The sequence below is a fragment of the Gobio gobio genome, assembly GCF_949357685.1.
Source record: "Gobio gobio genome assembly, chromosome: 2".
In the NCBI taxonomy this organism is placed as follows: domain Eukaryota; kingdom Metazoa; phylum Chordata; class Actinopteri; order Cypriniformes; family Gobionidae; genus Gobio; species Gobio gobio.
The window spans coordinates 1-54,186 of NC_137098.1; the positions used below are offsets into that span (position 1 = coordinate 1).

Sequence of the window (54,186 nt, forward strand, 5' to 3'; positions counted from 1 at the left end):
CTCTGGGGGAGTTGCGATGCTGGATCAGGATTATCAGGCTTCGGCTTGGTTCGCTGGTCCAGAGCAAGTTCAGACCGGAAACTTCGCAATTCCTAAAAACCAAAAAAAAGAAATAAGAACAATCATTTTCAACAGTAAAGGTTAGCCACGACCCCACTACCACACTTAAACTTACCCATCAGAATAATCCAACCTGACATTATAATAAATAAAAGGCAAAACAACAGAAGTTTCATAAACTAACGAAAAAAATAACAAGCTACCCACCTGGCCCATAAGCCAAAAAAGGCATTGCTCCTAGACGGGAGCTAATCACAGGCGACATAGTATAGTCTGACATGCGTCGGCCCGTGCCCCTCCTCATTCTCCCTACTACAAACCTTTCCAGACGAGTGCTGGCTTGGGGGGAGATGTTGTAATTTCCCCTAACCTAACCCACAAGTCCCACCCACTTAAGTCCCACCCAAGTCAAACACAAGTCCCACCCAACTAAGTCCCACCCAAGTCAAACACAAGTCCCACCCACCTAAGTCCCACCCAAGTCAAACACAAGTCCCACCCACCTAAGTCCCACCCAAGTCAAACACAAGTCCCACCCAACTAAGTCCCACCAAAATCAAACACAAGTCCCACCCAACTAAGTCCCACCCAAGTCAAACACAAGTCCCACCCACCTAAGTCCCACCCAAGTCAAACACAAGTCCCACCCACCTAAGTCCCACCCAAGTCAAACACAAGTCCCACCCAAGTCAAACACAAGTCCCACCCACTTAAGTCCCACCCAAGTCAAACACAAGTCCCACCCACCTAAGGTCCAACCACGTCCTATATATATATATGTGGGGCTCAAGATAGAGGGATGGGACCACGCCCAATCGACTGGGCGTGGCCAAATTAGTATATATACCAAATATCCTCCCTCTAGGACCAAGGGAAGCAAAGTGCACCAGGGGGTGCAATAGCATATCTCGGCACCTGGTGGCGCTAGAGCCACGGAACCAAGTGCAATCGACTGGGCATACTCTAATTAGTATACTCACAAAATTTCAGATCTGTAGCTGCAAAAAAAATGGGGGTGCAATACCATATCTCGGCCCCTGGTGGCGCTAGAGCTTCCAAACTCTAAATAGTATATATACCAAATTTCAGCCTCCTAGGACCTATAGAAACGAAGTGCACCCCACCCTATAGGGGGGTGCACTTTCGCATTTTACCCTATTACCCTAAACCTAACCCTAACCCTAACCCTCCCTTAACCTACCCCCACAACCTCAAATAACCTTAACCTACCCCTGACAGCCATAACCCTCCTAAACCTACCCCCATCACCCTCAGATCTACCCCTGACAGCCATAACCCTCCTAAACCTACCCCCATCACCCTCAGATCTACCCCTGACAGCCATAACCCTCCTAAACCTACCCCCATCACCCTCAGATCTACCCCTGACAGCCATAACCCTCCTAAACCTACCCCCATCACCCTCAGATAGCCTAAACCTACCGATTGTTCCACCCCTTCGAAACCCAACCCGGAAGTTGCAATGGGCTGCCATGGTCCCTCTGCTCTGCCCTCTTTCGGGGTTGGGGTCCTATTTGGAGCGGCCAGTTTGGGGGAAGGACCGTGCAAAACCGGGCCTGGATCCTTCTGGACCCAGGCTCTGGAATTCTTTTTTCCCCTAACCCACACGCCCACCAACCCTACCCGTGACAGCCCTCCCAAATCCAACACATCTCTTTTTACACCCCAGAAACACCCTAATATGCATGCATATATGTATAGATGTCAAATCAACCACTGGGTCCACGTGTGGTTCCCTCACCCCCTGTATTGTGCCGGGACTCAAATGGCACTCCATGCCAAACGGAACCAGATAGAGGCACGGGACCGCCACCACCGTGATCAGCGCCCCCTAGGCCACAAACGGGCCGACTTTCAGCTCTCTGGGACGGGTAGAAATGGAAGTGCAGTACCGTAACTCGACGCACGGTGGTGCTAGAGACTCGTCGCCCAATTAGTACATGTACCAAGCCCCAACCACCTAGCAACAAAGGGTGCAAAGATATAACAGAAATAAAACACCAGGTGGCTCAACTCTGGGGGCTCAAATTCGTATCAAACCCCTGTACATATGTGAGCCCTGCCTATAATGTAATATAATATAATATAATACTGGCTGTTTCAAATGCTCGTATCACGCCCAAAATAGACCCGATTTGCACGGGGTAAAGTGCTACGTTCATATCTCGAGCCGGGCTATCTGATACACCTCTTTGAAAACACCCTCATTTAAATACACGTTTCTTAAAGTGCCACTAACTCCATTACACACACACACGGGACCACGTGTGGTTCCCTCACCCCCTGTATTGTGCCGGAACTCAAATGGCACTCCATGCCAAACCAAACCAGATAGAGGCACGGGACAACATTAAATGTTTTTTTTTTTTAAATATTACTAAAACACTTGGCCAATATTATTTATAAAAAAAATCACACACTTTTAATCCAAAGAAAAGCACAGATACGTTAGCAGATATTTACACAAATAGAAATATCGCCACCTGCTGGTTAAATAATAGCACATTTCACTGTTTATTTATGTAAAAGTCACATTGTCACTTTCTATATCAAAGTGTAAAACTAATTAAAAATGAAAAGGGTCAATTTCATAAGCTTTATCTAAATTATGATAACCTAGAAGGCCTATAGTGTTCTTGTTTAAAGACATATAACTTTATATAATGTGCACGACATATAATAATAAAACACTTTTATATTCAAATGTATTTTATTAATTGAGTACATTGAGGGTTCAGCTGGGTGGTTGTGGTTGGACAAAATATTATAATAATATATAGTTTTTCTTCATTCGTTGCAGAATCCTAACCAAAGGTTAATGAGGTGGTGTTTATTTTTACAGGGATACCTGTAAGATATTCGCCACATTAAAGGCTTGGAGAATTTAACTTCCGGTGCCTTATCTCGTATCCTTATAGCCTAAGTATTTTAGGATTAGTCCCATGTTTTTTTCCCTCTTTGCCTCTGTTCTTTTCTTAATTTGCTTCCTAGGTGTCAAGGTTGCTGGAAGGAGTTGGAGGTTGAGACTGGTGGAGATTTGCGAGCTGGACTAAATCCTGTTACTTGGACTATCAGGTTTTTGTGGAGTTTTTCTAATTCATTCTTAAAGACTCTGGTCTCTTTTTTTAGGGGGGTGTGTGTGACGAGTCTTCTGTTCTTCCTGCTACAGCCGGCCAGTGGGTGTTGCTAGGAGACTCATCAAGTGAACTATGTGCACCTGTTCTTCCCTCTATAAAGCTTGAGTTCAATGAGTTCACTGGACTAAAATGGCCCCCACAGTCGCCAGATCTCAGCCCAATAGAGCAACTTTGGGATGTGGTGGAACGGGAGCTTCGTGCCCTGGATGTGCATCCCACAAATCTCCATCCACTGCAAGATGCTCTCCTATCAATATGGGCCAACATTTCTAAAGAATGCTTTCAGCACCTTGTTGAATCAATGCCACGTAGAATTAAGGCAGCTCTGAAGGCCAAAGGGGGTCAAACACAGTATTAGTGTTCCTAATAATCCTTTAGGTGAGTGTATATATATTGCCTTTTTTATTGTATTCTTCCAGTGTTGTTTACAAGTTTTGGTTTTACTACTGTTGTTGTTATTGTTGTATTCTCTTATTTCTTTTCTCTAGTTTTAGGCCTAATAACATCTGGCAAAGGGACTACCAATGAAAACTAGCCTTGGGTACATTTACATTCATGAATGTTTATTAATGTACACTGTCCCTTTAAATAAGTAAGTAAATAAATAAATAAATAAATAAATAAAAGATTGATGATAATATTGGGGGAAAAAATTATAACCATGCAGCCGTCTACTACAGTATCACATCAGACAGAGCATTGTAGTGTCACTGAGGAAAAATTACACTCATTCACTGCTATAGGAGAAGACACACACACACACACACACACACACTCATTCACTGCTATAGGAGAAGACACACACACACACACACACACACACACACACACACACACACACACACTCATTCACTGCTATAGGAGAAGACACACACACACACACACTCATTCACTGCTATAGGAGAAGACACACACACACACACACACTCATTCACTGCTATAGGAGAAGACACACACACACACACACACACACACACACACACACACACACACACACACACACACACTCATTCACTGCTATAGGAGAAGACACACACACACTCATTCACTGCTATAGGAGAAGACACACACACACACACACACACACACACACTCATTCACTGCTATAGGAGAAGACACACACACACACACACACACACACTCATTCACTGCTATAGGAGAAGACACACACACACACACACACACACACACACACTCATTCACAGCTATAGGAGAAGAAGAATTGGCTAAACTCGTTAAATCATCAAAATCAACTGATAATGGTCAGATAGGTATGATTTAAACCATGCCAATGCAATTCCACTAATGCCAGTATAATTTTCGAGTCTATTCAGAAGAATGTTGTGGTCGATAGTATCAAATGCAGCGCTAAGATCCAGTAACACTAATAGAGAGATTTAATTTCATTTGTTATACAGGAAAGGTTAAAAAGTAACATTAAGGTACAATTTAAACGGGCCTGACTCAGTTTAAAAACTGGTTTCCAGCAGGTTCCTGTTCTGTAGAACATAAAACATAAAACAATTTACAACACAAGGTAAAAAAACACCTATACAAAACATTAGCACAGGCTAAACAAATTCAAACGACTAAAATTGATAATACAAATGGTGCAAACAGAATTAGGACAATAAATAAACAATCAGTGAGTACAAGTGTAACTGTTTAGAAGAAACAGTTTGTATGCCTTTTTAAAACTTGTGATGGATGGTATTTTTCTTATGTGATGTGGAATATCATTCCAAATTTTGGTGTATGTATAAAAAAGATTTCTGACCATAGTTGTTTTTGTATGAAGGGACTGGTCTAAGGGCCTGTGAAACTGACCTAGTGAGGCGTACTGGTTTCATATTGGATGATGGATGAAGTGTAGCAAGTGTAGGTGAAGTGCCATTTTGAATTTGAAAATAAAATGTAATAGCATGACTATTTATATAGTGCTGGAAAGTCAAAGTGTTTGAGTGTGTAAGTGCAATGCAATGATGGGACCATTTTGGAAGATTACTGTGGATCTTGAGAGCTCGATTGTATAATTGTGCTATTGGTTCAGTAATTTCCTTAGTGGTAAGAGACCAGATTGGAAGACAATAAAGACATTGTTGAAAACACAATTGCATGTAAATAAGTTTCCGAAACAGAAAAAGAAAGATATGATCTAATCTTATTGTACACATAAAGTTTCTGATTCAGTTTTTTTGTTAAATTAGAAATGTGATCCCGCTATGTAAGGTGTGTATCAAGTAATACACCAAGATATTTATAAGTCTTTGTAGTGGCAAGATCTTGATTTGCAAAAGTGATAGAATCTACATAAGAGACTTTTTCTAGGTGAATGAAAGTACATACATTCAATTTTTTTTACATTGATGGTCAGGTGGATCTTTTTCAACCAGTCATGTAAGCACTGAAGATCAAATGTTAATTTAGAATTTATGACGTCAGGATTTGAGTCAGAGGAAAAAATCACAGTATCATCAGCATACAGTAATCATTCTGAATATGTACACACTTGAGGGAGATAATTAATGTATAAAAGAAAAAGTAAAGGTCCAAGAATACTGCCTTGAGGAACGCACATATCACAGACTAAAGATTGAGATGTTACATGGTTAATTTTAACAGCTTGTGACCTGTTTGTCAGAAAATAAGAAAGCATTTCTATCACAGATGAAGACAAATTAAATCTGATGGTTCACCGTGTCAAAGGCTTACGAAAATCATATATTTCGGGAGGACCGACGATCGCAAACAGGAGCAGGGATTTAGACAGCATGCAGGCCCATCATGAAAGCAAGAAACGCACAGAAGAAACCAACCGAGACGTAGGCGATGATCCAGACTTTGGTAGAGTTTGGTAGTTGCATTTGCGTTGATGTGCGTGAAGATAATGAGGATCTTGGATTAGTCCTTTGTTTATTTGTTGTCCATATAAAACAGCTATGGCGGACAGCCACAAGACATAACTGGAGCCAGTAAGATATTCATATTGCAGCATTCCTGACAAATTTCAGACCTGCAAATGTCTGAGTTGTTGCGTATTTAATGTTTGTTTGCTGTAGCAGGTCACAGCCCTCTGCGACTGCTGCCGCCATCTTGGACTTTATCTAATGAACGCCAGATACAACCACGATCGGATGATAAGAGTAAATCATTTGTAGTAATTATAATAATTTGAGTAAAAATGTGTTAAAGAGAGAGCGAGAGAGTGTGAGTGAGTGGAGAAATAACAAACCGACAGAATAACACATTTTCACCACTTTTGATGCTTGTGCAAAGTTTTCGTGTTTAGGCCCTCAAAAATGCAATTCATTTCAGAGAAGAATAATAATAGTCAGAGCAATTCCAATAGGACCATCGGTGATTGGGCCCTAAAAACAAAATCGTTGAGGAGTTTATGCAGATTCACCATAGACTGACATGTAAAATGAATATCGACACTATGGAGGACTAAAAGGTACTTGGAGTGCGGCTGGGGTGCAAGCGAGAAATAGAAACCTCGAAGTGGATCATGAGTCATTGCAGAATGTCTCAATGCCCATGAGGGCAAAGGGGCATTTATATAAAGTCAAATTCTGAGGCATCGTGAGTGTTTTTTTAAATTTTGCACACTCCACTCTGAGCAAAGCAGATACTTCAGAAACCTTCCATGTAATCAATCAGTAGCAGGGCCCGTTTGACGGTGCTTGACACCCAAGATAAGATTATGGTTGGGGATGGGCATGTTGATCCCTGTGAGTTAGAAAAACATTTAAAGGGATCATGAACTAGCTTTTTATACTGTTGTCTGAGGTCAACTTATGATGTTTGCGTGGTTTTTACATTCAAAAACATCATAATGAATAAGTAATAGGCTATTTTCTAGCCTGATTTTGAGCCTAGCTCTTGAAGCGCTCAGTTTTTATGGCTGTGTCGCATTGAAGACTTGGAAGTTAAGGCCCACTGCTATGATTGAATAACAGTTTTTGCATATTATAATGAGCTTCGGCTCCCTTACACATGAGGAATTGTTTTGAAAACTTCCAATGTGGAGAAACGGCAACCGGAATGATTCGCCCACAGGGATTGCAAAATGTCTTTATCAAACAAATACAATTATTTATCGCTCATCCACCCGCAATTAATCGGAATGTTATTTTTTATTACCTGGCTGGCCCAATCAGTGGATATAACCACAAACCGTGCATAACACGCACACACACACGCACACACACGCGCACACACGCGCACACACACACACACACACACACACACACACGTACACACACGCACACACACGCACATATGAACTGCGAATGATTTTTACATCAAAAATGGTCATAATTTATAAATAAAAGGCATTTTTCCTGCCCTGATTTCAGCCCTCTGCTCTGAACGCTCTGTTTTAAGGGGCGTGTCTGCTGGGATACTTCTGTGTAAACACCCACTGCTGTGATTGGCTAACGTCTTTCCATTTGAAATAGTATTACTCTCTCTTTTAGTGCGTTTTTACTTTTTACAGCTCTCATGGTTAACTAATCGTGAAAAGTGTTGCTTTACATATTGCCTCACATTCACCCATTCATATACCGACGGCGGTGTCAGCCATGAAAGGCGCCATCTAGCTTGTCGGGAGCAGCTGGGGTTAGGTGTCTTGCTCATGGACACCTCGACACTTGGTCAGGTGGAACCGGGGATTGAACCACCAACCTTCCGGTTTGAAGACAACCTACATGAACCACTTCATTGCAACTCAGTTTCTGTACACTAAGGAATGCTTTCATCTTCACAAGATGAATTAAATCTCATGTTTAACCACTACAGAGACATCAGAGCCAGTGACAGACACCAGAAGGACTCACCAGAAGGTCTAGCTGTCAATAAAAGCTTTTCTTTGACTAACAAGGACGTTTTCAGCTCTGAAACTGACAGGATGTTCTTACATATTTTAATCATACACTAGATTTAATTCGATCACATGGAATCAATCCTACTGATATAGACATCATACCGCAAAGTGATGATGTCACTGATCACTACCTTGTAACATGCACACTGCGTACTGCTGATATTTTACATACTGCTCCGCGTTATAGACCAGGTAGAACAATTCTCCTAAACACTATAGATAAATTCACAAATAACCTCCCAGATTTATCTCAGCTGCTCAGTGTACCCAAACACACACATGAACTAGTGGAAATGACTAGCAGTATGAGCACCATTCTCTCTAGTACATTAGAAACGGTTGCACCGATCAGATTAAAAAAGGAGAGAGAAAAAAGTACTACACCGTGGTAAAACAATATTACTCACGCTATCAAGAGGAAACAAACACACTGCAGGACTTCAGATGACCATCACCTGTAAAGAGACGACTCAACTCCTACGAGGACTGCAGATGACCATCACCTGTGAAGAGACGACTCAACTCCTGCAGGACTTCAGATGACCATCACCTGTGAAGAGACGACTCAACTCCTGCAGGACTGCAGATGACCATCACCTGTGAAGAGACCACTCAACTCCTGCGAGGACTTCAGATGACCATCACCTGTGAAGAGACGACTCAACTCCTGTGAGGACTTCAGATGACCATCACCTGTGAAGAGACCACTCAACTCCTGCGAGGACTTCAGATGACCATCACCTGTGAAGAGACCACTCAACTCCTGCGAGGACTTCAGATGACCATCACCTGTGAAGAGACCACTCAACTCCTGTGAGGAATTCAGATGACCATCACCTGTGAAGAGACGACTCAACTCCTGAGGGACTTCAGATGACCATCACCTGTGAAGAGACCACTCAACTCCTGCGAGGACTTCAGATGACCATCACCTGTGAAGAGACGACTCAACTCCTGCGAGGACTTCAGATGACCATCACCTGTGAAGAGACAACTCAACTCCTGGAGGACTTCAGATGACCATCAGCTGTGAAGAGACCACTCAACTCCTGAGAGGACTTTGGATGACCATAACCTGTGAAGAGATGACTCCACTCCTGCGAGGACTTCAGATGACCATCACCTGTGAAGAGACGACTCAACTCCTGCGAGGACTTCAGATGACCATCACCTGTGAAGAGACGACTCAACTCCTGGAGGACTTCAGATGACCATCAGCTGTGAAGAGACGACTCTACTCCTGGAGGACTTCAGATGACCAACATCTGTAAAGAGACGACTCAACTCCTGGAGGACTTCAGATGACCATCACCTGTAAAGAGACGACTCAACTCCTGTGAGGACTTCAGATGACCATCACCTGTGAAGAGACGACTCAACTCCTGCAGGACTTCAGATGACCATCACCTGTGAAGAGACGACTCAACTCCTGCAGGTCTTCAGATGACCATCACCTGTGAAGAGACGACTCAACTCCTGTGAGGACTTCAGATGACCATCACCTGTGAAGAGACGATTCAACTCCTGCAGGACTTCAGATGACCATCACCTGTGAAGAGACCACTCAACTCCTGCGAGGACTTCAGATGACCATCACCTGTGAAGAGACGACTCAACTCCTGGAGGACTTCAGATGACCATCACCTGTGAAGAGACGACTCAACTCCTGCGAGGACTTCAGATGACCATCACCTGTGAAGAGACGACTCAACTCCTGTGAGAACTTCAGATGACCATCACCTGTGAAGAGATGACTCAACTCCTGCAGGACTTCAGATGACCAACACCTGTGAAGAGACCACTCAACTCCTGCCGGACTTCAGATGACCATCACCTGTAAAGAGACGACTCAACTCCTGCGAGGACTTCAGATGACCATCATCTGTGAAGAGACGACTCAACTCCTGCAAGGACTTCAGATGACCATCACCTGTGAAGAGACCACTCAACTCCTGCGAGGACTTCAGATGACCATCACCTGTGAAGAGACGACTCAACTCCTGCGAGGACTTCAGATGACCATCACCTGTGAAGAGACGACTCAACTCCTGCGAGGACTTCAGATGACCAACACCTGTGAAGAGATGACTCAACTCCTGCCGGACTTCAGATGACCATCACCTGTGAAGAGACGACTCAACTCCTGCAAGGACTTCAGATGACCATCACCTGTGAAGAGACGACTCAACTCCTGCGAGGACTTCAGATGACCATCACCTGTGAAGAGACGACTCAACTCCTGCCGGACTTCAGATGACCATCACCTGTGAAGAGATGACTCAACTCCTGGAGGACTTCAGATGACCATCACCTGTAAAGAGACGACTCAACTCCTGGAGGACTTCAGATGATCATCACCTGTGAAGAGACGACTCAACTCCTGGAGGACTTCAGATGACCATCACCTGAGAAGAGATGACTCAACTCCTGGAGGACTTCAGATGACCATCACCTGTAAAGAGACGACTCAACTCCTGTAGGACTTCAGATGACCATCACCTGTGAAGAGACGACTCAAATCCTGGAGGACTTCAGATGACCATCACCTGTAAAGAGACGACTCAACTCCTGGAGGACTTCAGATGATCATCACCTGTGAAGAGACGACTCAACTCCTGGAGGACTTCAGATGACCATCACCTGTGAAGAGATGACTCAACTCCTGGAGGACTTCAGATGACCATCACCTGTAAAGAGACGACTCAACTCCTGGAGGACTTCAGATGACCATCACCTGTGAAGAGACGACTCAACTCCTGGAGGACTTCAGATGATCATCACCTGTGAAGAGACGACTCAACTCCTGGAGGACTTCAGATGACCATCACCTGTGAAGAGATGACTCAACTCCTGGAGGACTTCAGATGACCATCACCTGTAAAGAGACGACTCAACTCCTGGAGGACTTCAGATGACCATCACCTGTGAAGAGACGACTCAACTCCTGGAGGACTTCAGATGACCATCACCTGTAAAGAGACGACTCAACTCCTGCAAGGACTTCAGATGACCATCAGCTGTGAAGAGACGACTCAACTCCTGCAAGGACTTCAGATGTCACAGCTCTGTATCAACATGCACCCATGCTCATCTCTATATACCCTTTTCATGAACAACATGTATTCGTATTTCACTTATTTCTGTGCCTTAATTATTATATTGATAAATAATAGATTATTAGCTAATCTGTGTGCTTTGTATATGTGCATTTCTGAAATGCATAACATGGACAAATCACTTTAAATTGTAATGTAGACGCATGCATTTTCTGTGAAGCTGTTTTGAAACAATATGTATTGTGAAAAGCACTATACAAATAATGTGAATTGAATTGAATTGAATATTACCATGACCTTATATTATTTATTTTGATACATATATACCAAAAGCCCGCTGGCAGTATAGAGTGTATAGAATTGGCTTCTTCAAAAATCTCTCAAAAAATCTCACAAAAGTTTTCAAACTTACAGGAATCGGAGGAGAACAACTCTTGGTGTAAGAATATATTTTCTCAGAGAGAGCACACACACCTTCAGTGCTTCAGATCGTATCAATGAGAGAAAGTGATATAATTTCCTGCATCTTATATAGTTGTGGGAGATAATTCAACCAATTTTAAAGGTAAATTGTACGGTAACAGAACTGACGCAAGATTTATGGACACATTTTTATAAGTTATTTTAAAAAAAATTCATGCTGTAGAATTAGGAAAATTACTATTTTTGGGCTTTTATAAATAAAATAAATGAAATATTACAAAAAGAAACATAAAATAAAATATTTTGATGGTAACACTTTATTTTGATGGTCCCTTTTGAACATTATGTTGACTATAAGTAAATTTGCAACTACATGTCAACTAACTCTTATTAGATTATCAGTAGACTGTCTGCTTAAAGGGTAACTAAACCCTAAACCAACTTTTTTTAGTTAATGATCTGTAATACTGGGGCTTTATTAATGCTGTTAATTGATTCGAGTAAATATTTTGACATTTGAGTATAAAGTGTTTTAATTCTATAAAATATGGTGTAAAACCGCCAAAGTGCTGCCCTCTTAAGGTTGAACGGTGGCTACTGCAGTTGAATTTTCCTATTGGACGTTGTGGTACATCGTGACGTAGGATGGTACCTCCAACGGCTCACTATCCGCGCCCCTGGCACGAGCTCACCACGCCCTCAGAAATGTTTCCCCCAATCACATGATGAGAACAGCTTCACTCCAGTATGAACTGTCATGTTACATGAAGTAGAAACATTATGAATGAAACTCACTTGACACATGCATTAACATTGTATTGAAGAAAATACGGTTAAATAATGCAGTTGTCAGTACACGTCAGGCTTTTCTTGCGATTTTATTGCCGCCCGTCATGTGTACAGATAATTTTCATACATGAGACGCGCTTTCAAACCCTGACACGCAAGTGGTTGCCGCGGACGCAGATAGTTAACGCAGTTTGAGCAGCGGCTCGCATTGATATGGCTCCGGGTTTATGTCTACAGACAATCCACCCTCCTCCACTTCAGGTGAAGGTGGGAGAATGACCGCTCTGTTGCAAAGCTGGCGTCACTCCAGTCATTCTCCATCTTTGCGACTCGCGAGTCTGACAGCTGTCAATCAACCCGTCCCTGCGGGTCTCAGGTGCACGCCCTCCGCTCAGCCCCGCCCTCGGTTCATCCCCTCTGTGTCCGCCGGGCTCGGCCCACTTTTCCAGCATTTTTTGAAAATTGCCAGTGGGTGGAGTTAAGCTCTGAGCAGGGGTTTAGTTACCCTTTAATGTCTGCTAACTCTTTATTGTGATGGTCCTCCAACAGACATTCTACTGACTATAAGTAACTTTGCAAGTACATGTCAACTTATTCTAACCCTAACCCTACCAGTCTACTAATACTCTACTAACACTGTAATGAGAATTGGTAGACATGTAGGTGCAATGTTATAGTCAACAGAATATGTTAAAGGGACCATCAAAATAAAGTGAAACCATTTTGATTACATAATACATGATGGGAAAAATACACTGATAATTCGGACAACAAGAAATCATAATTTTCAGCTGAATAAAACACTTTTTATAGAAAATATTGTATTGCTATGACCTGTAACATCTTGTGATCCATGACAATGAGTAACAAATTATTAAAATAATACAAAATATAACCTTTTAAAAAAAGCAGAAAAAAGATGACTTTGTACCTGCAATTATAGAATCACCCATATGCAAGCCTGTTCTAGATTTAGCTATATCAGAGGTAAAGTGAGGTGAAGTAAATGGCCAACACAATTCTGATATCTTGACTTCGAAGGAATTTAGCCCCACTAATCTTGTGTGTGTTTTTACACATTTATGCCAATCTTCTCCACCCTTAATGATGTAACCTAGTTTCAGAGCCCTATAAAAGGGCAGCTTCTGCCTTGTCAAAGAGAAAACGACTGTTGTGTTGCTGGTGAAGTCTCTTGGGATTTACAAGACTATACAAGAATAGTGAGTATATCATTTAAAACTTGTTGTAGCTAATGTTTTGTCAGCATTGGGGCAATTAACAGGCTTAATGTCATTATGATTGATGTGTGGCAGCAGTAGCTTGAATTAATCCATGCAGCCTTTCGTTAGTAATTCGATCTAATACCAATTACATATATAACAATGATCTGTACACGCACAAATGTGTCTAAATACACAATCAGTGTGAGAATTAAAAATATTGTGGGGGATATTATTTTCAGGACAACCCATTTCCATACATCAATATCTGTACAATACCAGCGCTCTCAAGTGTCACGCATTGAGCGTGACAGTCACTAATTTCGGTCTTTTGTCATGCACTCCCGCCACACATTGTATTTCTCGCACAGAAAAACTATTCATCATATGTTTAATATGCCTCAGCGCCCAAAATGTATCTGGCCGCGCCGCTCACTCTATGGAACCGGGCAGGAATCAAGCACGTCCAGGGTTGCCAGATGCCAGCAGGGTTCTCCAGCCCAAAACTTTGCCAACAACCGCCCAATTTTTTTTGGCTTGTTTCTCGTTTAAATAGATTGAAATCATTAACAAGCTTTAAAATGACCCATTTATCGACTAGCCTATCCGATTTCAGAAACAACATTCAATGAAATGAACGCAACGGTCCTTGTATTTTTGCTTCCATTTTTCGTTTTTAACCATGGAAACAAAAACAAAAATGGAATGGTTGTTGTATTTTTAAATACTATGTTGAATAACAAAATTTAAATCAAAACGTAGGCTATACACAAATTCCATGCACACAAAATTAAATAACTTATTTTTGGATTTTTTTAAATTACGTTTTGCATTTGGAAAACAAAATACAGCCATTTCTGCTTTTTTTCTTTTAAACAAAAAAACAAGCTGCACCCTTTTTTAAATTTCATCTCTCATTCCGAAATAGAGTAATGAATGAACAAAAAAGTACACGGACCTTCTATGCTGTCCATAGTCATTCTATTGATTCCAGAAGAAAAGGCATGGGCACTTTTAGAATCTGTGTAGGCCTATTGACGCAAAAACACTAGAAAATAAATTGAGCATATTTACAAGTCAAGTCAAGTCAACTTTATTTATATAGCGCTTTTAACAATGTAGATTGTTTCAAAGCAGCTTTACAGTGTTAAACAGGAAAATAATGCAGCATCATTTTATTCAGCTGTATAGCCATTCTGGAAAAAACGCTGATGTCATCAGTTCATTTCAATTGTCATACAGTGACAGTGTGGGCTTTAGATCAATAATTAGATCAGTAATTTAGTTTAAATGGTTAATTTAGTTTATTAATTAGATTTATTTCGATGTTTAGTTGAAAAATGTAGTGTCCCCAACTGAGCACGCCAAGCCAGAGGCAATTATATTTATATTTATTTTTATATTTAATTATATTTATATTTATTTTACACATATAACATTTTAAAATAAAAAGTTATAAATCACTTATATTATTTTTAATAAAATAATAATAAGGTATTAGGAAAATTACCTTGTATCTGCTAATTCTTTTAATCAGTGTAAAAAAAAAAAAAAAGAAACAGCGTTTCCATATTTTATTTCTGGTTTAAAAAAGGAAAACAGAATGGACGCAAAAGCGTCCTCAGTCTGACCATTATACTATTAAACTATAAGCTTATGTTACGGAAAATAATGTGATCAACTTAGGCGATCAATGAGTCTGTTTATGGTCAATAAAAGTCGCTTGGAACAAAAGCAGCCTATCATGAAAACATTGAAATAATTGAAATGTTAAAGTGGGTTATTTTGTATGTCCATATATCCACTCAAATAGCCACATGAAACATGCATATGCATGAATAACATTACATGAAACTCGCATTGAACATATTATTTATAGAACGTGTCAGTGCGCTCTTTGCAGAAGCAGAACGTTGGCGCATGGCGGGCCATCTCTACACAAAAAAATATTTTCATACGCTAAATATAATAGCAAACTTGAGTTTAACACCTGTGATTTTGAACAATTAGGCCTAATATCATAAAGCTATAGCCTTTATACCACGAACCGATATGAGCTGAAGGTAGTGGGAGGGAGCGTCTGTTGTGAGTTTACGCCAGGGCACGTCAGCCAGCCCAGAGCTGTAGAGTGTGTGTGTGTATGTGTGTGTGTGTGTGTGTGTGTGTGTGTGTGTGTGTGTGTGTGTGTGTGTGTGAGAGTGAGTGAGTGAGTGAGACTGCTGCCTGCTGAACAGAGGGTCGCAGGAAGAAGGATCTGAAGTGCCGGTACCTCGGTTACAAAAAACCCGCCGAACTGATCCAAAACCAGCCCAATTTTTATCCACCCGCCCAAACCCATTTTTGCCCGCAAAATAGATTGCGAAACCGCCCAATATGGCAACCCTGAGCGCGTCTCCCCTGGAGTTCTTAGTCGAGCCTGCCACTTATCAGCCAATCAAAAAAAAAGAAAGAGGCTGCACAATAGCCAATCAGAAAACAGCATTATTGTATCTGGGTAAGATTTAACGCAACAACCAATGAAAAAAAAGCATATCCTCGTTCACCCACAGAGAAACCACTGGAGCTCCGAGCATCACTTTGAGCACAGAGTCATGATAAGGGTTAGGGTTAGATAAGTCATGATCTCCTGTTTTAATGTTACAACGAATTCACAACTTGTTTGACACAAACAATGACAACTTGACTGCTGTTAGAGAATGTTTCCCAGATAATCAGCGTCAGTTTTTCATGAGTGTCTGAAACTTAGCCAACAGTTTTACAGCCTGTTCACTGACAACACCTGCTCAGAACAAAAGTAGTCTAGGCCTAGTTATTTTTTCGTTATCACACGATGACTGACATTTTGTCATATTAAACATCTCTCTCTCCAAATAGGCTTAATAATTTTATTAGCACTAAATAAATAAAAGTGTATTGCATTGTCGATGTTATACGATGCTCTCACTCACTCACTCACACACACACAAATGAATAAAGGGAAATTTAAGTCTGGTCTTGTTTTAAAGAAGACACTAAGCAGATTATTGCTGAAGTGAAAGCAATTCAAAATATGAAAGTATGAAAAAGTTATGGAAGTTTAAATTGACTGTAAATGAAAAATACTGTACTAAATATTTTTTATTTTATATAAAATATATATTTTACAAAAATGTTTTACTCTAAAATTACTATAAAATCAAAGTCATACGTCTAACTAAGTTGTGTTCCAAATTTGAAGTTCCCATGAGATTTTGTTTAGGCGCTGTACCAAAAATAGCCACCGGGTGTCATTCAAATTCCATTGGTAGTTTTTTTTATGCATTTTCCTGTAAATTTCTGTCCAAATATCACCATAACAAAACAGTCACCAAATACCAGTCACCAGACCTTTCCGATGAGATGTGTTTTGTCAAGATTATAAAATACTTTTTTGATTATAAAGTAGTTAAAATACATTTTGTAATATGAAATGACACCGCCCACTAGGGGAGGAGCCCGCTAGAAGAATTTAGAGTACCGTTTCCATGGTTACGCAATGTCCGATTTCAAAATGGTTTTCACGGGATGAATTTTGAGTTCGTAAGCTTTCGAATGATACCTCATTTATGATTATTACTCAAATATATGATACCAAAAAAATGCGATCAATAAAAGAGCGCCAGGCGTCCCGCCAATTGTGTTCAGTGATCCTTACCAAACACAACAACACCCCCATTGTTGTGTTTGGGTGGGGGTTGAGATGTCACTCTTGCCTGTCTTCAAAACTTGAGAGCCCTGCAATACTTAAAGGGGTCCTATTATGCTTTTTCAACTTTAGTTAGTGTGTGATGTTGCTGTTTGAGGATAAAAAAATATCTGCAAGGTTACAAAGTTAAAAGTCCACTTTAAAGGGAGATATTTTATTTAACAGAATCCATTTTAAATATGAATATAGACCCCGGGCAAAACGTTCCTACTTCTGCTGAGGTGTGTGATGCAGACGGCCCAAATTCATGGGTTCAGGATCAGCTGACGTAGGCAAGGTCTAACCCAGAGTGGTGTTACTAGTAAGCTCTCCCACCCTCCAGGGGGAGCGGCCAGCCAGAAAAAAATCCAAAAAGGCAACAAAAAATAAGTCAGAGATAGGGCTTTCTGACAATGACCACAATGACTGACGAGCCCAAACCAGGCAGAGTAGGACAGCAGGAGACAGAATTGAGTCGGTAGAGAAACAGGGTAGCGCAGGAGATCCGTGATCAGCGATAGAGGGCGAGACCAGGGCTGAATGCAGTGGGAAAACAAAAACTAAAAGATGAAAACAAATTGGCAAATAGTCCAAGATGACACGGCCAGCCTTAAGACAGAATCCAACACGACAGGACACAACACGGCAAGGCTAGAGCGATTGCTTGCACAGAGAACACACAATGAACTGGCCCAGGACAGCACACAAGAGAGGATTAAATAGGAGGGTGATGATCTAAATTGATACAGAACAGGTGGAAAGATTGAAACACTAATGAGGTAATGAATGGGATAACAAGTGGGCGGGACAAGACACTACAATGACAGCAAGCACATATTGAACTGTCAAAAGAACCCATGTGCTCCCAAAACACAAAACAAAGACAGGAAAAGAACAGACAGGTCAGCCCAGGGAGGTGACAGCGCTGGCCAGTAGAAAAGCGGCTAAAGAAGGCTTAAAGGCTCTGGTTTCAAAGAATAGCACAACGGCAAACGTGTCAAATATAAACACCTCTGCAAACGGACGAGGAGCGCACGCAGTCAGCAGAGGCTCGCGCTGCGGAGACAAACGAAAGTATAAACAAGGCTTAATGGATGGAGATGGCAGAAAAAGATTGTACATTCGCGAGATGGACATATGCGCATTCCGTTAGTTTGTCAGATATAAGGACAAGAAGAACGTAATAGTCAAATGCAAATGCAGTCAAATGCAACCGAAAGAACTATCAACGTCGCAAAATAGCAGTAGCTATTACATTTAAAAAAATATGTTTAACGGACTTGGATCGTTTGAGATTCATCCTTTCTTGCATTGTCTTGAGCCTTCACTTTGCCAATTATATGCTATATTGTTAGTAGCCTGGAAAGCCCACAGTCATTATGCCTCGTCATATCTCCTTCTACTGGATGTAAACGGCTCTGTAGTAACCTACATTTTGTCATTTAAAGGGTTAGTTAACCCAAAAATGAAAATTCTGTCATTAATTACTCACCCTCATGTCGTTGGACACCCGTAAGACCTCCGTTCATATTCGGAACACAAATGAAGATATTTTAGTTGAAAGCTGATGGCTGAGAAAGGCTTCAGACAGGCCTCCATTGGCATTCAGTACATTGACACTTCCAAGATCCATGAAAGGCACTTAAAACGTCGTTACAAATCTCACCACAGTGGCTCTACAATAACTTTACGATGCGACGACAATAGTTTTTGTGCGCAAAAAAAAATCAAAATAACACCTTTAACCAACTTGTTCTCGACTTCCGTGTGTGCCTCCACGATGCATGCGCGAGAATATGACGTAGCGCCGGCGTTCGTGAATCCATGAAATACACACTTTAACCCCATTTTGAGAACTACGCCGAGACCTAAAGCACGATCAATGTAGAATCCAACAGCTTAGACACGCGCGTCTTCCTCTGCTCGTAAACAAATCGCTTCTGGGTCATATGTCCGAACGCCGGATCTGCGTCATATTCTCGCGCATGCGTCGTGGAGGCACATACGGAAGTCGAGAACAAGTTGGTTAAAGGTGTTATTTTGATTTTTTTTTGCGCACAAAAACTATTGTCGTCACATCGTAAAGTTATTGTAGAGCCACTGTGGTGAGATAGACTTTGTAACGACGTTTTAAGTGCCTTTCATGGATCTTGGAAGTGTCAATGTACTGAATGCCAATGGAGGCCTGTCTGAAGCCTTTCTCAGCCATCAGCTTTCAACTAAAATATCTTCATTTGTGTTCCGAATATGAACGGAGGACTTACGGGTGTCCAACGACATGAGGGTGAGTAATTAATGACAGAATTTTCATTTTTGGGTGAACTAACCCTTTAAGAATGTTAAGTTCTACTTCTGTAGTTATGTTGGTGAAAGTAACTCAAAAGTAATACAGGAGTAATGTAACGCATTACAATTCTGAGACAGTAATATTGTAATATTAAATAACAGTAACAAGTAATCTATAATGAATTATAGTTTTGAAGTAACTTGCACAACACTGGTAAAGTCCAATGTTTTTGTGAACAAAGAAAACATCATGATCATACCTAATAAACCATAATTCATGATAAAGTACTCATCTTAATGTTTTAATAAAGGTGTTGTTCATGCATGAAGTCATGAATGAAAAACTTTTAACTCCTGTTAGATCCTGATAATTCATGAGATATTAATGAATGTAGTAATACATGAGCCACGGATGAATTAATGCATGAATTCATGACAATTCATGTACACGTACCATAAAGTGTTACCAATGTTTCTTTATTTGGAAGAAGGAGGTGTTGATTTTTAGATCGGATGTCATGACAGTGTCGAAAATGAATACATTACAAGAAAGTTATAAAATGCTTGGAGTCTTCTGTTCTTGGCTCTTCTTCAGGTCATTCTGAAAGGAACAAGGTCCTTGTTTTGGCAAAAAACCTGGTAATAAAACTTTGCTACGCAGTGTTCAAGTCAAATGTAGTTCATTTTTGTGGTATTTCCATTTGTCTTTACAATCAATCTAGTAATAATAGATGTTACACTTCTTACAGCAGTAACATTGTGACTTCTCTTACAGTTAGAGGTGAGAATCGCTCTCTCTTCCACTAATTCACTCACTCTCTCTCTCTCTCTCTCTGTCTCTCTCTCTCTCTCTCTCTCTCTCTGGACTTTGTGTGATATTCTTTGGTGGTCTCAGCATGTTTATATTTTCTCTTAAAAATCATTGTCTAATTTTTTGCAGAACAGCCATGGTGATCTACACAGTAACAGTGAACACTGGAAAAAGGCTTTCGGCGGGCACCACAAGCAGTATCTCCATCCAACTGCGTGGAACTGAGGCTGAGAGTGAAGAACAGATTCTAAATAACCTTAATCAAGGATCGGTAAGTGCACCCAATTAAACCAACAGTAAGGATTTTTGTCCAAAAAACATCAGTCAGAATACTTGAATGAAAAATATCTGGGGAGAAATGTAGTAATGATAAAAATGTGCAGTTCCCATTCATCTTAAAATTCCCATATGTCTGTGCAGGAAAGTACATTTGAGATAGAAACGAGAAAGTCCCTGGGAGAGCTCATAGCTGTCAAGCTGAACTTCAAGCAGTTAGGTCATCTTTGCAACGAGTGGTTCTGCAAGAAGATCTCTGTCAACACGCCTGAAGGTGACAATATTTTGTTTCCATGCTACCGCTGGCTTGACTGTGGCGAGATTCTTGTTTTAAGAACTGCTCAAGGTAGGCACTTCTGTTTCAGGTCATGGCCAACATTCAGATTTACTGGTGTACTTGAAAGTTCAGTAGTAATGTCTAGCTATGTAAGCTGTGCACGCGCACACACAAACATACACACTTTTGTTTATTGCATTTGTGTCTTCACATGATCGAGAGATAATGTCTGAAGTGTCAGGTGCTCAGATAAAGTATAACTCCTGCACGGTCAGGACTAAAGATGACATCTATCAAACTGCTAGCCTAGATTTGTTGTGATGTTCATTGAGTGATGGCTTGCAGACATACTGTGTATATATAGTCGTCATTCAATTGTTTTCTTCATTTATTTTTTGCATCTAAGAAGACTGTGACTTGTCTATAGGCTAATGCACCCATTAACCATTTTAGATAAAGCACATTTGTAATAAAATTAAAGGGGTAATGAACTGGCTTTTTAAAAAAATGTATACTGTTGTCTGAGGTCAACTTATGATTTTTACATTCAAAAACATTGTAATGAATAAATGAGACTATTTTCTACCCTGGTTTTGAGGCTCTCTCATGACACACTCGGTTTTGATGGGCGTGCCGCACTGAAGACTTGGAAGTAAACGCCCACAGCTAGGATTGGATAAGATTTGCATATTTAATGAGCTTCATCTCCCCTCAGTACGTGTGGGAATTGTTTTGAAAGTGTCTAGAGAAACGCTCACAGGGCTTGAAAAACCCTTATCAAACAAACACAATGATACATCTCTCATCCACCCGCAATTGATTGGAATGTTATTTTTGTATTACTTGGCCCGGCCCGATCAGTGAATATAACCGCGAAACGTACACACACACCTGCGCGCGAGTGAATAGTAAATAGTAAAATGCGTTATTTTACTATTTAAGACATTTTCATAGCCCGTATGAAAAACACAGCCCCGGGACGTTGGGCTTTGCAAGCCCTGGCCCATAACGTTACAAGTCCAAGTCTGATCACGAATGAAACAATAACACCTCAAATAAAGGATTCTCCAGCCTTTGACAGCGTGCTAAGGTATGTTCAGTTTGACACGTACACATAATCAATACGATCTGTAACAAGCAATACTATCACATATAAATAACATGTTTACTCACAGTGTTTTCACTCAGTGTGGTCCTGTCGGATCCAGAAGGCCCTGCATTTTGTTTTAATCTCAATATGTCTGCAAATCCAGTCTCGACCTGTATCTTGTTTACAAACGATTCTGGGGTGAAATGAAGCGAACACACGCGCAATGTCTTACACACGTTAGCTGGAACCGGCACGTTTGCTCGGTAGCTCGATCATTTAACTCCACGAGTCGGTGGGCGGAGCTACAGAAGCAGGCGTACATATGTATCTGTTGAGGTGGCGTTTCTGCGTTCTATGACGTCAATGGTCGACAGATCTTTCGTTTTCTGGGCCTGGTGTCAATAAAAGCTTTTCTTTGACTAACAAGGAAGTTTTCAGCTCCGAAACTTAAGGATATTCTTATATCATGATGAACTTTTATATATCAAAGGCTCAAGGGAAAGTTAATCTCAATTCATCACCCCTTTAAAGTGTCTATAATAACAATTTTAAAAATCACATGGATGACAAGTCATCATCCTAAGATCAAGTAATAATATATACAGCACAATGTCCTTTTATAAATGTTTTAGTTTTCAAACATAAACAAAGCATTTAGATTGTGAATTAATGTTTCCATTTCAGCTTTACTTGTGTTCCAGGACAGAACAGAAGGCCAAAGACACAGGACGAAGCAGCTAGAAAAGCGACAAGAGTTATTTGGGTTTGTGGGCAGCAGGCTAATACAAGTTGTGTGTGAAAGTAAAGAGTCTGCTTTGTGTTAAGTTGTGTTACATTTATTCTGTGAAATACGTTTGAATATATTTTACTCCCAGGTGGCGTGTGTATGATCAGGGCATGCCTCAAATTATCGATTGTGACGATGAAAGCCTTTTACCAGCTGAAGTCCGATTCTCTTTCACAAAGTCAGTGGAGTTTTTCTCCACTGCTGCAAAGCAGTAAGTAACCCTCCTGTAGGGTTCATCTCTTGTTACACACTGTTCTGTGTTCACGGGTCTGCTGGACCCAAATTATTGGGTTTTTAGAACAACACAACCATAAGAATTTAGGGAAACAATTGAACAGCTGTTGACTCTATTATAATCTCAATTCCAAGCAATATGGACAAAAGGCCTGTTAATGGTTAATATTTGCCATATAGGCTTCCTCTTCCATATCACAAGTATGGGCATTGAGGCCCCTATCATTGTAGCAGAAAATGAGGAAGAAGACAGATTCTCGATATTGGCGAACAAAATAAGTATTACATGATAAATAATGGTTACATAATTACAGAAAATGTATTCATTTTAAGGTTTTAAAGTGTAGTTTTGTTTAATGTAATCATTTGAAATGAGTTTGCAGCAGAAGTTACAAACAGAGGAAATGTTTAGTGCTGTCAATGTTGTACATGTCAGTGTATGGAAACGTAGGTAAATGTAGAACCACACTTTACATGAAAATACACATCTCGTCAGATCAAGTTGCAGAATAACTGATTAACAAACCAATAGTGTGAATAAGAGCTTATCTTTAGAACAGGGGTTCAAATTATCTTTATTTGTACTGAATTAGTGGCAGTTTAGCCTTAATTATTGGCTTATTCTGGTCAATAAACTTGAATATCACTCAATAAGTGCCATAATGAATGAGGATCAAACTTTCACTTTAGAATAGGGGGTCAGATTGTCTTTATGACACTATTTTAGCAATTTTCAACAGCAAAACCAGCAGTAATTAAACATAATTACTAGCTTATTGTTGAGTTTTTAACAGAATGGCACAGAAATATAATTACATCACTACACAAAAATGGTCAGGAATTCTGAGAAGGAAGACCCAGATGCAGAATAAGTGAGGGGTGTAATTTATTGACTGCATTATCAGCACAAGAACACAGTCCAAACAATAGGGCAGGGCACACAACTGGAGAACAGGTTGGTAAAATAACGGGTAGCACTTTATTTTAAGGGTCCAGAATAAAGTAGAGCATTAATTCATTATTAACCTGTTCACAATTAAGCATTAGTTAGAACACACAAGTAATTAATGATTAACTTTACCTTTTAAGGGTCCTGAGTTATGCATTAGTTAAGCATTAATAAACTAGTACTTAGTGATTTGCTCGTTCACAATTATGCATTAGTTAAGCATGGACACAAAAGTAATTAATGGTTAACTTAACATTATACTAAGGGCATATTAGTCATTATTTACAACATAATTTGCCATATATTATTTTTGTGTAGTCAAGTAATTATATTTATGTGCCATTCTGTTAAGTAAATTGAACAATAAGATAGTCATTATGTTTAATTACTTTTGATTTTTACTGTGTGTAGGTTCGTTTATCAGATGGTAAATCAATTAGCTGACAACCAAAACTCCTGGGAAAGCTTCAGGACACTGGAAGACTTCTATTCTGGGATCAAAAACGAAACCATTGGTACATTCTGAAATGAATGAACTGTTCAAAATGACTATATTGCAAATAAAGTACTGTCTGTAGTGTAGCATATGTTCTGACATAGCATGCTTTGCAGAATATGTAAAGGAGCATTGGGATGAGGATGAGTTCTTTGGCTACCAGTATCTGAATGGCTTCAATCCCATGATGATCCAGCGCTGCTCAAAGCTGCCTGAGAATTTCCCCGTCACAAACGACATGGTCAAAGACTCCCTCAGCGGGAGCAGCTTGGAGCAGGAGCTGAAGGTACGCTACTTTCTACTGGCAATGATTTGGAATGACTGCTTTGGTTTTGTCTAATCTCCTGTGTTTCTTCATAATTTTTTGTGATCTACCCCCACACCCAGAAAGGGAACATCTTCCTGTCCGACTATAAGATGTTGGATGGGCTTGTGGGAAATGTAATCAATGGCAGGCAGCAGTATCTCACGGCTCCCCTGGTCCTGCTGTACTGCAACCCTCAGGGCAAGATGATGCCCATCGCCATTCAGGTGAGTATCTTGAATCTGAAGTGCTGATATGGATTAAATGCGTAGAAGGAGAAGCTCGCAGAGACTGAAGGAACGCATTGAAGCCGTGTGTAAGTGTTTTTTTTCGAATTACTCAGTTTGCTGGATTTGCTCAGCGTATTACACTCTATCAAGTGGATACATTTCGATTCTGTAGTTATTTTTGGATTTATAATTTTACTGGCTAAGATAATTGTATTTGAATTAAAACCAGTGCTGTTTTAGCCGTCGGCACTCAAATATTATTGCAGGATATTCGCACGAGTAAGTGATAGTTTCGTTTTGGAGCTGAGCCATTGACAGGCTGTTACCTTGATTGTCTGAGCGAATTACAAAAGCATCCTCACCTGTTCTGAATGTAGTGATTAGTATCTATTTAATACGCTCTTTAACGCTGGTGCGGAAGCGTCAGCGGGAGCGTTCAGCGTCCTCGTGTGAAGACCGAAGAGTGTAAAGACCATCGACTCTACTCTGCGCGACTCCACTCGAGCAAGGACACGACAAGGCACTTGAGAATAGCTTTCCTTCTACTTTGTCCACTTTGTGTTTTCATCTGTTTATTTCTCTAACCCCTATTCACTATGTGCTTCCAAATTGCTACTATTATCACATACACCCGCAAGTCACGCTCAGTACATTCTAGGCGACGTAATCCGAATAATCTGCAAAGTGTACCTATTTCCTCTGCTACATTAATGTCCATTCCAATTGGTCTGTGGAATTGCCAGTCTGCTGTAAACAAAGCAGACTTTATTCCATCTATTTCTGCTCATTCATGTCTCAGTCTCATGGCTCTAACCGAAACCTGGATCAAACCAGAAGACACTGCCACTCCTGCAGCTCTCTCAAATAATTTCACTTTTTCACACACCCCACGCCCGATTGGGAGGGGTGGAGGTAATGGTTTGCTCATCTCAAATGATTGGAAATTTGAGCCCATTCCTTCCCTATCTGGCAACTGCTCATTTGAATCAGACTCAATCACTATCACTCACCAGGCTAAAATCCATGTTGTAGTTATTTATCGCCCTCCAGGTCAACTGGGGAACTTCTTGGAGGAGTTGGATATTTTACTCTCTCACTTCCCTGAGGATGGCACTCCTCTGGTACTGCTTGGTGACTTCAACATCCACCTTGAAAAACCCCAGGCTGCTGACTTCACCACACTTTTGACTTCATTTGACCTTAAGCGAGTATCTACTACAGCTACTCACAAATCAGGTAACCATCTGGACCTGATCTACACACGCTGCTGCTCCACAGACAACACTTTAGTTACTCCACTGCACACCTCAGATCACTTTCTCATCACTCTTAACCTCATACTGACTCCGGACACAACACACACTCCTCCGCAGACCACCTTTCGGCGTAATCTACGCTCGCTCTCTCCCTCCCGTCTATCCACTATGGTTTCATCCTCACTCCCTCCACCTGCTCACTTCTCAGCACTAGACACTAACAGTGCTACTGACACTCTTTGCTCCACTCTAACATCTTGCTTAGACAACCTCTGTCCCCTTTCATCCAGGCCAGCCCGCGCCACCCCCTCTGCCCCCTGGCTGTCTGATGTTCTCCGCGAACATCGCTCTGGACTCCGGGTGGCTGAGAGGAAGTGGCGCAAAACTAAAAACGCTACTGACCTAACCCTGTATCAGTCTCTTCTCGCTTCTTTCTCTACTAATGTCTCCACTGCTAAAACTACATACTACCACAACAAAATCAACAACTGCTCCAACTCTCGTGCACTTTTCAAAACATTCTCTTCGCTTTACGGAGGCACTGAGACAGGCAAGAGCAGCCTCCAAATCCACAGTACTTATCTTACTAGATTTGTCTGCTGCTTTTGACACAGTTAATCACCAGATCCTCCTGGCAACTCTCATGAAGATGGGCATCTCAGGAACCGCTCTCCAGTGGTTCGAGTCTTACCTCTCAGGTAGGTCCTTCAGGGTGTCATGGAGAGGTGAAGTGTCTAAGTCACATCATCTAGCTACTGGAGTTCCCCAGGGCTCAGTGCTTGGACCACTTCTCTTCTCCATCTACATGTCATCATTGGGATCGGTCATTCAGAAACATGGCTTTTCCTATCACTGCTATGCCGACGACACTCAACTCTACTTCTCATTTCAACCTGATGATCCATCGGTTGGTGTTCGTATCGCCGCCTGCCTAACAGACATTTCAGCCTGGATGAGGGAACATCACCTGCAACTCAACCTTGCAAAGACAGAACTGCTTGTGGTCTCAGCCAAACCAGCGCTGCATCACAATCTCTCCATTCAGCTAGGATCATCAACCATAACTCCGTCCAGGACAGCCAGGAACCTTGGGGTTGTGATTGATGATCAGCTAAAATTCACTGACCACATCACTGCAACAACCCGGTCCTGCAGATTTGCACTATTCAACATTAGGAAGGTTAGACCCTTCCTATCAGATCATGCCACACAACTACTGGTCCAAGCTCTTGTTCTCTCCAGACTGGACTACTGTAATGCTCTTCTTGCGGGCCTTCCGGCATGCACTACCAAACCCTTGCAACTGATCCAGAATGCAGCGGCGAGGTTGGTCTTTAGTGAGCCGAAGAGAGCACACGTCACGCCTCTCCTCATCAGTCTGCACTGGCTACCAATAGCCGCTCGCATTAAATTCAAGGCACTGGTGCTCGCCTTCAAAACATCCACTGGCTCTGCTCCAATATACCTAAACTCGCTCATTCAGACTTACACACCCTCCAGGAACTTGCGTTCTGCCAGTGAACGACGCCTTGTGGTGCCATACCAGAGAGGCATGAAATCGCTGTCACGGACCTTTTCCTGGACCGTTCCCACCTGGTGGAATGACCTGCCTATCTCAATTTGTGCGGCCGAGTCTGTAGCCATTTTCAAAAAACGTCTAAAGACACTTCTTTTCCAGCAACACCTGACCGATCGAGAATAACACTTATCATTCTATTCATTGTCTGTCTGTCTAGTTTATTTAAAAAAAAAAAAAAAAAAAAATTCTGTTCTGTGCTAGACTAACGTCTCGGTTACGGATGTAACCCTCGTTCCCTGAGGAGGGAACGGAGACGTAACGTTAGTGACTAACGAATGGGGGTTTCGCTTAGAAGCCTATCAACTTCGAGTTTTGAGAAAACGCCCAATGGCGTGCCAATGCCATGGGGCATGCGGAATTTGCATACGTAGCTCCGCCTCACTGCGTGAGTATATAAGGAAGTACGAGGCAATATCGCATTATGTTACCTGCTTGAGGAGCCAAGACTGAACTCCTGCGTTCCAGGCAACACAGCTCGATGTGGCAAGGGGACGTTACGTCTCCGTTCCCTCCTCAGGGAACGAGGGTTACATCCGTAACCGAGACGTTCCCTTTCGTTCAGTCACTACGACGTAACGTTAGTGACTAACGAATGGGGGTCCCAATATAATCCCGCCACTCAGCTGTCTTCCAGTGCCCTGCGTAAGTGTGAGTACCCTGTCGTAAGACTAGTACGGACGAAGGACTCCCACTTAACACAGGAATACCAAGGTACACTGGGAAGCATATCCCAGTGAGGGAATGCCAAAGATGCCTACCCGTGGGGAGGACTTAAGAGACACATATGACCCGGAGAGGGTTGCATATGGAAGATCTCTAGGGTACCAGCCGAAGGTGGATTTTTAACCCTAGGGGTGGCGGGGACACGCCAAGGGAAGAAACCCGCTCACTGCGGAGACTTACGGTGAAATACACATGTGGGGGTCGCCGGAGGGAACCATGCACATGGGGCACCTGGCCGGACATGAGGGTCTGGGCTCGAAAGGGCAGACTGAACTGATGTCGGCGTCGACAGTGCTGGAGGAGCTCAGGGCTCTCGGGGAGCTCACCTGAGGAAAATATCGCACGTATCCAGTCCGTGGAGTGGAGTGGCGAGCAAGCGAAGACACCTGAGCCTGGCCCATCACCGGCCCCTCGGGGGGGCGAGTACATAGTCGGACACTGGCTCCACTCGGAGATTGTAGAATCTGGCGAATGTGTTGGGTGTCGCCCAGCCTGCAGCTCTGCAGATGTCTGCTAGCGAGGCGCCATGCGCTAGAGCCCAAGAGGAGGCCACACTCCGGGTGGAGTGTGCCCTCACACCAAGGGGACATGGTCGGCCTTGCTGCTGGTAAGCCAAAGCAATGGTGTCCACTATCCAGTGAGACAGCCTTTGCTTTGAGAGAGCACTTCCCTTCCGCTCTCCACCATAACAGACAAAGAGCTGGTCTGAGGTCCTGAAACACTGCGTCATGTCTACGTAGGCGCGGAGAGCGCGTACTGGACAGAGCAATGCCAAGGCTGGGTCTGCCTCCTCCAAAGGCAGCGCTTGCAGGTTCACCACCTGGTCCTTGAACGGAGTGGTGGGAACCTTGGGCACATATCCAGGCCGGGGTCTCAGGATCACGTGAGAGTTAGCCGGCCCGAACTCCAGGCACGCTTCGTCAACCGAAAATGCCTGCAGGTCCCCGACCCTCTTGACTGAGGCCAATGCGGTCAGCAGAGCCGTCTTCATAGACAGAAACTTAATATCGACCGACCGCAAAGGCTCAAAGGGAGGTCTCTGCAGAGCAGTTAACACTACTGCGAGGTCCCAAGAGGGTACGAGAGGAGAGCGAGGAGGATTCAGTCTCCTAGCTCCCCTCAGGAACCTGATGACCAGGTCGTGCTGACTTACCTTTTTGTTCTCCAAGAGATCGTGGTGGGCAGATATTGCGGCCACATATACCTTGAGGGTGGAGGGAGACAGCCTTCGCTCCAGCCCCTCTTGGAGAAACTGAAGCACGGACCCGATCGGACATTTCCAGGGGTCTTCTTGGGGGGAAGAGCACCAGGTGACGAAGAGGTTCCACTTCAACGCATAGGCATGCCGAGTGGACTCTGCCCTAGCGGAAGTGATGGTGGCGACCACCGTAGGTGGTAGGCCACTCAAACCTGCCGGGTCCCGTCTAGGAGCCACACGTGGAGGTTCCAAAGGTCGGGACGCGGGTGCCAATGGGTGCCCCGTCTCTGAGTAAGGAGGTCCGGTCTCAGAGGAATAGGCCAGGGAGGGGCTGTCGCAAGGAGAATGAGTTCGGGGAACCAGGTCCGGCCGTGCCAGTACGGGGCGACCAAAAGGACCTGCTCCTTGTCCTCCCTGATTTTGCACAGAAGCTGTGCGAGTAGGCTCACTGGGGGAAACGCATATTTGCGTAGGCCCCGCGGCCAGCTGTGCGCCAGTGCATCCGTGCCGAGCGTGCCCTCGGTCAGGGAATAATACAGGCTGCAGTGGGAAGAGTCGTGGGAGGCAAACAGGTCTACCTGTGCGTCGCCGAACTGTTCCCAAATCAGCTGAACCGTCCGGGGATGGAGTCTCCATTCTCCCGGGAGAGGCTGAAACCGCGAGAGCTCGTTGGCTGCGTGGTTCAGGACTCCCGGAATATGGACAGCACGAAGGGACCTCAGGCGCTTCTGACTCCATAAGACGAGATGGCGGGCGAGTTGAGACATGCGGCGGGAGCGTAGACCGCCCTGGTGGTTGATGTACGCTACTACGGCCGTGTTGTCTGTCCGGACAAGCACATGTTGACCCTTCAGCAACGCTCGGAAGCGGTGCAGGGCGAACCGTACTGCCAGCAACTCGAGGCAATTGACATGCAGGAGACGCTGGGGTCCTGTCCAGGAGCCCGCGGCTGCTTGTCCATTGCACATGGCACCCCAGCCCGTGGCAGAGGCATCCGTCGATACGACAACATGCCTGGAAACTCGTTCTAAGGGCACACCGGCCCGTAGAAAGCTGAGGTTCGACCACGGGGTGAGTGTCTGTAAGCAGGCCCGAGTCACTTGGACCCGGAGCGTGCCAGACTGCCATGCCCATCTCGGGACTCGATCGCGAAGCCAGTGCTGAAGCGGTCTCATATGAAGCAATCCGAGCGGCGTTACCGCGGCTGCAGATGCCATATGCCCCAGGAGCCTCTGAAAAAGTTTCAGTGGAACCGCATTCTTGCTCTCGATTTGTCGGAGGCAAGTCAGCAGAGACTGCGCGCGCTCGCTCGAAAGCTGCGCGTACATGGCGACCGAGTCGATCTCCAACCGAGAAAAGAGATCCTCTGCACGGGGCAAAGTTTGCTCTTCTCCCAGTTGACCCGAAGGCCCAGACGGGTTAAGTGGTGGAGAACCAGATCTCTGTGTCCGCAAACCTGCTCTCGAGAGTGGCCTAGTATGAGCCAGTCGTCGAGGTAGTTCAGGATGCGGACCCCGTGCTGCCAAAGGGGCGCAAGGGCTGCCTCGGCGAACTTCGTGAAGACGCGAGGGGACAGAGATAACCCGAATGGGAGAACTGCGTACTGGTATGCCCGCCCCTCGAAAGCAAACCGTAGGAACGGTCTGTGTCGAGGAAGGATGGAGACATGGAAGTAGGCGTCCTTCAGGTCAATCGCTGCAAACCAATCGTACGGACGAACGCATTCGAAAAGGCGTTTCGCAGTCAACATCTCGAACGGAAGCCGGTGAAGGGATCGGTTCAAGATGCGAAGGTCCAGGATTGGCCGTAACCCACCGGTTTTCTAGGGTACAATGAAGTAGGGGCTGTAGAACCCCGACCTCATTTCGGCTGGAGGGACAGGCTCGATCGCACCCTTCGCCAGTAGAGTGGCAATCTCCGCACGCATGACGGGGGCATGGGCCCCGGTCATGGTATAGCGGACTCCCCTGTAACGGGGAGGAGCCTGCGCGAACTGAATCGCGTAGCCGAGCCTGATGGTCCGGGCAGCCCAGCGGGACAGCCCCGGAAGCTGAAGCCAGGCTTCCAGAGACTGCACCAACGGGGTCATCCGGATGACAGACGTACCCTGGGTGGGGCAGCGAGGCAGCGTTACCGGCGCGGACAGGGGAGGCTGTTGGGCGTCCCCGGGTCGGAGCACGGTTAACGGCTGCGCCCTGACAGAGGAGACCAGGGAAGGACTCGCGTTCCACTGGGGTCTGCTCTGCCAGGGGGCTGGCGACAGAGAGGGATGCGAGTGGCGAGACCCGAGGGTGGCGCGCACTGTCATCACCGGTCTCTGGGTGCTCAGAGACAGGAACATGAGTTCTTCCCAAGCGCTGCTAGCCCGGGGGCCAGCAGCGGAAGGATTTTCCCCCGGCCCTCCACCGGGGGAAGGAGAGGCCCTGCTACCATCCCCTGGGAAGAACTGGAACCCATCTCTGAGTTGTCCACCTCCATCCTGGCGTCTAACCAGTCTGGGGAGCGGACTGGGCGACATCCTCAACCACCTCCACGGCGCGGCCCAGGTGAAGGCTGCTGCTGGGGCCGGGCGGGAAGAGGGAGGGCGCCCTCGGCGGCGAGCGGACTGAGGCGACTGGGCCGGCGGCTGGTGCAGCAGCTGGCCGCCGGGGCAGTACGTGTTGCAGCCTCAGTCTGCTCTGGGGCGGCCAAGAACTGTTGGGCGCAGTTCTCAGCCGCGCCGCCGAAGAGGCCAGCCTGGGATATGGGTGAGTTGAGGAGGCGGGCCCGCTCAACGTCCTCCACATCACCAGGTAAGGCCTGGTGTTCTCCCGGACCACAGCTGTGGACATCGCCCGACCCAGGGAGCGTGTGGCCACCTTCACCGCCCGGGGGCGGGGTCAGTTGCGGCACGCAGCTCAATGAAGAGCCCTGGGTCGGCTCCACCCTTGTGCATGTGCAAAGGGGCGGCGGCCTGCCCGTAGCACTGCGGGACCACGCCACCGAAGTAGACGAGCCCACAGGCTTTGGGGGGGGTGCTTAGGACAGCCACACCACGCCACGTCAAAGCCCTCTGTGGACACCGTAGTGCGCAACAGAGAGTTCAACAGTGGGGGGGGAGGGGGCCCCAGTGTACCCTAGGCCGCGGCCCCATCAAGGGCAGAGAAGGCGGAGGAGGCCACCAAACGGTCGCGAGAAGCACGGGGACTTCCGGGACCGCGTGATCTCCTCATGCACCCCGGGAGCGAAAGGCATTGGGGGCGGGGCCCAACAGCTGTCGGGTGCCGCCCCCAAAAACCAATCGCGCAACCACGAGCACCCGCGGCTGGGCGGAGTTCCACACCAGCGCGAGACTCGCGGCTGCCCGAGATAACATGGCTGTCAACTTTAGGTCAGATCAGGCAGTGCTGACACACCCGGAGGCGGAGCACAACCTAATCGTCATCCCCAAAGGACTCCAGCCCACCTTGGGATGCGGCGATCGACATCTCACTGCTATCCGGAGCGTGAACTGAACGAACGGGGCGTCAGAGACGGGCCGTAGATTCAATCCAACACTCGCGGAAGCGATGTATAAGAGGGGGGTGTGGCCCGAGGAATGAACGTCGGGGTTCTTAATACCACAGCACCGCCCTCAGGTCACCCTGGCCACCAGCCAAAGTACCATCTCACTCGGGGACGGTAGATTGGGGTGTGGCAGAGGGGACTCTCTCTCCTCACGGAGATCATTGAGTCTCGACCGTGACATCGCGATGGTCACGCCCCCGCAATGGAAACGTGACACATCCGCAAACACTGCCCGTGCGCGCTGAAGCCCAAACACGCTCGAGCAGTGAATGCGTCCTCAGACAGCAGCGGAAAATCGATCGCACCCGGAAGTGCACGGGCGAGCCGTCTTGAAAAAGACGTGCCACGCGCAAGCTCTTTTTGTGAGAGGAAAACCTTGCAGTCGATGCCGAAGCGCCCAGGGAAACACACACCAGCTGTCAGGCGGACCACTGCACAGATCAGCAGGCAGGAAGTATGCGATCACTGGAACGCGCCGTCACACCAACACCGACTGGAAAGCTGCTCGTCTCGAAGAAGCTGACAGAGTCTCAGAAGGCTGTAGGAGTGAAGAGGTAGGTACTCTTGGCTCCGAAAGCAGAAACATAATGCGATATTGCCTCGTACTTCCTTATATACTCACGCAGTGAGGCGGAGCTACGTATGCAAATTCCGCATGCCCCATGGCATTGGCACGCCATTGGGCGTTTTCTCAAAACTCGAAGTTGATAGGCTTCTAAGCGAAACCCCCATTCGTTAGTCACTAACGTTACGTCGTAGTGACTGAACGAAAGGGAACTGAGACTTGTTACAGCACTTGCATATTGCTGATATTGTTGCCCTTCGACTGCTCTAGCTGCTTCTATTGCCCTCATTTGTAAGTCGCTTTGGATAAAAGCGTCTGCTAAATGACTAAATGTAAATGTAAAATGTAAATGTTAAATGCAGTTTAATGAATCTTGAAACATGAGGAAAATAAAAGAAACAAATTAAATGTAATCTGTAATATACAACCGACGAGTAGGCAAAATGATTAAACATTAAATAAACCTTTTGTTTAGGATGTCAATGTCTTCCACTGCATGAAAAGTGGGATTTTCGTCAGTATGTGGCACTGTAGATTGCCGTGAAACTTCAGGTTTACGACTGTGCACGGCAATTTGCAGGCAACACCGAAAACTGCCGTAAATTGACGTGGGCCTTGCTTGGCAGTTTTCCCCCCATGACCCCCCCTCCCCTTAATTCTAGGGGAGGCTTTATCATGTAAATGAACATGCTGTGAGCTACACAAATGCAAATCTGAGTATAGCAGCAGGGGGAGTTTTATCTAGGTTCTGAATTTTTTAAACTAAAACATTTTAAGTTAAATGTACTCGTTTTAGTTCACATTACTACATTTTTAGGGCAACCAGTTTGCTCCAATTTTTTAAGTAGATTCAACTTGTCCAGGCTAACAGAGTACATACAACATAAATTATATATTTATTATTATTATTGGGGTTTACATTTATAATGAGCCAGGGGGACCAATAATGATTGGTTTGCAGTGATCTGCCAACCAATCACGAGGGATTTTTCTTTTTTAAATGTAGTGGCTTCAGCCAATAGTGAGTGAGTAAATTCAAGTCTGGCCGTTGACTCTCTGGTTTCGCTGCTATTCATATGCAAATTAGAGGCGTCGCACCTCCGCGGGCTCTCTCAGCGGGGGGCTCTCCACCTACGTCATGGTTCGTTTACGACAATTTGTGGCACAGACGAACGCGACGTTCGCTGCCTCTAAATTGTCGAAAACTGCCGAAAATTAGGGAGATTTCCGGGAGTATACAGGCGTTTACAGGGTCGAAAATCCCACTTTTCATGCAGTGTTCATAGAGTAATTATGACAGATGCCTCAGAAATCCTGTCATTTTCTTCAAAGAGAGAAAAATCATAACCCAGATTCCCTCAGAAACTGTTTGTGCCATTTTCAAACATGTTCAAACTTAATCTGCACAGTTAAAGCAAAAGCCCAGCAAAGAGAATCCCATCTTCCTCCCATCGGATTCAAAGGAGGACTGGAGACTGGTCAAGATATTCGTCCGAAGTGCAGAGTTTGGGGTTCATGAGGTCGACTTCCACCTGCTGAGAACTCATCTGTTGGCAGAGGTGTTCACCGTGGCGACGCTGCGCCATTTTCCCTCTCCACACCCTCTCTTCAAGGTATTGAATCTGTCGCGCATGAGTTGGTTTGACGTGTGAACAGTGAGGGAACAGTGATTTGATGGTAGGGGAGTTTTTCAGTTGTAGTCTGTGGTCGCAGACGTCTATTTTTCCTCCGAGATGTTGCTTTGTGAAAAAGCCTCCCCTTCAGTATCTCCCTTTTGTAGAGTGGGACTGACTCATCTATAGCCTGTGGACACAGACTACACTGAACATCAGGTGCTTGAGGGGTCACTAATGTCTTACTCAAACTCATTCACCTCCCTGTAACATTTCTCAAAAGACATGTTACAGGGACATGTAGAAATAACTAGAAGCAATAGAATATAGGGAGTCACCTACAAAAGAAGGCTTGTGGGTACAGGTACACACACATGTGCAATAACGCACACAATAAATTAAAATTCATCATTCATTCATATATTTTTTATTTTGTGGAGAATGAGAAGGCAAATCTCTTATTTACTTTTCCTTCTGTAGCTCCTCATTCGCCATACTCGATACACGCTCCAGATCAACATTCTGGCCCGGAATAAGCTGATATCGGCTGATGGGATCCTTTCCAAGGTATGCATATGGCATGGTTAAAGTGGCACTAAAGGTTCAATCTTCAAATATAATCAAATACAACCCAACCCTAACCCTACAAAAAAACTGCATAATGGCTCTTTAGTGTTTTCTGTGATGACTGACTTCTTGAACAATCTACTCTTTTCCTAAATTGATAATTTTTTATTTAACTTTTGGGGAAATTATTATTGGATTTGTGGTTCCAGAACCTTGTGTATAGCCTTTAACCTAACTTTATGTCATGTGTCTTCTCTCCATTAATGATATTACTCTTAGTATGCAGGAGTTGGTGGAGAGCCATTGGTTTATTTCCTGAAGCGTGCTACTGCCTCCCTGACCTACAGCGCCCTCTGTTTTCCTGATAACATCTCTGAGAGAGGCCTGGAGAATGTTCCCAACTACTACTACAGAGATGATGGGATGCAACTGTGGGAAATCATCAACAAGTATGACTACCAGTGGAGTTTAGTTTAGTGTTTTATTGATGAAGTGAAGGGAAGTGTGGCCAAATATGGTGACCTGGTACTAGGAATTTGTGCACTGCATTTAACCCATCCAAGTGCACACACACAGTAGTGAACACACACACACCGTGAACACACACCCAGAGCAGTGGGCAACCAGTGCTGCGGCACCCAGGGAGCAGTTGGGGGTCCGGTGCCTTGCTCAAGGGTCTCACCTCAGTCGTGGTTTTGAGGGTGGAGGAGAGCGCTGGTTATTCACTCACCCCACCGACAATTCCTGCCGGACCTGAGACTCGAACCCGCAACCTTCCGGTTACAAGTCCAACTCTCATTAGGCCACGACTGCCCCCACCAGTTTTTAGGGCTGAACTAATACATTCTGGTGCACTTTCTGATTCATATTTCAACAAATACAGTGTCAGTTATACAGGTTCATGGGTTTAATCGTCAGTGAGCATATGCTGTACATGCCGTGTTGAATAAATTCCTGCTTAAGGAATAAATGCAAAACAAATCTACAAAAAAAGTAAAGCTGTAAATATGTAAACCTGAGAAACATCTGACTGTGAGTTTGGTTACAGGTTTGTTGCAGCTTTCTTGTCAAACTACTATAAACAAGATGATCACGTGCAGAAGGACACAGAGCTACAGCGTTGGATCAGTGAGATCTTCACCAATGGCTTCCTGGCAAGAGATGACTCAGGTCTGTTATCAGTCCGTTATCGACACTGTTGCAGTTTAAGATGCAGCAAGTGTGATTTCTGGTGGAATAAGAATTAGTTTGCATTAAAGGAATTGTTGCTATATCAGCACAATTAATACAAAAAGGTTTCCTTTCTTTTTTGTGTTCAGATCAGTATTTGCACAGCATAGCATAGACATATTTTCTTTGAGGCACAACATCTTTTGTAAACTCCACTGTAATTCTCTTTTTCATGGATAATAATAATTTCAATAATAATATAACCAGGTCAAAAGTTGTTTATAGTTTCTGGTCATAGTTCACTCTCAATTTTTGTGTGTGCGTGCGTGTGTGCATACATACGTGCGTGCGTGTGAGCGTGTCTGCGTGCGTGTGTGTGTGTGTGTGTGTGTGCGCGTGTGCATGTGGAAACATCCTAAACTGAGTTCCTCACAGAAACAGCCTTCCATTCTTCTTCCCAGGAATACCATCATCTTTTCAGACATTGGAAGAGCTTATCAAGTTTGTTACCATGGTGATCTTCTCTGGATCAGCCCAACATGCCGCTGTAAACAATGGACAGGTCAGTTAGTACAAGTCAATTCACTTCCAATCATTTGATTGGCTGTTGAGCTCAAATATCAACAACCTTTCGTTAGTTTTAACTGTTTTAACCTCCAAGATGCTTTAACCCTCTAGAGCAAGTAGACCACAACAACAGGAAAAACCCGTCCATATCCACTTTCCATGGCTTCAGTGATGTTAATTATGTGCTCTTATGATTCTTTGTGAATATTTGGCTTACATGTCACATTTTTCACCGATTCTTTCCCCCCAGTATGACTTTGGTGGCTGGATGCCTAACTTCCCCTCTGGCCTCAAAAAGCCCCCTCCCAAGGAGAAAGGCCAGACCACTGAGGACACGATCCTGGAGACCCTACCGGATAAGAGCACGACGGTGAATATAATGTCAATCCTGAGTCTGCTGACCAATGACTCTGCAGACTATGTGAGTTTGTACATCATCAGGGCACACGTGAAAAGACTGCAATTCACTTTTACTGTGAACAATCTGTGTGTGTGTGTGTGTGTGTGTGTGTGAGAGACAATGGCTTACTGCTTTTATCCTGACTGTTACATTACATAGGACATTTAGCAAACTGTAATCATAGTGTTGCAGTTGCTCTTACTCAATATTAGTGTGCTGTCATACTTTGGGCCAGATTTACTAACAGCTTGCGCCAGTGCAAACCCTCTTTTGGTTTTAAACTACTGTCAGGATTTACTAAAGACACGCAGTGATAAATTAGTGCGGAAAAGGCGCATTGCACATGCATTTATTGCACATGCATTTGTAGGGGATTCCCTTTCAGACACAGTATTTAATGGGAGGAGAGTATTTAGTAACACTTTATGGTAAGGGTACATGAATTGTCATGAATTCATGCATTAACCCTCTCGGCGGTCGCTTTTTTCTTATCAGTGCCAAAGAGACTTTTCATTTTTAATCATTCATGGAAGTGTTATACATCATTATAATCTGTTAAGTTTCTATTTTTTGTGTACAGTCACAATAAAAACGAATTATTGTGCTTTTTGCTAAATAAAGAAATCAAACATGATACACGATCTGCAGGCTCTCTGTCAAAGACGTTCATTCAGAGAGTCTTCAGAAAATGACCTCTAGCTTAGTGAATACTTGTCTCACAAACATGAGACATATGTCTATAGAAACGCTGAAATGTCAGGTTTTAAACACTGTAAACCAATCAAAAACAAATATTCTGTGTTTATGTAATCCGTTTGAAAGCAGAGAGATGTTAGTCGTTCCTGAGCGGCTCATTATACACTAATGCGACCACGGAGCACCCGTTCTATTTAGATTCAAATACTGAGGCTCCGGAGTCGACGCCCACATCGCACATCACACATCAACTCAAACAAACACATCAAGTACTGCATTCCTACTTCAACTACATCATTTTGAGAAACGTTTAATATTCCTGGAATAATTCTCCATGAAAAGCTGTTCATTTGTTCAAAGCTGGTCACCTGATGGGGTTTTGGTTTCCTTGCCACTGTTGCCTCTGGCTTGGCTTGCTCAGTTGGGGACACTAAATTTTTCTACATTTTTCAACTAAATATCAAAATAAATCTAATTATTAAACTAAATTAACCATATAAACTAAATTACTGATCTAATTACTGATCTAAAGCCCACACTGTCACTGTATGATAATTGAAATGAACTGATGACATCACCGTTTTCTCCAGAATGGCTAGACGGCTGAATAAAATTATGCTGCATTATTTTCCTGTTTAACACTGTGAAGCTGCTTTGAAACAATCTGCATCGTTAAAAGCGCTATATAAATAAAGTTGACTGGACTTGATTTCTGAAAGCAGTGGATTCCCCCGCTGTGTGTAATGGTGCGTTCACACCGGACGCGATTCGCGCGAGTGATTTACATGTTAAGTCAATGCAGAGACACGAAATGGCATTCTGCGGCGCGATTCGTGCGAATGAGGCGGCGCGAAGGACGCGAATTGAGCGTTTTGAACGCGCGAATCACGCGAATTGCTCAAGTTGAAAAATCTGAACTTTGCCGGATATTTCGTGCCGCGTTAACCAATCAGGAGCTTGCTCTAGTTGTGACAACATTGAGGAGAAAATCTGTATATTAATATCTGGTTCAGACAATATGATTATCACTGTGATAACATTAAATGACATGAAACACAACACAGTCTCTTTTTGTTAAATGCAAGTTTATGTTTGATCAATAATACAAAGGTAGTAAAAGGTATAATAAGCTATACATGAAATAAAGCAAACAATTCAGTCAAACATTCAAAGTCAGTGCTAGTAGGCTAACGTTACAACTGCAACGTACAGTTATAGCCTAAAAATATAAAGTAATGAAACTTCTCTTTGCCTTCAGTCTAAACGATTTGCCAGGGAACAAATTATAGATCCATGAGAGCAAAGATCGGCCGTTACAAGACGAATTATAGCTCGAGACACACCACAGAGACATCAGAGCCAGCGGCAGAAGGACTGGCCGAGGAAAGGTTGCCCTCGCGGGCTTTGACGAGCGCTGAACGCCGCTGTCCGCTGGAGCTCACAACTCCGAAAACGCCAGATAAAATGTTCAAATAGGCACACTTTATATAAATAAACCACATATTTGAGCTTTAAACAACTACATTATCAACTGTAAAAGTCTTAAAACTACGTTTTGTCACACATTAACAGTAGATTTTAACAAAAAAAAGATGTGTAAACACAGCCCATGTCAGCCATTTCTCAACGAGACGAGCTGCTGGCAGAAGCCCCTCCCATGACGCGAATTCGCGTCTGTTGTGCAGTGAATGTCATGTGTGATTCGCGCGAATTTCACGCCTGATTGAAGCGAGTAAACTCAAAAATAAGTAGGCTAAGTTTACTCTGTAAGCATCTGTAAATATTAAAGGCAAAAACCAGGATGCACTGAAGCTTTCTTTGTTTAAATTAGCTCAAAATTACTGTCAGATGTAATTACCTTGACAAACTATACATAATTTTAAATATCTAAGACTCAAGCTTCCATTTTTGATCTCTGTTTTATTCTCAAAGTCATATAGTGACCGTAATTTGTTAATATGTGTCAGGAGTTATGAATATGAAAACCGCGTTGGTACCTTAGATTGTAATATGAGCATCAGCTGATCTCATTCATAAAAAAAACTCCTCTATTCTTGTCATGAAGACTCACGACAAAACAACTTCCCTCAGGGCTTTTAGTTCAAGAGTGTGCAGATGAGGAGAAATATTGATAGATTCTCATATGTCTGTGTCAAAGTTCTATACAGAAAAGTGTTATTTATTCAATCGCAGATGTAATCATTATGAGCGCTCGATACTCTGATCTGTTGTGTTTTCAGTTCATACTGGCAGCCGGAGGGCGCTCCGTGCACATGTAGTCCATATATAGCACGCATGAAGAAGATACCATGTGACATTGACATAAACAGCTTCCAGAAATCGTTATAACATGCAGATAGACACGTTTGAAGATAATAAACACACAATCGCGACAATATATGGCTTATCTGTGTTATTTATACCATGTTGGGTGTTTTCATAACATATTATTTTTATAATGCAATGCTATTCGAGGTTTTTTATGCAGAATATTGTAAAATTATATATTTTCTGTCTGATTTTTTTATTTGAAGCCAAATGAGATCACATAAGGTTATTTAAAACATTTTACTTGTGATATAAAGTAAGTTTGGAGTAAAACATGGTTTTAATCTCATTAATTGTTGTGTTTTAATAAATTGGTGTCTGTGTTCTTGATTTTGCGCATATTCATTATATCACGTGCCAAACTTTCCTCTCCCATCTGAGGTTTTTTGAATTGCCTCTCACGCTAATTTGCCCTGTTTAGTAAATCTGGCCCGTAGTGTGTTAAACATGTTTATTATCAACATGTTATTTCTGATTACTATCTTTATGTCCTGTTTGTAGTACCCTCTGGGATATTTCCCAGAAAACCTGGTTGATGAAGATGCCCCTTTGAAGCTCATTGAAGATTTCCAAAAGAATCTGAGCAAGTTGTCAGATCGCATCGAGAAGCGGAACGAGAAGTTGGAGCTTCCCTACACCTACCTGAACCCCAAAAATGTGGGCAACAGTGTATCCATTTGAAAGGATACAGTAGTCCTTCTTAATGTGTTTGTCTTTCTATTAATAGCTTTGTCAATAAAAGTAAGACCAAAGTAAAAATAACTCAAAGTGAGATCACGGATATTGGCTTTCAGGGAAAATAAGATCAATAATGTGAAAGGCACAGCTTGATGTGTGTGTGTAGATTAAATTTTATTATTCAATATTACTCTTTATTAGTATTCTTAATCAGTTAATATTGTGTGTCTGTATTGTTATTATTATTTGAATTAGCATTCATAATCATTTATAATCGTTGTATGCTTGAATGTGTGTTAGAGAGACTGTGTGTGTAAGGATCACATGTCAGAGACAGGGACAGTTAGGAGAGTTATATGAACATGGAAATTGTCAAGTTGGCTCTAAATGGCCAACGAGTAAATTTGAATTCCTCTGATAAATTAGAACGACTCAAGAAGGAAAGAAAGCAGAGCAGAAAGAGAAAAGGAGGACGAAAGCAGCACGCAAGGAGTGACCCTCCCAGTGGAGGGCAGATGATAAGAGTCATCAGACAAATGGAGAAGTTGAATAAAAAGTTAACGAATGACATTAGAAGGTTTATGTTGGAAAGTCTATTTGAAAGCGCCAGTTGTGAAATGTTCAATTTGCAAGAGAAGTTTGAATTTCTTTGAAATAAAGTGGAATTCAAACTTGCCTTGCAATAAAGTTTGCATTTTAGATGTGAGTGTGGTTTTCTTGTTTTCTTGTTTAGAAGTGTTAATGAGCTAAACATGTTTTCTTGAACAAGTTTGACTATTTGCTGATTTCTAGCCATGAAATCTTTAAAAGAGGAAGTTCAAAGTGACTGTCAGCTACAATAAGAGTAGGCCTTAAGCCTTCAAGTGTCCACTGCAAAGAAAGACAAAAGAAATGTGTGTGTGCTTGTTGCAGAAGTTGTGGTAGCCTTGGACAAATATTATGATTGCTTGAGTCCAAGGCGAGTAGTTTACTATATGATGATGACAGTCATAACTCCTTAAGGCTGCGCCCCTGGATATGTCCGAGTATAAAAAGCTTTGTTCATTGTTTTTTGGGGGCGCGCTTCAGGTGAAGACTTAAACATTATGTTGTTTTTGCCTTTTTGAATTATTGTCTTTGTATTATTCTGAAACTTCTTTAAATAAAAACGGAAATCATTCTGTGGTTATTCGTATTAACTTTTCTGTCTCTGAGTGATTTTTTTCATGTTTATTGGTTGTAGTTTAGATATTTCTAACCTGCCCAGTGCACTCAAACTCAGATTGAGCTTGTTTAAGGTTTAACACCTGGCATCTTTAACCAGAGAACAATTTATGACTTATGTTATAGGTTATGGGGATGTTTAGGATGTTACAGTGGTATAAAAAAACAACAAAGTGTGTGTGTGCAGTGTAAGTTTCAGTGCATATATGTTGACTTAACAATTCGCTACACATTCCGTTTGAATGAAAACCATATGTTCTTCTGGGTGCATATACACAATCCCTTTGTCCAGAAAATCAGAGAAGGACCAGAGAAGCTTGCAAATCTCTTGGCAAAATAACTGGTGTTATTTAACAACAACGGAGAAAGAGTTTAATTTCAAGTCTACAGTGTGATGCTTTTTTAACTTATGAGTTCTGAGATATAAGTTCTTACAACTGTGGTGCCATATAGTCAGTGACAGGGCCGTCAGGGCCTTCTCTGCTGGCCCTCTCAAATTCAAAAATGTATAGTTTTTATAATTTAATTTAATTATTGTGTGAACATGTCTAAATGCAATTTCTGTATATTTCAGTACGTTACGTTATATTTCCTTAAAGAATGTGTTTTTTTGTGAGGTTGAGCTGTATTTTCATCATCTAAATGCATCACAGCTCCGTGGACCAGCACTAGTAGAATAGCTAGCCTTCCGCTGAAGCTGCCATTTTCCCTTGGATCATAACTTTGACTGACGTGTGTCATCAGCCAATCAAATTTTGATGTGTAGTGATACAACGCCCCAAAGGCCCAGCGATGTGTCGGCGCTACCCCCCGCTGATGTCATCAGTCGTTTGAACTTTTTGCGGGTTGTGAGCAGTGTTGCCACAGTTACTTTGAAAAAGTAACTTAGTTACTTTACAGATTACTTGATTTTAAAAGTAACTAAGTTACTTTACAGATTACTTGATTTTAAAAGTAACTAAGTTAGATTACAAGTTACTTTATTAGTTACATTCATCAGTTGCCGACAACACCTCTGCAGCCTCAACATAAAAATGACAACCGTTTTTGCCAACACTTTATTGGAAGTGCATTTTTAACAGTAACGTCAACAATGTATCTCCTGAAATTGTATCTCCAAAAAAAATCTTTTGACTAATTTTATAAAATCTAAACATGTTAATGAAAAGGTACAAATTACTTTGTGTTCTTATTAAATACATTTATGAAAAACAATTTATATTTAATTTTTAATTTATATTTATATATGAATGTAAATAATTATATGGGCCTGCACAAATAATATAAAATTACAAGATTTATATTTTATTGTAAATGTAATGTGCAGCTCTGTAAAGGGACAACAAATATATGATCGATACGTGAGAACAATATATTTTTTAATAATCTTTAAGTGCACAAAACTATGCAAATATATGAAACGCTTCAAAACAGAGCGGCAACAAAGCGCTTATGCGCATCCCGGGTGCAGAATGATGCGCTTAAAGCAACATGGAGTCAGAGTGTGCAGTGCAGCGCGAGTGCACATTGAAGAGTTCACGGCATAAAGAGAAGATGAGGGTTGAGCCCACAAATCCTAGTCTACTATGTAGCCTATCGGTCCAAACATTCACTGATTATTTGTTTCTTCACAGTTTTAAATTCCGGTTGTTGTGTGTGTGATGCTAATTAATAGTCCTTGTGTTGTCACCTGGGTAGCGAGCACAACATCTTTCAGAAACCGCTAGATAAACTCCAGCAAGATAAATTATTTTAACAACATATCAAGTATTATAACGGTAATATATCATATGGAGTGAGCTTTACCGTGCTGCAGCTGACTGTAACCAAACGCGACGCGCAGTTTTGCTGAATGGAGAATGACAGAGCAGCGGAGGAAAGACATTCAGCTATGAAATGGCTTTAGATTACTTTGTAAGCTACTAGCAAATCATAATATACTAATAATGATTGCTGAAGGATCATGTCACAATATATATTTCTGATGATTATTTAATTATCACGACATGCCTAATCTGAGCAAGTGACTGCCTGTCTTGAGTTTTGTCGACAGACGGAGCGGCCGTCTCGTAATTCTCTATGCCGGAAAACCCCTGCTGAGACTCAACAAGAAAGCAAATATATATATTTTTACTAAGGAAAATGACAAAAAAAGTAACTCACAGTGACTTGGATAAATTACTTTAATCTGATTACTGGTTTGGAAATAGTAACGCGTTAGATTACTCGTTACTGGAAAAAGTAGTCAAATTAGAGTAACGCGTTACTGGCATCACTGGTTGTGAGCGATCTATATGAAATGAGCTATGGCTGCTGCGGACGACGGGCTGCGTGAGCTTCGTGTGAATTAGGGCTGTCACGATATTATATTTTTCACACCACAGTTATTGTGGCCAAAAAAATTCACGATATCGATATATCGCAATATCTATAGAAACCTTGAGGGGAAAAGTTATCAAATGAATTGGTAATACTTTACAATAAGGTTGTATATGTTAACATTAGTTAATGCATTAGTTAACGAACTAACCATGAACAACACCTCTGTTCAGCATTAGTTAATCTTCTTTGTTAACGTTAGTTAATATAGAGCTCTTCATGGTTTGTTCATGTTAGTTCACAGTGCATTAACTAACGTTAGCAAGATTTTAATAATGCATTAGTAAATGTTGAAATTAACATTAACAAAGATTAATAAGTGCTGTTCATTATTAGTTCATGTTAACTAATGTTAATTAATGAACCTTATTGTAAAGTGTTACCAATTAATTTTTACTTTGTTTATTTAGTTTTATTTTTTACCCAACAAACATAATTGGATAATGATAAACTCAGGGTAATACTTGGTTACTGATAAATTGTCTTTGAAGCTCCATATATGAAATAACAAGAGAGAAAATACTCAAGTTCAACAGTATGATGATGAATAAATTAGGGATGTCCAGATCCGATCACGTGATTGGAAATCGGGCCTGATCACGTGGTTTCAGACTCAATCGGAAATCGGACGTTACCTCCCGATCAGGACTCAGATGTATATATGTACAGGGCTGGATTAATATAAGGGCTAGCTGGGGCTGGAGCGCTGCTCGCCAAACCCCACCACGCCCCTACATATTATGCGCTGTTATTTACTCGAGTGCTGCAAATGCATGGGATTGGGAACAAGCATCAAAAGCCAGGTGAAGAAACGGCATTACCTGATTAAACCGCGAGCGCATCCAACAGACTCGAAGCGCGATTTTGCCGCTCTATTGAAGTGATAACGAGTTACGAGGACCAGGCAGTCGCTTTATCCATTTGAATTTGATACAAGCACAACATCATGTGTACAGTAAAGACTCTTAGGCGAAACTAGCTGAACAAGACTGAATAGCTCCGACCATGTAAACTGAAATATTGAGGTTAGCTAGGCTGCCTACACGATGGCTGTAGCCATATATGAGGTCTGGACCTCTGTATTTTTACGAGGTGTACATAATACATTAGTCATTTAGTAGACACTTTTATCCAAAGTGACTGACAAATAAGAGCAATAGAAGCAACTAGAACAGTCGTCAAGGGCAACAATATGCAAGTGTTAATATGTGTTTAATGTAATAAATGTTGCGAAATAATTGCCTAATAAAGTATTAACACCAAACTAAACATTTCATATTTGACAGCTGTTTTAGTATATAAAATGTAAAAAATGAAAAGACTATCAGCCAGAGCTCAGCTTTAGGAGGGGAAGAGACAGGGCAAGAGAAGGAGACAAAAAGAAAGAGTGATGGAAATGAGGAGGCTTATAGAAATGAGAGAATGATGAAAAAAGGAGAGAGGAGGTATGACAGATAATCTACTGCCTACTAACATATAGAAGCATACTTATATTATAGAAGTATCGGATCGGGAATCGGTATCGGTAGATACTCAAAATCAAATGACTCGGACTCGGACTCGAGGGCAAAAAAACCTGATCGGGACATCCCTAGAATAAATATTAACATAAATGTTATTGGCCATGACTAGATTGCAAATACAAATACGAGAATAGACATTATTCATTAATTAAAAGAAACTATGAGACCGTGACCGTCGACTGGCTCTGACTGGTGTTTAGAGTCCACGGCAGCAGCAGCAGCCAATAGCGTTCCTTCAGCGGAGCTGCAAGAGTTATGGCCTTTTTACACCTGCTCACTTCATTCGTTTTCTCTGATCATATATCTATCATATTGTGAAGAGATCAGGAGTAAATGTCTTCCGATATTCTTTCGAGGCGGATTTAAATCCGATCACTCAGATCTACCGCTCCCACCACGCGCATCACACACTGCGCGCAGGGCACTACAAGAAGATGCAAGAAAAGACACAAACAGCCGCCAGTGAAACTGAAAGTAACCCAAGGCTCAGAATCAGATGCTCAAAAACACAATCATCTTCATTAAAACTAATGATACTAAATGCTCTTACCAGTGCTTAGGTCTGTAGTAAACAGCACATTCCAGGGCCTAGTTTATGGCCGGGCCACTCTCTGTCCATAACAGTGGACAAAGGTTTGCTACGTTTTGACTGGATTTTGGTGGACTGACACAAACAAGCTGTCCAACGCCATCAGATAAATATGCTTGGACAACATCCAGACACCTCTTAGAGGCCCAAAAGACCACCTCTTGTACCAAGCCCAGGAAGGACAAGACATCTCATTGGTCCACATGCAGTTTCTGCCCTTCATCCAAATCCCTAGTGTCCTGGTCTATGACTGCCATAAAAATTCCACAGGACCTTAGCAGTAGTGGGTGAAACAAAGACCACAATGATTCATCTAAATCCATTCATAACTATGTTTGGAAACCTTAAGACTGATGTAAACTACACACATACATTTCATACTTATTCAGAGAAATAAGTATTCTCAGTGACAGCTATTTGTAATGCAACATCTTACACAGAATCAACTGTTAATGAACAAATGAATGAACAGTTCAATCTTTTCCCATCATGTTTGGTTTCAATTTGTTTAGAATATTGCCAAGGGTATTCTGATGGTGGTTTGGAAAGTAAGAAATGCGTTGGTAAACTTTAAAAACACTTTAAAGACTTCTAACTGTGTACAGTATGCAAATGAGTTCCACAGGAGAAAGGAGGGTGAGCCACACTGTGGACCCTCTCTGATACCAGCAGCCAATCGCAACACTGGAATGGAGAAGCGCCAAATTGCAATCTCCTCCTATTCGGAAAAGGACAAAGGTACCCTTTCAACAGACACTCCTTGTTCTGAGTTTCTCCTGGAGAGAGACAAACAGTTCACCAAGTTCTGAGTTTCTCCTTGAGAGAGACTGTGACAGAGCAACCACGTTCTGAGTCTCCCTTCAAGAGAGACATAACAGTTACACTGTAATGTTCTGAGTTTCTCCTTGAGAGAGACAAACAGTTCACCAAGTTCTGAGTCTCCCTGCAAGGATGAGACTGTGACAGAGCAACCAAGTTCTGAGCCTCTGGTTAACCCAGAGAGACAAAAAAAGGTCTGAGGATCTGAGTCTACAGCTTGTGAGGCAGCAACAGATACGACCACGATCTGAGCCTCCAGCCTGTGAAGAAAGAGACATTAACAACCACTACGTTCAGAGATCTAGTCCAGCGAGACGACTACAGCACGTCCCGAGTCTCCATGCCAGAGAGACCAACGCGGATTGACCAAGTCCTGAGTGCCTGACCCACAGAGTCAGAAAACACACAGAGACATTTGCAACAAGGTTAGGCTCAGGAGAGCAAACCTTCACTTCAATGTTCCTTCATCTGCGTGTTCCAGATTAAGGACCTTCTGCACCTACTTCAGGGCCTCATCTGCGTGTTCCAGATTTTAGGACCCTTTGGTGCTCCAGGAGATCAGCATCCCACAGATCTTCGTGTTCAAGACTGTTGAAACAGATTCCAGCTCCTTTCCCACTGCATTGTCACCCAGCACAACCAGTGGAAGAAGTCACCTCCATCGGACTGCTTACTCAACCAAGTGGAACGTAAATATCACTTAACCAAACCTCTTTCCAGAAACCTTGGCATTGTTGTATATTATCAGTATATGATTTTCTAATTTACATTAGAGGTAATATAATAGTTAATAACAAATAATCTTTCATTATTTGTTTGATGCATATAAGGTTCTTCACTTTAGTTTCAGAGAAACAACAGTTTATCTTTCCATAAGATAACGCAACTCTTCTATAGCCACACTCAACTTAATCACATGTATTTTAGGTATCTTATGCACTTTATTCCTTTATCATTTATTGTATTCATTTAGTAGTTGTGTTAGTTATTCTTGTTTATCTTTTGTTAATAAAATCCATTTTATTACAATTGTGTCTTACTTGTGCTGATAATACAGAAAAGGCTCTACAAGTTAGAAATTTCACCAATCTTTCAGATAAATTAGCTGACCAACTCTCCCCACTTTACATTCAATCTAAAATGATTGAAGCGCCTCCTGTTTGGAGTGTTCTCTTAGAGCCAAGGTAAAAGACCTTGACTAGTGTCCCGATCTAAGAGAGGGGGTCATCCCTAACCCTAACTCATCTGATGTACTCATAACCACACCTTAAGTGATGTGTGATCCAAAAATCACAACGTCCGAGTTGACGTGAGTACCAATCACTACCTTACTTAACATCCTTGGATGGACGAAGGTAAAATCACTACATAATTGGCGTCCCTTGTTTGGGCCCAAAAGTGAAATTATTACAGGTCGCTCCTTCTCCTATTACAGCCTTTGATCTTGAAATGAGCCGATAAATAAAATAAATGGACTGCATTTATATAGCACTTTTAACAGACCAATGGCCATCCAAAGCGCTTTACACATTGCCGCACACTCACCCATTCACACACCGATGGCGGTGTCAGCCAATGCAAGGCGCCATCCAGCTCATCGGGAGCAGCTGGGGTTAGGTGTCTTGCTCAAGAACACCTCAACACTTGGTCAGGTGGAACCGGGGATTGAACCACCAACCTTCCGGTTTGTAGACAACCTACATGAACTACTGAGCCACTGCCACCCCACAAAACACAGCTCATATCTGTTGCTTTCGTTGTCGTGAACTGAATTTGCATAGCCTATAGAGTGGAAATTGAAGATTGGAATTATATTCATTTTGCAGTGTGGTGTAAGGTTAGACAACCTGCATGTTTTTATTTTTATAGTTTAGATTGTGTAGCCCATTTCGTTTGCAGGCGCCGTCATGTGCGAGCCTGCCTCAGCTTGTCAAAAATGCGTTTTTACTGTGGTGGTGGTGATAGTAAACATTTAAACTTACATCAAATCAAATCAAATCAAATCAAATCACTTTATTGTCACACAGCCATGTACACAAGTGCAACAGCAGGTGAAATTCTTGGTGCAGTTCCGAGCAACATAGTAGTCACGACATGACATGTACAACATTTAGAGCAGCATCAGATTACACTGATGCGCCCACAATTACTCACAGCACAGTAAACTCTACAATAAACAATAAATAATTTACACAATGTGAGTGTGGTTCTCACAGCTTTAACCAATATACACATACTTACAATATACATATACTTTAAACAATATACTTTAAACAATATACACACTAAAACATACATTAAACAATATACATTACGCTATAATAATAATAATAATAATAATAATAATATACAATGTACAGTATACATTATTATTCACAGTAGAGATCCAATGTACAATAGGTGCTATATGATAAATAATAAATTATAATAAATGTGTATATAAAGTGTGTGTATCTACAGTGGGTTGTGCTGAGTGATATTCTGTCCAGTGTGTGTTATGATCCTGATGGATCAAGAGTTCAGGAGTCTAATTGCTTGTGGGAAGAAGCTGTTCTGGAGTCGGCTGGTGCGTGTTCTGATGCTGCGGTACCGTCTGCCTGATGGCAGCAGTGAGAGCAGCCTATGGCTCGGGTGGCTAGAGTCTCTGATGATCCTCTGAGCTCTCTTCACACACCGCCTGGCGTAAATGTCCTGGAGGGAGGGAAGCTCACCTCCGATGATGCAGCTGGCCGTGCGCACTACCCTTTGCAGGGCTTTGCGGCTGCGGGCGGTACTGTTGCCGTACCAGGTGGTGATGCAGCCAGTCAGCAGGCTCTCTGTAGTGCTGGTGTAGAAGCGTGTGAGGATGTGGCGGCTCATTCCAAACCTCCTCAGCCGTCGCAGGAAGAAAAGGCGCTGATGAGCCTTCTTCACAACGGCCTCGGTGTGGACGGACCATGAGAGTTCCTCTGTGATGTGGACACCGAGGAACTTGAAGCTGCTGACTCTCTCCACCGGTGCTCCATCGATGGTGATGGGGCGGTGTTCTCTCTCATTCCTCCTGAAGTCGACCACCAGCTCCTTGGTCTTGCTGACGTTGAGGGAGAGGTTGTGCTCCTGACACCACCGTGTCAGAGTGTGCACCTCCTCTCTGTAGGCCGTTTCATCATTGTCAGTGATGAGACCTACCACCGTCGTATCGTCAGCAAACTTGATGATGGTGTTGGAGCTGTGGGTTGCCACACAGTCATGTGTGTACAAAGAGTACAGGAGTGGGCTGAGAACACAGCCCTGAGGGGCTCCAGTGTTGAGAGTCAGTGGTGAGGAGATGTTACTGCCCATTCTGACCACCTGGCGTCTGTTTGACAGGAAGTCCAGGATCCAGCTGCTTAGCAAGCTGTTTAAGCCGAGAGCCCGGAGTTTAATGTCAAGTATGGAGGGCACAATGGTGTTGAATGCTGAGCTATGCTAATGCATTGTGATATGCTTGAAGTGTTTTACATATATGGATTTTATTATAGGCAAGACAAGTCAAGTGTTGATTTGAGAGGATAAATTTATCAAACATGCGGTTAACTCACTGTCGGCCCCTGGCCGCTTGGTCCTTAATTTTAAAAAACAAAAACTTTAATTTAACAAATAAAAATTGTCCCAAACATTTTTTCTAAATGAACTTTTAAATTAAAGAAACGAAACGAAATATAACAAATTTGACATTACAAACATGCTGAACTATTTTTATGGCTGCAACAGTGTGTAATAGAGAGGGAGGAAAAAAACACGGCTACAGTCGGACTCGGCTACATGTTATCATACCAGTCCTGTTCATTTTAAATATTGTGGTTATCGCCAATACCGGTATATTGCCACACCCTAAATTAACACAACGTCGATATTTCGAGCTTTGAATATCACGGTTATCATCAATACCGGTATATTGCGACACCCCTAGTGTGAATCCTAATGTCAAGCCGGTAACGTTTGCTGACAAGCTATTTTTCTTTTGATATTCTTGTTGGTCGTGTTTTTGTTTGTTTGTTTGTTTAAGAATATTTGTGTCAGATGATTTTGATTAATTTCACCAGTTGCCTAAACAGTGACACGTGAGTGCAGTGGTAGCCTATCAATAAATAGTTCAATTGTCTCGCGTGTCCTTTATGTTGCTTGCGACCTTCCCAACGAGCACTTTGAAAGCGGGGGGTTTGTAACAGTAGTGCATACAGTGCATGATTGTATTGTATATGTATCGTGTGTGTGTGTGGTGTTGATATGGCGGTGGCGTGGGGTGTGTTGATCGTTAGTGAAGGCCCTGACTGAAACCCCACGGTACGCTACTGCATATAGTGACATAAATCAGTACAATCCTGAAATATTAAACATTGCATAATACTTTTTCAAAATCAAACAACTATTCTCATGGTTAACTGTAAACTCTGTCACATACTACACACTAGTGTGATAAAACTAAAACAGTCCCATCTTTGTAGCTTGAGCCTTTGTGTTACAGTGCAAAATACAGTATGATGCGATTAACTTTTGTTGTTTGTTTACTTCAAAAACAACATCTTACTCAGTCTAGAAATCAGCAAACAAGAGGATGTCCACTCCGGACAGGTACAATTCCAGGTGCATCTATAGCATATGAATTGTCTAGATATTTACATGCCTTTTTATTTAAAATATAGGGCTTAAAGACTAAAGTACACATCTGCGGACACGGTTTTGTGCAATACGGACGTGCCTATTGGTGTCTTCAAAGTAACGTCTACATCTAAGTCTCTCCGTGTGCAAGCACAATCACTCCATCAGTGTTTGAAATAATATCTTTACATCATGTGACTCTACAGCAAAGACTGTTATTTTTTTATTGGTCTTTAGTTTTCTAATAGTTTTTTATGCTCCTTCATAAATGTTTATTCCTTTATGTAAATAGTGATACCTACCTTAAAATACTGAAGCATGGAATAAATCAGCAAACCTCCGATCTCCAATATACTGATAGAGGAACCGGAGATGGTTGTAACACTTTTTGCTTTAGCAAAAATCACCTGTAACTACCTGATTTTATTTAGCAGAATCTATCAAGTTTTCAAGTTACTTTCGGTTAACGGTCAATATGAGCATCCCTACACTGCTGTGGATGTTGTTTACTTAATTAATGTGTTTGCTGTGATAATGGAATGAGGATGGGAGAAGGTTTCTGTATTCCGTTTCGGATTCGGCCGAATCTTAACCAGTGGATTCGGTATTTGGCCGAACCCCAAAAATCTGGATTCGGTGCATCCCTAGTATAAATCAAGCTCTAGGCCTGCAGACGCTTCTACACACATTAGTGAGAGAATGGGCCGCTCTCAGGAGCTCAGAGAACTCAAGCATGGGGCCGTGATCGGTGGCCACCTGTGCAATAAGTCCATTCGGGACATTTCCTCACTACTAAATATTCCACGCTCAACAGTTAGTGGGATTATAATAAAGTAGAAGTGATTGGGAACAACAGCAACTCAGCCACAAAGAGCGGGGTCAGCGCAGGCTGAAGGTCACAGAAGTCGCCAACTTTCTGCAGAGTCAAGAGCTCCAGACCTCCAAACTTCTGTGGCCTTCAGATGAGCTCAAGAAAAGTGCGTAGAGCTTCATGGAATGGGTTTCCATGGCCGAGCAGCTCATCCAAGCCTTACATCACCAAGTGCAAAGCGTGGGATGCAGTGGGGTAAAGCATGCTGCCACTGGACTCTAGAGCAGTTGGCAGATGAGAATCACGCTTCTCTGTCTGACAA

The 54,186-nt window shown here is 42.7% G+C and overlaps 1 protein-coding gene across 8 annotated transcripts; it reads left to right on the forward strand.

Annotated features, from left to right (window-relative positions):
* The first annotated feature begins 13,379 nt into the window (after nt 1-13,379).
* Nucleotides 13,380-43,104, forward strand: LOC307120970 (hydroperoxide isomerase ALOXE3-like). 8 transcript variants are annotated; one of them, XM_079808292.1, is made up of 17 exons: nt 13,530-13,591; nt 20,176-20,219; nt 20,330-20,361; nt 20,521-20,662; nt 20,812-21,013; nt 22,719-22,797; nt 22,910-23,032; nt 24,416-24,519; nt 24,617-24,786; nt 24,888-25,031; nt 35,311-35,514; nt 35,995-36,081; nt 36,361-36,530; nt 37,130-37,251; nt 37,713-37,813; nt 38,069-38,239; nt 41,744-43,104. In XM_079808292.1, exons 4-17 carry the CDS (start codon nt 20,528-20,530, stop codon nt 41,921-41,923), a joined length of 1,992 nt encoding a protein of 663 aa, XP_079664418.1. In that variant the 5' UTR covers nt 13,530-13,591; nt 20,176-20,219; nt 20,330-20,361; nt 20,521-20,527; the 3' UTR covers nt 41,924-43,104. The 8 variants fall into 8 exon arrangements, with proteins under 8 accessions (XP_079664416.1, XP_079664420.1, XP_079664419.1 ...); XM_079808296.1 differs by having other exon boundaries at nt 20,812-20,941; XM_079808291.1 differs by lacking the exon at nt 20,176-20,219 and having other exon boundaries at nt 13,529-13,591.
* Nucleotides 43,105-54,186: the final 11,082 nt, after the last annotated feature.

Excerpts from the sequence above, each read along its gene's own strand:
- LOC307120970 (XM_079808290.1), top strand. The coding sequence starts at position 20,528 with ATGGTGATCTACACAGTAACAGTGAACACTGGAAAAAGGCTTTCGGCG. Across the intron at positions 24,787-24,887 it reads GCTTGGAGCAGGAGCTGAAG|AAAGGGAACATCTTCCTGTC; the intron begins GTACGCTACTTT and ends CCCCACACCCAG. Across the intron at positions 35,515-35,994 it reads CTCCACACCCTCTCTTCAAG|CTCCTCATTCGCCATACTCG; the intron begins GTATTGAATCTG and ends TTCCTTCTGTAG.